Source organism: Cryptomeria japonica, chromosome 5, assembly GCF_030272615.1.
Source record: "Cryptomeria japonica chromosome 5, Sugi_1.0, whole genome shotgun sequence".
NCBI lineage: Eukaryota > Viridiplantae > Streptophyta > Pinopsida > Cupressales > Cupressaceae > Cryptomeria > Cryptomeria japonica.
The window spans coordinates 329,542,495-329,614,583 of NC_081409.1; the positions used below are offsets into that span (position 1 = coordinate 329,542,495).

General features: G+C 34.7%; 1 protein-coding gene, 1 long non-coding RNA gene and 1 other non-coding gene across 3 annotated transcripts; 1 reads left to right on the top strand and 2 right to left on the bottom strand.

Annotated features, from left to right (window-relative positions):
- The first annotated feature begins 4,425 nt into the window (after positions 1-4,425).
- Positions 4,426-35,649, top strand: LOC131062142 (histidine-containing phosphotransfer protein 1). Its single transcript, XM_057995882.2, has 7 exons — positions 4,426-4,574; positions 4,725-4,808; positions 7,344-7,474; positions 7,736-7,804; positions 12,061-12,132; positions 32,747-32,819; positions 35,186-35,649. Exons 1-7 carry the CDS (start codon positions 4,572-4,574, stop codon positions 35,231-35,233), a joined length of 480 nt encoding a protein of 159 aa, XP_057851865.1. The 5' UTR covers positions 4,426-4,571; the 3' UTR covers positions 35,234-35,649.
- LOC131062158 (uncharacterized) lies at positions 31,741-37,394 on the bottom strand. The gene is made up of 2 exons (XR_009110767.2): positions 36,988-37,394; positions 31,741-32,069 (listed from the first exon to the last, which is right to left on the bottom strand). It is a non-coding gene; the product is annotated as an uncharacterized LOC131062158 (long non-coding RNA).
- Positions 37,395-38,607: 1,213 nt separating this feature from the next.
- On the bottom strand, positions 38,608-38,717 carry LOC131063409 (small nucleolar RNA snoR97). Its single transcript, XR_009111059.1, has one exon. It is a non-coding gene; the product is annotated as a small nucleolar RNA snoR97 (small nucleolar RNA).
- Between the last annotated feature and the right edge of the window lie 33,372 nt (positions 38,718-72,089).

Consider the following 72,089-nt stretch of genomic DNA (forward strand, 5'->3'; position numbering starts at 1 on the left):
CATCAATCAAGTCTCTATTGGAGGGGCATAAACTCCCAATCTGTCTCTGAAGTACTCAAATGATTCCTTGGGCAAAGGTTTAGTGAAGATATCTGCAATCTGCTCTTTAGTGTTCACATAAACCAGTCTAACTTCATTTGCTTCCACCTTTTCCTTCAAAAACTTGTACTTGATAGATATGTGCTTTGTCTTAAACATAAAATACCGAATTCTTTGATTTATCAATAGTAGCAGAGTTATCACAGTGAATAACTACCAGTTCATTACAATCCACCTTTATATCCTTCAACATTTGCTTCATCCATAAAACCTGTGTACAATTAGTAGCAACAACAACATACTCAGCTTCAGCAGTAGATAAAGAAGTACATGACTGTTTCTTGTTGATCCATGAAACCAACTTCTTTCCAAGAAAGAAAGCTCCACCAGAATTACTTTTCTGGTCGTCAACATCTCCAGCCCAATCAACATCTGTATATACACATAAAGTAAAGTCATCATCCTTAAGGTACCACAAACCATATTCTGATCTACCTTGTAAGTATCTAAAAATCCTTTTCACCGCACTCTCATGATTTTAACTAGGATCACTGTGAAATATTGATACAATACAAATAACATTCATTATGTTAGGCCTAATCTGAGTCAAATAAAGCAGACCTCCAATCATAGATTTGTATCTTGTAGGATTTACTAGTGCAGAAACATATTTTCTTGTCAATTTCACACTTGTAACCATAGGAGTACTTACCGATTTAGAATCACCCATACCAAATTTCTTCAACAATTCCCTAGCATACATAGTTTGCCAGATGAAAATACCTTTATCATTTTGAGTAATATGCAAACCTAAGAAAAATTTCATTTCCCCAATCATAGACATTTCAAATTCTTTCTCCATATTCTTAGAAAATTCCATGCATAACTTATCTTCACCTCCAAAAATAATATCATCAACAAAGACCTCAATAATCAGTATATCATCATCAGTGATATTATAATATAAATTACTGTCAGCATTACCCTTGGTAAAACCAGGCTTCAAAAGATATTTATCCAACCTTGCATACCAAGCTCTAGGTGCTTGTTTCAATCCATATAAAGCTTTCCTTAACTTGTAAACCATGTTTGTATCATTTGATAGTGAAAAACCATCAGGTTGCTCAATATAAACTTCCTCATCAAGATCCCCATTGAAAAATTCACACTTAACATCCATCTGATAAACCTTGTAGTTTTTGTGGGCAGCATAGGCAAGAAATAATCTTATAGCTTCAATCATAGCTACAGGTGCAAAAGTCTCTCCATAATCAATTCCTTCCTTATGAGAATATCCTTTACAAACCAATCTAGCGTTATTTCTTACAACTTGACCATCCTCATTCAATTTATTCGTAGAAAACCATTTAGTTCCAATAGCATTCTTATTTTTAGGTCGAGGAACCAAAGTCCATGTGTTATTTTTCTCAATCTGATCTAATTCTTCTTCCATTGCTTTCAACCAATATCCATCTTTACATGCCTCAAATACTGATACCGATTCAACTTGAGAAATTAAACATACCTCATTAGTTGTCAGTCTTCTTCTTGTCATTACTCCGTTGTTCTTATCCCCAATGATCTGATCTTCTGAATGATTCAATCTCACATACCTAGGAGTCTTCTGATTCTCTGTTCCTCTTCCTTGTTCTTCAGTTACTATAGAATTTTCTGATACTATTGGAGTAATTGGTTCAACACTCTATTCCGATAAAGGTGCTACCGGTTCAAATATAATCATTTCCACCGCCGATTCCTTCTCATAAACTCTGATTTGACCTCTATTTAGCTCATCCACTTTGACATTAGCACTTTCCACAATTCTCTACAATCTCTTGTTATAACAGCTATATGCCTTGCTTTCATTAGAATAACCAATAAATATTCCTTCATCACATCTAGGATCAAATTTGCCAATGATATCATTTCTCCTGATATAGCATTTACTACCAAAATTTTTGAAATACTTAACTGTAGGTGTATTGCCAAACCATAATTCATAAGGTGTCTTACCGATTCTCCTTTGATATGTACTTTGTTGAATGTATAAACCGATGTGCTCACTGCTTCTCTCCAATCATTGTTCTAGCAGCATCCAAGATAGTTTTGTTTTTCCTTTCCACAACTCCATTTTGTTGAGGTGTTCGGGGAATAGAAAATTGTCTTCTTATACCATGCTTCTCACAAAAGTTATTAAACTCATCGGATGTAAATTCTCCACCATGATCTGACCTCAAACATTTAATCTTCAATCCCGTCTCAGTTTCCAATTTAGCCTTAAAGATTTTAATGCGATGGGTGAGTTCAAAATCCATGCATCCTTTGAAATCCCAAAGGACAAACCGCAACGATTGGGTAGGAATCCAAAATAGACAAGGATCTTAGGAGAAAGTCTTAAGATCCATGCGGGTTCTGGAGTTCCATAAGACAAAAACAAAAAAGAAAAGAAAAGAAAAGTAGAAAGTGGGAACTTTGGGGGAAAGATGGATCTAAGGATTAGATCCTCATATCCTCTTTGGACCCAAAAGCTTGATAATAAAAATAAAAAGGAAAGTGGGGAAATAGGAAAGCAAGGAATCTTGTAGGACTTGAAATCCCAAAGTGCAACTAAGAAATGAAGAACACCAAGAAAAATCCATTGCTATCACTTTTCACACACCATCAAACTCCAAGAACAGTGAGCCACTACTTGCCATTGGAGATCCCATGGAAGGCCTTTAATTTAATTTTTAATATTATTTAAATATAAAAAATATATTAATTTATAATAATTATTTTTTATTATATTGACAATTATATATGCTTAATTATATAAAACAATGAATGATTTATAATTTTATTACTACCACATAATTATAATTATAAATTAATATTTTAAATTTTATTATTTAATTTAATTTTTTAATTTTTATCTTCTTAAATATTATTATTTTTATTAGATTTATTTTTATTTTTAATTTAAATTTTAATATTATTTAAATATATAATATGTATTAATTTATAATTAAATTTTAAAATTTGATAATATTGAAAATTATATTTTTAATTGTAAAAACAACAAATATTCATAGTTTACTTAATCATAATATTGAATTAATATAATGCTCTAAATAATATATCAATTATTTATAATATCCATTAATCAAATAAAATTGATTGTTCTCAAATATGTTACAAAGTAATTATAACAATTAATATTTATTTATTTTTAACTAATTACTATTAATCATTATTTTTAATATCCACTTAGTCATCAATATTTAATAAAAATATTTGATTAAAAAAATGCTCCAACTATAAGAGTCCTAATAGTAAATTCCAAATAAATCAATTAATCTACTCATCAATATTTAACAGATAGATTTTCTAAAAACAACAACAACATGATTGCTATTCTCTTATACGCGTGATTTTAAGGCACATTTGATAATTGAGATGTAGTACTATGTTTTCTAGCAACTATTATTAGGGAATTTTAATTGACTTTACTTCGACATGTTTCTTAAAGTGGTTGTACTTTGATTATCTTTTTCCTTTGACTAACTTTGTTTATATTGATTCAATAAAAATAATTATACTAGGGGAAGAGCACTAGTAGTGAATCGTGTTCCAATAACCGATCACTCCTTATCCTCCCAACCCCACGCCCTGCTGCCCCCCATAATTTTAAAGGAGCCAAAAAAATGATAATGAAAAACCCATTATAAGTTTCACATGTACCAATAGCCGATCACTTTTTAGCTTTTTTGATCCAAATTTGACCCATTTATGCACCACTATTGGGACATTTGTGCACAACACCCGCAACATTTGTCCACAAGTACTAGCTATTTTGAGTGGACGGTTATTGGAACATCTTTAAGTAGGTATCGGATGACATTTTGAAATGTGTATTTTTTGTCCACCGTGTGCATAATTGATCCCACAACATGCGTCGTTACTACCCAAAAGCCAAAACCTTAGCTATAAATAGTTTAGTCGCAAATGAAGACAACAAAAAAAAGTATCGAAATCCAATATATCATTTAGAATATGTAGATGCACGAAATTAACTATAGCCACTACTTATACTTCCCAAATCATAATATTTTTAAAAATAATACATCAAATTTATAACAAAAACTTTCCACCACATTATAGTTGTAACATATCAATCAATCAATTAAAAAAAACTCTCTCCTCAATATGACATAGGTGTGCAAATTTTCGATTGCTATATATATACAAAGCAAGTTATTTCTTTTTAAGGAGAAGTAAAATCAAACATGTATTTTCAGTAAGGGGTGATACATAAAGCAAATTCCGGCTCATTAGAAGGGCCCCGCAACCCAAGTTGCAGTTTTATAATACGAGATATGTTTGAGGTCAAGAGGAATAAATCTTAAAAAGCATTAAAACAACGCAAAAAGTAACAGAGGGGTCCTCTAAATTCTAAATCAATGCCGCAATATCTAACAAACCATTCACTGAATTAAATTCATAATAATGGCGGAATAAATGAATGCGAGCATAAAGGAGTTGTGGGAGAGGAAATGGTATTCCTTCAGTATATTAAAATTCTCTGATAATAGAAATCTGACAGCTACATACAATTTATGGCTTTACAGTCGCGTTGAAAGGCTTTCCAGATTCGTCTTATATTTTCCTGTAGAATTTTTTTCTGCAACTAACAAGCTGAGGTTCAGGGTTCGAGTCTCGGCGACACTAGGATGGACGTTAATCTGTTGAACCAGCAGCTTGTTAACCTTGTCACTTCGATGTTTCAAGAGGTGCCTTAAATTGCCATCTTTTAAGCAGAGAATTGAAATAACCGCGCAAAAGATTTGTATATGTATTTATTTCGCTGTCTGTTGAAATATTTGTTTTTGTTTGGAATCTGTTTTGTTGCTTTGACGAGCTATAACATCCTTAGAAATGAATGAGCTGGAAAATCTTCTTGCAATGCTGGAGGTTCAGGTTCACATAAGAGTAAATGAATGGTGTATTTTAGCTTAGCTTAGCTCTATCATTTTTTGTTACATTAGCTTTTCAGTGTGTCGGATATCAGTTCTTTCTTTAGCTGACTGCTTAATCGTTATAAACTGAAGTTCTTTCAGCTTGGAAAATAATAGAATTGAACCATTCCGGTCTACTGATTGAACTCTTGCAGTGCCTTTGAGTTTTAAGGTCAAATAGATTTAAAAACTGCTAATATAACAATTTTCCTTAGCGAGTAACTTCTTACGACTTATTTTTGGGTTTCTCAAGTCAAGCAATAAATGTTTCCTAGAAATGAAAAAACACTGGAGGAAAATTTTCCTCTCCCCCTGGGTAATTTTGGTAGCAAGAACAACTTAAGCTAAAAGATTTTGGATTTAATCCGTATGAGCTAGTATAAATCCATATCATTTGGCTCCAGAAACCCTTTACTCTATGTATAATTGCATTGATGCCGATAAATATGTAAACTTCAGGAGCAAAATTGTGTGACAATCCAATTGTTGATATAATGTTGCTAGTAAATATATTATCACCCTAGGATAGTGGCTTTGATATCCAAATTTTGGTTAGCAGTGAAATTTTCGTACCGTTTGTCAGGTTTACAAACTGACAATGATTTACATAGGGAACTATAAAAAATGTTTGTAAAGGAACCAAGTCGCTAACTTCGTTTTACAAGACTAGGTAAAAAATGAAAGAGAAAGGAGCAAAATAGGACCATCTTTTTTTTACAACCTTTAAAAGAATTTTGCATCAAAACTCTTTACAATGAATGTTCTGGATATTTAACAAGTGAAATGCAAAAGAGAAATGGCTTATGAAAACAAAAATGACAACCAAAATATTTTGTAACTCTAAACAAACATATTTTACTTTAGAACTGGACAATTAGATGTTTTAGATTTTATTAATTGAAATCTAGAAGAGAGATGATTTCTTGTTTGCCTTAATAGCATATGCCTACCAACTACCATAGCTGGTGATACTTTTCTTGCTATACTTCTTGCAGCATTATACTTTTTTCTTGTTTTTGACAACTATCCCTTAGTTTAATTGCTGATTTTTAGAAAGAATAAATAAATTTTCACTGCAGCAAACTGCAAGTTTAATTATATTGAAGTCAAAAGAGAATTATGCCATGGAGAAATAGAACACTAATATGGAGAGAAGTGAATATTGAATACTTTACTCAGAAGCGAATAACTTTATTCAGAAGCTAATAACTTCACCTTGAGAAGTGCCTTAGTGAGGAAAGTGGAAAGGATCTTTCCCGAAGGAGGGTTTTCAATTTCATAAATCACTTAAGTCCCTTTCACTTTTAGTTTTTATCATTCATAGCAGAAGATTTCGCTATCAAGGTACATTGTATACCGATCATCAAGAAATTGCCAGATCATTATACAGGATCAATGTGCCTCGTTAGGGATTATAATTAGAAGAAAGTAAGGATACAGGATTGGCCAGATTGTTGAAGCATAACACAGAACTCGGAAATAGAATCAAATACTTGTGAATTTGAGTCCACAACAAAAAAACCAAAGTGAGGCTTTTGGCAAGGAACTGATTTTTTAAGGACGGTGTACTGTACCAATGGGGCCAAGGCATGCAAGGTGCAATTGAGGAAGCTATAATATCTCATTGGAGCTGTGCTAATTTATTCCTAGGTTTTCATACCTTGAACTTTATGTTTATGACATGTTTGCTTGCTTTTGGTACTTAAGAAAAAGAAGCGTTGATCAAGGCTATATTTGCTCAATAGATACAATGTTCTCATAGTAGGGCCTTATATGGTTTTTATGTACTCTTATCTTTATTTTCAATGATTTTAAAAAGTTACATTTCATGTTCACTTGTTCAAGTTTTAGAATAACACTTATTAGATGGGCAACATTTTTCACGTGTTATTCTGTTTTTTTGCTATATTTTTAGGAGGTATTAAGTGTAAAATCAGATAGATATATTCTCTTGACTTTGGAGATATAAATTTTTAATAGATATCACAGTGACAGCACCCATATAAAATTGACAAAACTTGCCTAGTTGACTTATTTATTATAAGGCCCAAGAAAATGAAGCTTGAGAATATGTGACAAATTTTGGTTTGACTCAGCGAAGGTTAGTGTATACAAGATTCAGAGGTTTTTTATAACATTGTAACACATTTTTGTTGACCAAGTTCCTGCCATGTCTGAACATCATATATTTGTTAAATATATCGAAGTTTGAATTCAAATTTCCTTTGTCTTTAATTTTTCAACTATTTTTGATAATGCTAGTTTGGTTGTAAGGATATGTTGTTTTACCTGATGTATTGGTGTTTGCAGGGTTTTCTTGATGAGCAGTTCACTCAGCTTCAAATGTTACAAGATGCAAGGAACCCTGGTTTTGTTGCTGATGTGATTTCTCTTTTCTCTGTGGACTCTGAAAGGCTTCTCGCAGAACTCACAAAAACACTGTATTTACCAACTTTGTTGTGTGGTTTCTGAATTATAAGTTTTATTAATTTAGATCTAGCACCACCAGCAAATGTATAACCATTTTTTTTTCAGTGCCCTGATAAACTTGCTTTTCCGTGACCAATTATATCTTAAATTTGATTGTTAGATTTTTGTATCGACTAAATATCAGTATTCTGTTTGAAGTTATAACAAAGATTTGTTTATGCTTTTTCTTTGGATAATTTTGATGTACACATATCTATTCTTTTTTTATGCAGTGAACAATATCCTGCTGATTTTAAGAAGGTTGATGCATATGTCCATCAATTCAAGGGGAGTAGCTCAAGGTAAGATGATTATGTTTTGTCAAGCTTTGTTTTTTTGTTGCATATTAAGAATGAGTTCTCACTTGATCTGTCATGTAAGTTCTAATAAATGAGGGAATGCTCATACGTGTTTGAGATTGAAGTGGAATGTATGTTCTAATAAATGAGGGAATGCTCATACACATTTGAGATTGCAAGTGGCATTCAGTGTCGCAGATAGCAGGACACATTGGAATTTCAGAAGTAAAAAGATTAGGGAATTTTGTTTGTTAATCTAGAATATTTTAACTCCCAAGAGTATCGCACTGGCAGGGTACAACATTTGGGAGGGAAAAATGTGTGTCTTGGATGAAAATTTCTACCATTGCCTAATGGTAATTTTAGAAAGTGTCCTGGAGAGCTGAGAATTCTATCCTCTCCATTATTGTGATCATTCAGGGATTTGTGTAGAACATGTTACTTGTACTGTTCTTTCCAAACACATCATAAGTATGCAGAATTGCTTCCAGTCCAATCTTATGTTTGTTAAAGTTTTGACAGATGGCTGCTTCTGAACATTTTTGTTTATCAAGTAAAGTCCATAAGTTGTGAGCAGTGCAAAATTAAATGTAATCGGACAAAAAAAATTAAACTCTTTAGCTTATCATGTTCTCTTGGTTAAGAATCAATACTGTAATGATTCTTTCAACTTTGTCATTCAACAAGTTATATTTTCTCCATATGTTCTGAGATATGACTAATCAGGGCTTTGGCACTACAACCAGGTCGTCTTAATGATTTTTAAGTTTCATTTGTCCCTAAATTATACCATGCTTTAGCTAAGCGTCCTATAGTATGGGTAAGAAAATAATTCTCACCCTCAAAACTCCCCCATATAGGTTTGAAACCAAGTAATCTATCTTTAGTGCCTAAAATAGCATCATGCCCTTTTGTAAAATTCTTAACAAACAACTTAGCATTCTAAAGAGAGCAGAAAACAAGAGAACCAAAGGGCTTAACCTTAAATTTGCCAAATAAAATATTCCACAAATATAACTTTTTCCAATCAGGACTGTTTTTCAGAACAAAATCAGTCCAATTAAGCCTGAACAACTGCTTCCAAGGCTCATTTGCATGAAAAATTTTAGCGGTCCATTTAATAGATAAATCGGAATTCTGTTTAAATTAAATTGTCAACCTCGGTCTTCCAATTTCTTTAGGTTTAATACACAAATCCCAAGAAAATGCATGGCTTTATTATTGCCTTTTCCATTGAACTAAAGTAAGTTTCTGATTAGCTTATTTAATTGACTCAATGAGAAGAGGAAACAAGCCAGCAAGAGGAAAACTAAAAAGTGCATGAAGGGAACACCTTTTGTCGCACCAGGAATCTCCTAGCAAGAGATAACAAATACCCTTGACATTTGGAAATCTTATTATTCACCTTGTCCATGAGCCATTCCCACATGTTTTTCAAGGAGGAAAAATAAAAAGTGTATGAAGGGAACACCTTTTGTCGCACCTGGAATCTCCTAGCAAGAGATAACAAATTCCCTTGACATTTGGAAATCTTATTATTCACCTTGTCCATGAGCCATTCCCACATGTTTTTCAAGGATGGATTCAGGGCAAAAGGAATGACAAGATATTTAATCACTTTATTACGCCCCATACACTCCCAACCTTTGCTCAACAAGCAATTAGGAGACATTATCTCTTGACAATGCATTGAATTTATGCACAACAACCTGGGAACTTGAAGCAATATAACATATATCCAACCTCTTGCTAATGTTATTACAATCGTCCTCTTCCATTTCAGCAAAAAGAGTGGTGTCATCAACATAGTGAAGCTCAACCAAAGAATCACTAGAGGGAAGGCATGACTTTTTAGTTTGAGGATCTCAAGAACAGTGTCTCGATTTATAAAGAATAGCCTCAGCAGCAATAACAAACAGAATGGAGTAAGAGGCAGCCTTGCCTTATTTATCTTTGCAAAGGGTAGTAAGTAGATAACTCACCATTTATACACACTTGTATAGAAGCATCCCTGAACAAAACACTCACCATTCTACAAAAACGTATCATTAAGCCTCAAAGCTTTCATAACCAAGGTAATAAAAGGCCATTCAATTTAGTCATGCTTTTTCAAATTCAAGAAGGGCCATATCCACATTTTAATCGGAAAACTTGGCCCAATTTATTCTTTTCCAGCTAGTTAAAAGATCATCCGAAATCTGTGTACCCACCACAACACTAATTTGAATGGAAGATACAATTTTGGGTAAAAAATTTTGAACCATCCTATTCAAGGCCTTGTAAAAAATCTTGTAGGAAACATTAAGCAAAGTAATAGTTCTCCAATCCCTCATATGAGTGGAATAACCTTGTTTTATACAACAACTTAACAATCCGTTCATTAATTTTACTACCAAGGATGCCATCAACAATAACCTCTTTATAGACTGCAAGCAGTATTTTACTAATCCAGTTAATTTTAGCCTGAGAAAAATCATTATGGAAGTCATCACATCTACGCTTTTTCATTTTTCATGTGACAATTGGCATCTTTAGTTTCGTCCAATGAGGATTCAGTATCCAAAACAGCAGCATCCTTTATTCCAATCCTACATGGAATAACTTTAGATACTAGCTTTCTTGCGTTAGAAACAACAATAACGTTATCCCTAGGGGTGAAAGATCACTGTAAAATTTTGAAAAGAATTTTTGGTTTCAATCTCATCCTCAATTAGCTCACCCCCACATCTATAGCATTGATTTTTTTCCTTTTTGCTTGAAATTTGAAATCCAAAAAAGAATTTACATCCTATATCCCCAAATTGAACCACGTTAATCTAGAAAATTTGAATGTTTGGTGCTTGTTTATTTGTCTAAAGACTCTAAACTAACTCACTGTGAGTAGTTATCATTTTGTTTGCTTACTCTTGTTTTTTATGTCTTGATGTTTTCTGACAGGAATAGCTTAAAATTATGGATACAAGATTATATGGGCAACCTTTCACTAAACTCATTGGCATCACATGTAATGGAGACTTAAGAAGTGCTTTTGAAATTGTAAACTATATAAAGGCATTTCAACTATGTTGTTTTAGTGATAGTGTGCTTCTGTTGATCTGATTAATCAAAGAAACTTAGATAACATATTTAAAATTCAAACAAAAGAGTAGTTTTGATGTTATTAACAATTGGAAATGTATATAAGAGTCTTTAAGTCTTTTTAAGCTGTATTCCATCAAGGTCATGATGCTGCCATGAATTGAGTTTACTTCTTAAAAACTGATTTTTTTGGTGCTTGGTATGTTTTTCTAAGCTGACTCTCGTTAATTTGTTGTCAATTTATTTGCTCACACTTGCTTTTGCTGTGTTTTGATGTTCTTTGATAGGAAAATTTTTAAATTTATGGATAGAAGAGAATTATGGACCACCTTTCACTAAATTCATTGGTGTTTTTTTAATATATTATTGGATATCTATTTGTGGGACCCTATCTAGACAACAAACAAATATTGGACTTACATTCACTACTGGTGTACTTTTGGCTTGAATGCTGCTACTTTTATCTTCTCTTGCAGGGCATTCTCCTCCTTGTCACTCCACTTGTGTTGCTTGCTATTCTTCAACACTCTTTATTGCTCCTTATCGCCTCACCTATAAGGCATCCTCCTTATTGCTTCATTGGTTTGCCCTTATCTTCTTTGCATTCCTCTGACTTGAACATTGCTCCTCCTATTTCCTCTTGTAGGGTATTCTCCTTATCCCTCCACTTGTGCTGCTCATCAATCTTGAGTACCCCTTCGGCTTGATTATTGTACTTCCTATCTCCTTCTAGAAGGCATCCTCCTTATCACTCCATGGGTTCATCCTTTTGCATTACTTGTGGGCCTGCTAGATACTCTACCAATTGAAGTGGGACTACCACTTTAGCACACTGTTCTAGTTCTAAGATGTCCTTGGGGAGATTTGACCCTTGGTCTCCAACAAGTGAACTAAGTAGTCCTACCACTTGACCACACCCCTGTTGATGCTAAATTGGTTGGTGTTACTTGTAATAGAGAGTTGAGATTTTCTTTCGAAATTTAAACTATATAAAGACATTTGGACCATCTTGATCTTTATAATAGTGTGCTTCTTGGATCACTTATGGATATTTTTACCTTAAATTTTGTTCTGTTAAGACTCTTTGCAAATGACATTTTATTCCCAAGTAGCTGGTAGAGTTTGATGATTTGGAGTATAAAAGTTTTGCTCACTTTTTGGAGTTTTATCATGTTGTGCAGCATAGGAGCTTATCGAGTCAAGATAGCTTGCATGGACTTCCATTCATTTTGTGAAGGTCATAATCGAGAAGGGTAAGCAATTCATGTTGTTAATGCAGGGATGTTTTTTTGATACCCTTGATATTTGTTCAAGGTTAAGGAATTATGTTACACAGAATCAGCGATCATTGAAAATTTAACTCATTTTCCCAAAAGTGTTGCATTATCGTAATATATTAATATTCTTAGTTTAGAGCTTTGTATTGTATCTGTTGAACACAATTTTTTAGTATAAATAGCATACAGTATTAGCTTTCAATATATTACTCAGTGTTTTGGAACATTATGATGTCCCAAATTCGAATCGTCTTTATTTTACCTTCACTCTTTTTCATTTTATTTGCTTAATGATTCAAGTATCTGTTCTTGTGTTCAATATCACTAAAAACCCAATTCTTTTCATGCTTACCCTTATTTGATTGAGGTTTTTATTGAAGACGTGGCACTGTCTTTTTAGACTTACTTGAAGAAAGGGATTTCTTTGGGGGAATTATGTTCTTGAAATTGGCTGATGCAACAGAAGGAAAAGAAGCTGTTGTCAAGGTAAGTTGTTTCAGATGTGGGAGTGGAAGATGTCAATGATTATCATAGTCAGGGAGACACGAGAGTACTGGTAGGGGATGCCGATCAAATTAAGGTATGTGAGTAAATGAATAAGAAACTGTATGACTAAATATGGGTGGCTAGAGTGACTTGAGCAGAGACTCAAATTGAGGCTTAGGAGACCCAAGAGAAAAGATCTGAATTTAGTTTTCTGGATGATACTCTGTGTTGGATAAGAGAGTTTGCTGGTCAGAAGGAGGTTGATTACAATGACTTAACAAGTTTGCAAAGGAATGCTGAAATGTTGACTTGTTTTCAATGTTTCAGTCATTGCAAGATTGCAAGGAAGTTTGGAATTGTGAGCAGTTTGCTGATTTGAATTGAATGTTCTTGACAGTTTGAATTGTCCTGCTTAGTTTGCATAAGTGAGGTTGATCTTGATTGTTTGCAAAGATTACCTTAATTATTGTAATCTTGTAACATATTACATGTTCACCAATGTGATTGCAAAGATTGATTGTTTTGCTTGCTTAGTGATTTGCTTGAACTTGCATCGATAGAGGAAAATGGCTAAAGAATCTCACTAATTAAGCACCAACACTAATTACTATGAACGATGAATTCAAAACTACTTACAACAATCTGAAACTAACAAACTAACTACTAATAACAAAAATTAAATTTTAACTATTCAGTTGAATACCTCAGGTTAAGAGCAGCTCTGAATAGATTAACTACCAATATGATAAAAGTGCAATAATGATGGCTAACACACTTCTAATGGAATTTGTCCTCAGAAGGACACCAATCTCCAGATCCTACTGCATGTGAACAAGCAAACTTGGCATCTAGGACACTATAAAATTTGTAATGGGGCATAACCTGCTAAGAGGTGTTTTGACATGGCTGTGAATTACAATTACTGAAACAGAGTGGCTGTTACTGAACCATAGTGACTGTAACAAATGACTGAGAGTGACTTGCAGAGAGTTGGCTGCAAGCTTGGATCAGGGAACCAGAAAAACTAAATCAGACAATTAACAAAGCTTAGAAGATTTGCAGTGTCAAAAAATTGAACGAGAGATGAGAACATAAGGGCAACAAACTGAGGTTGCAGGGGAAATGCAGAGAATAAGCTGCTTTCCTATGAAAAATTGTATGCATTGTGTGAAGACTTTCTCTAATAAAAAACCAACAGTCCATCTCTATAAGCCAGGAAGGGCACCCTGAAAGATTAAGATCACAAAGAAGATAAAAGGATCCTTCTTGAAAGAAAAAATAAAAGAGAAAATTTCACCTTGGCTCCTCAAATTATTTTACATCAGCACAGCTGAAATTTTCGCTTTGCACAACTGGTGATTGCAAAATTGTTGCAACACTTTTGAGACTGCCATGACAGTCTTGAAAAAGCTACAGCAATGTCAAAACTGCTTGGGCGGAATTAAAGTCAATGCAATGACTGTGGATGCCATAGGTGGTGAAATCCAAGAATTTGAAGGTTGAACCACAGGGGAAAAGGCAAGGCATTACAGGAGACTAGAAAGACGTGCAATGGATGCTAAGTGGACCTGCCTTGGATACAAAACTAACCATTGCATTTTATGCAATAATGGCATTTTATGCAATAATGGCATTTTCAGTGCCATTCATCATTGGACTTGAAATGTGGCCTGTGCAACTTACATATTGCCCCTTTGGAAGTAGATGTGTTGCTACTGATATGCAACTGTTGTATTCTGAAATCAAGCGGGATATGTGAGCTTTTGGTCTGCTTCTAACATCGTTGCTGTTTCCCCATCAAAAATATGCAAAAGCAACTAAACTGAAATCAATTGCAACATTATTTGTTAAGCAAAACCACCATAAAAGGAGGGATGAGAGAGTGTACCAGATTTGCAAGGTCTAGAAGTTTACCTCTCTTGTCTGTTGTTTGACGCTTTTCTAGCTCCATCTCCTGCAAAATGAAAAGAGGACAGGTCTAAATGTAGATCATGGCATCTATGGAAAATGTACTATTTGAGGTGAAGGACAAGAGAGCTTAGATTATAATGCTCATGTTTAATCAGCACTTGGGCCGTGCCAAGTCAAACTGACACATTGGGTTTATGCAAAATCATAGTCAAACTCAGTCAAATGAGAAAAAACTGGTTATAACCTGTGTTTAAAATGTGGGCTATTCCCCTTTTGTTTAAAAGAAACTCCCTGATTTTCTAATGAAATTCTGTTTTTTCTAAGTATTTTAGCATTTTTTAATTTGATGTCCTTGTAAAACCGACGAAATTGAATTAAATTTACACTTTCAGTTTGCCATATCAATGCCCTGAAATATAATGCTGCTAGATTTTAGATTACTACCTGTCCTACATGTTGACAGATACCTACAAAAAGATAAACATCATCAACAAAAAATGTTTCTAAGCAATTTTACAAATTCAACAAGAAAAATTTCAAATGACAAGAAAAGTAGTAATGTTCAAACAACTGAGAAGTTGTCAAGCAAGATTGAAATGCTATTAGATTGCAAAAGTTGTTGAACGATAAGAAGCAAAACTATGCTAAGAAAAGATGCTGAAATGTAAATGAGAAATGCTATGATGACAGTAAAGATGTTAATATAGGAAATTTAAAACAAGATTTTTTTTACACTGCTTTTGCAACAATCAAAATTACTGAATTGCAGTAAGTGGTTGAAAAGAATAGGATCAATGAACAACTGCCAGAAACAAGGAAAGCTACTGAAATATTGATAGGGAAAGGGTTGGGGTAAGACAAACTAAGCTAAAACACCCTATGCCCCAACCTTTGGACGAAATGAGCTAATATGATGCTTATTTTCTCTTTGTTGCACCCCTATGAAAATGTTTGTACTAGCTTCTCCTCATTTGTCTCATATTGATTGTCGTTTATGTGTCAATCCAACTCAATTCTGGTCTCTTCAGTCAATTTGCAAGATCATCTTGTAATGGTTAATATGTTTCAACAAATGGTTTTGCAGGGTAATGATGATAACCACAAGTCTGGTAAGAAGGAAATGATGATATTTGAGGTAGTGTCAAAGGCATCAGCAAAGTACAAAGCACATATAGATGGCTAAGTGATTCATTTTATCCTCCTTGGCTTATGTCATTAAAAGTTTGGCTTAAGTCATGGCAAACCAATAACATGTGGTGAAAACTCTGCTTGGAAAGTGGTTTATGTGACCAAAATCTCTGCCTAAAATTCATCTTAAGTCATCAAGAAAGTGGCAACAATGTTGTCAAGCTATGCTTGAATCTTTTCCAGCATAGAAATTGCAACATATAAGACATTTTTTGCTTCATGATCCCCTATGTTAGCAATTAAGATTGCTTGGCCGCTCTAAATCTCTGTGAAGGATCTTTAACATGGTTCAAGTGTAGACAAACTCCACCAAACTGCAAGGAAAAAGTGGTAGGTCCTTTGTAGGTGCACATTTGGACCAAGGTAAACAAGTTTTTGAAGACCTAGAATTGGCTCGAGTGCTTTAAATTTTTGTCCAGCAACGAAGGTGTTAGGAGAGGGTTCACTTTTGAGTGGCCAAACCCTAGGAATTATCTGCCAAGGTCTTTAAAGAGGGTTTAAGTGAGTCTAGTGCCCACCTAGAGTGGTTTAGCTGTCTACCTAACTCAAAAACTTGGCATCAGTCTTTCCAAACTCCACCAGAAGTTCCTTTTTGAAGGAAAACTGGCAACATTAAATGTTATGAACTCTTGGATTGTTTTCCTTGTGGCTAAGACATCAATTTCGTCCACCAAAATGCGTGACATATGGTTAAGTGGATGGTGGCATGTGCCCAACCTAGCCAAGCCATGAATTTCTTTGCCTCCCTGTGAAAACATGGCATTAGGAGAAGAAATCTTTGACAACAACCTAAAATGTAGCATAAGTAAACATGGGCACACGGCAATGATGGCTAAACCAATTCAAAATTAATATTTTAATGTTATATACTTGGGCAAGTCATCTAGTACTTGCCATTTTTCTTTTGTCTCTGCAAGTTTTGGTGAGGTTTACTTGCTGATTTTTTGGTGAGTATTCATTGAGACTCAACAAAAAATTGGCGAGCTTTTCCCTTTAACTCATAGTGCCAGCAACACGTAAAAATTAAGTAAAAAAATGTGGGTTAGACATTGCAAAAACTTTGTTCTTTTCAGCTTAAGCATTCTGTTTTTCCTTATAAAAAAGTTATGAAAATGGTGTGTGCCATGAAGGTTTGTGTAATTTTTAAGGTCTTCATTTGGGCTTGGTGGTGAGGGCTCCACCCCTCAACTTATCGCCCCCAGACCTCGTGAGTGGTGTTGCCTCTCGACACTATTGAGAGCATTGCCCCCAAACACTAACAAGGGGACCTTATTGTGGGTGTTGCCCCCAGAGCCCCACCAAACTCATTTGATACATTTTATAGCTATATTTTGCATAAATTTTTATTTTTTTTAAAAACTATGTATTTTTTTAAATTCAAGTGCTTGTTAAGGTGCTGAGTTTTTTTCCAAGTACTCTCTGAGTTGAATTTTTTTGGCCTGTTGAGTACTCTTTGAGTCTGAGTTTGCGAGCTATGCAAAATTCCACCTAGCAACAACCAAACATGGCAAAGTCAAGTTGAAACTCCACTTGGCAAAAAGGGGTATTAATTTCATCCAAATAAGTGACAAAAAATCTTAATTCAGGCACAGTGCATTGATGTTTGAACCAATCAATTTTTCCACCCAAGTCAAGTGAATGTGGTTGAAGTGTCATGGGTGTACGTTTGGACTGTAATGGCCATAATAACCATGGTTTAAGTAAGCATAAATTCTGCCAAGTTTATGTGGTAGTGGTAAAACTAATTGTGGTGCACTTTATGAATGGTTAAACCATTTGGAATCTCTGCTGAAGCAAGCTAAAGTGGCAGAGGTAAGGGTGGCACCTGCTAATGATGCTTCAACCATCTAAATATTCTGTCTAGGTTTGAAAGAGTTGGCTTGAGTCATCAGATTATAAGGGGAAACTCCCCAAGACCTAAATAAACCCTAATATTTTGTCTAGGTTTGAAAAAGTTGCATTAGTTCTTGTGCCACTCAAACACAAGGAGTGACTGGTATTAGCATGTCTTTAGGGTTTTTTATCACCTACAGTATAGCATGACATCATTGCAACAAGCTTTGACCACCTACAACAGGAAATATTCTGTCACAGTAGCAGAGCAGCAGGGGTCCATTTCAGAGAGTTTTCAGTTGCAGATAACAGATCTTCAGTTATAGGTGATTTCATTATTGAAAACCTTCCCAGCGTCCCAAATTTCAAGCAGATACAAGCAAGCTCAGGACACCGACATATACAGCGTTCATACATATGTTAGCAAATTATTAGACAAAGTGTCAGTTTTTTTCAGTCTCTCCATGTGCCTTGGATTTGGAGATCGTCATCATCAAGCATATATATCATTGTTTTTCTTTTTTCTGAGTTGCTTTTTTTTCAGAGTGTCCAGGTTCAATACTTCAGTTATGGCTTGATGTAAGATCAACAAAGGAGGGATTTCAGATTCATGCTGTAGATTGCCAAAGTTTCTGTGTCTAAAGGGGATTTCCATGTTTTGAGCAATAAAAACTTAATTAGAATCATGGAAGTCACTCATGTGAAGATCGTTATTTTATAGCAAAGGCTATTTCCATTATATTTTTGGGCTGTGGATGAGGGGCCCCTTTTTGGGCGTTTTTCAATAACTTTGGATGGAATTACTTTAAAGCATTTCCTATTGGGATAGTTAATTATTATTGTCAAATCCCTAAAAGCTATTCATTGTTACTTATAAATAAGTTCCTTGTGCACAAGGCATTTGTAATAAGAGTTGATGCTATGCCTATGCTGCAAAAATTGTTGTTCAACTAGATTACCTATGTTTGTAATTCCTTTTGATCAAATTGAAATTGAGTAAATCTGTCAAGCTTTGCATTGATTTTGTTTATTCATCAAGTGATAGCATTGTATGTGACTTAATAAATTATTTGCTGGAATCATGTGTCCTTCATCCAAGTTGTCATTCCTCCAAATCTTTTCTATTGTGGTTTATTGGTCTCTATCTTAGCCTGTAGGAAGCTGTGTTTGTTTGTGCTTATGTAGTTTGCTTCCATTCAATATCTAAAAATATCACTGCATAGTATGGTTTTTAATGGTCTTGAACCTATTTTCTAGGCAAAAACATAGGTAGATAGTTATTTGAAGAACCAGTAGAAGTATTATGTAGATCAGTGTTGTACCAAAAGAGTTTTTGAAGGTGGAGACATGGATTATCTGCAAGTGGTCTTCATTAAAGAAGAAAGGAGGAGAAAAGTTGAAACTCAAATTCTATGGTCTTTACAAGATTATAAGAAAGGTGGGGAAAGTAGCCTATGAACTAGAGCTGCTTGAGAATAGTAGAACCCACAACATCTTACATGCTTCTTGCCTTGAAAGGCATTGGGGTAGCACATCATAATGTGTATAGACGTGTTGGGGTTCATACAATTTAAAGAGTGCTCTATGGGGATGATTCGATCGTCTTTGGTAATTTGGTATTTCTTTGATACACAATCAAAAGGAATAGTTGGAAAAAGTCTTTTTTGAAGATAGGTTTGTGTTTGTTGCATAATAGTTTTGGTGATAATAGCTTTTGCATATAGATTATGGGATCTTTTTGTCATGGCTCAAGTGTACACTAGTTTGGCAAAATTTTTTGATGTGGAACAGTGCAAAGCATTATTGCCCTGTACTAGTTTCGAGTCAAGTTGATGATGCAACATGCCTTGCCAACACCTAATGGTACACTGTAGAAAACTTATTAGTTTTCTAAGCTTGACTTGTATTATATTGATTCTATTGTTTGCAAATTGAGTTGGTGTGCCAGTTTGTGGTACCCCTACTGAAATGAACTTGCTCACCCTCATCATTAACACTTTTTCCCCAATTCATCCACTTTTAGTGTCATTTGTGTGGTTTTTATGCCCTGGTTGCATTTAGAACCATTGTAAGTACTATTGAATCTTGCTGTTGTCATTAAAATTTAAGTGCAGATTGAAAATGAAAGGGATAAGTTTGACTTAAGAAAAATGATAGTGTACAAATTGCCATGGAGACATACTAGGGCAAAAGAAACTCTATTGCTGCAGTAGAAGCCAAAAACACTTCTTTCTATGATGAAATGAAAATTTGCAGGCAATGAGTTTTTCAATTTGAGTGCATTGGCATAAAATTTTTTTTGAAGAAGCAATCAGAATTTGAATGAATACCAAAGATCTTACCAACTCCCCAAGTAAAGAGGAAAATGTGAAATGAAAGGAAGAAAAAGTTCCATTTTGTCATTAAAGTGCAATTATTGTACATGTTGACAAACATTGCCAACATTAAGTCACAAGACATGAGAAATAAAAAAAGAGCAACTACAACATGTCAGTGTCACTTTAACTCACAAAACATGGGAAATAAAAAGAGAGCAAATACAAGAGAATGGGATGCATTGGTGCCACTTTACATGACAAATAAAAAATGTAATAACCCACCATAATTGATTCAACAAAATTGAGTATTCTTTTTTTTTTGTGTGTTTAATTTAATCATTATGTTTTATTCAATTGCATACTCTGGGCATCCATCCATTAGGATTAGGCATTCATCCATTCGGGATGAGCATCTAACCATACGGGTTAGGCAATTGTCCATACGGGACATAAGATTCCATCTATCCAATACGGGATAGGCATCTACCCATACAGGGTAGGCATCTATCCAAACGGGATAGGCATCTACCCATACGGGGTAGGCATCTATCCAAACGGGATAGGCATCTACCCATACAGGGTAGGCATCTATCCAAACGGGATAGGAGATGCTCTGGCCAGAGACTTAGACTCATCGGGACCATTCGGGTCCTGAGCCACTCACTAAGTACTACACTCTTCTAACAGAAGTGCATCGAGGTCGCCGTCCTTAGGAGTAATTAAATAATACAAACTTGAATTCCGCCTCGGAATTTGGCTTAAAGCCTCGGGAAGTCAAGCGAATCCATATGGGATTCCTTCCGAGTATGCATTGAATTTCTTTTTCCAATTTAATTATCTTATCTTTCAAATAGGATTCTTACTCAACCAAGCCTAGACCCCACCCACGAACGCCTGAGTACGAGGGACAACTCCGTCCCAAGACTGCCTACATACCCGCTTCGGCACGGGATCAAGGCATAAAGTATGTAGTTCTATTTTCTATTTTATGGTTTGATGTAAACTGATTTGTGGGTACGCAACCCTTTCTAGGGTCAATGTCCCAGACAGTTTCTCTGCGGTTGCTACCCACGATAGTAGCGCTTAAGCAAGGCTCAAGATGGCCTATTGCTTGTGGCCTAAAATAACTAGATCCTAATTCTTATCATGAGCGTCACCCTTGACCAAATTGCAAATCACCAATATCTCTTCAAGATAAAAAAAAGAAATCAATTTCATAAAAGCATTTAACTTAACCATCCCTAAAAGGGGTTTACTATGGTTTATCTCAACGGATGTGAAATCATTTAAAAGTTATCTTATTAGATTATCGATCCAAGGGGGATTACCCGCCCCTTGGATTTTAACTTCCAAGTGTCCCTTATTACTCCCCGACGATTTATAGGGACGATGCCATAGACGTTGTTGATGCAGCTTTATTAGGCGTTAAGTGCAGTAGTTCAACATGACGGCATTACCCGTAAGTGTGACCCAGAGGCACCGTATATACCGAACGCTGCTAGTTTTGGTTTTCCAACTTCCTTTGTTTAGTTTCTAAACTAAGAGCTTATGAAAACATCATGCTTGAAATATAATTATGAAATGAATGTACATAATTAGACCTTTCGAAGTTAATTAATTGAATAACTACTTGATGGCAACCAAGTACCATTTGACAAAAGAAATGCCATTCTTCTACAACTCAACTAATTTATATATAATGATATGATAAAGACAATTATGAACTCATATATTAAAACATGTAACTTGTATGAAGAAAATGGGAAAGTAGCTTGCTCATCAATAAATGCAATTGAACATATAAGTAATGCACATGATGTAAAAATAGTGACATTTACATACGAGATTAAGTAATGTTTACTTCGATCGTGAAAATAGAGTTACTAGTTCCACATGAGTGATTAGCTTATACCTTTTGGAAATTTTGGATCAAATTGTAATAATTAGACTTATTTGTTTTTAAGTGAGTCAAAATCACTGATCAAATAATCCAATAAATCCCTAAAGGAATTGAGACAAAAAAATTTATTTCAATCTTTTGCTAATTTATTAACTTAAAATTTAACTAAACAAAAAAAATTAACTTGAATTTAATTAAAACGATTATTAACTTAAATTATAATTAAAACAATTATATAAAAAAATTACTTAAATTTAATTAAAACAATATAAAAAAATTAGCCTAAATTTTAATTAAAACAATTATTAAAAATTCCATTGAAATTTTCAAAGTGTAATAATTAAACAACGAATATGTTTTATTAATAGTAACTAGGGGGTGGGGACCACGGGTCCCATCACCCCCTACGGTCCTGCATGTGCAGGCCCGTAGGGGTTGAGGGGGCCACGTGGTCCCCTCCACTGCCCTGCGGCCACTTACAGTGACTGCAGGGTAGTGGGGGGTACTGCTATCCCCAGCGGTTTCAATACCGCCGCCTTGCATGCCTCCAGACGCTTCGAAGATCCTGCCGAACATTGACATTTAACGCAGTATTTATAATGATAATGCGACATTAATATTTATATGATAACATTCGAAATAACACTATATATATATGGTTTTATATTTCCTTACAAAAGAGATTTATTTATGAAAGTAAGAACAAAATAGATGATCAAATAATTGTGTTTTTTTTTCTTTTTCTTTTGATTGATTTCCACAGTAAACAGGAGTTTATCATTTACAGAGAGAGAGGGAGAGAGCTTTATCCAGCCATCACAGGGAGGGAGTTTATTTCCAGACTTCTCGGAGAAATTGTTTATTTCCAGGATTCATTTCTAGTGTTCACAGGAGGATTTGTTCATCTGATATTCACAGTGAGGTCTTTGTTCAACTCACAGGGAGATTCAAAAATAATCACAGGGAGGGAGTTTAGAATAACCATAGAGGAAATATTCACAGAGATTAAAAATAATTATAGAGATTGAAATAATTACAGAGAGAAATTTAGAATAATCGCAGTGAAATCTATCCTTATTTTCAACTAATTTTCACAGAGAATTTATATAACCAGATAATGAAATCGAATGAGCACATCACAGAGGGAATAATCACAGCGAAATCTCTTTAAAGGATGAGATTCAGATTTCTATTCGAAAACCAGAGAGGTGAATTTAGAGAAAGGAGATAAGATGGATCTAATCTAGTTCTTCAGCAAGAATCGATCTAATTCTTATCAAGAAATTTAAACAAATTGATCTAATTCCTATCAAGAATTTGAAACATATTGATCTAATTTCTTAAACAAATTGATCTAATTCCTATCAAGAATTTGAAACAAATTGATCTAATTTCTTAAACAAATTGATCTAATTCCTATCAAGAATTTGAAACAAATTGATCTAATTTCTAATTTGCAGCAAGAACAAGATGCATGATTCAAAATAAAATAAACTAAATAAGAAGAACCTGGATACTTGCAATTGATGTAGAATCCCCTACGAATCCTTCAATTAGCCTCCCTTGATCTTCAAATTTGAAAGAAATCCTCCAAAACAATCTTAGCTTTTTTTTTCAAAAGAATGAAATATGACTACAAAAAAAATTTACTTGAGAGAAGAATTTCTTTATGGAATATCCAACTCCCATTTTTGAAAACTTGCATATCATTTATAAGAAAAATCCCCTTATTCCACTACCTAAATTTTTAATTAAAAAAAAGAGATTCTTTCCCAATTTTGGACTTCATGCAAAATTGATTAGACTTAGTGGGAGGAGTTACATGCAAGGTGGTGGAGAATCCTCTAGAAGCTTCTTATTCTTCCTACAACATGTGCCATAATTGGGTGAGGAAAATTAAATAAATAATTAAGAAAAAAGTATATTTTTATTTTCCATGTGTGTGTGTGAGTTTTATTATTTTATCCTTTTATGATATTCATTCAATCATTCAAATAGTTTATCCAAAAATATAATAGAGTTTGTATTTTAAATCCAAAAGTGATAAAGGAGGGTTGTGACAAAAAAAGATCAAATACAAGAGAATGTTGTGTTGCCATATGTGCAAACATTTTGTACAAAGTGCATAGAGGGATAGGTGTGTGCCTTGGCTCCTTTTTAACCCTTTCAAAAATGCAAAAACAAAAACAAAAAACAAGTGTAAAAGAGTTGGACAATGCGCTAGGGATATAGGAAGAGTTTTGAATGATTTTCATTCACCATTTTCATTGTCACAAGCAAGAAATTTCTCAATTCTTGTGAGAAAAAACATTTTTATTATTTGATAGCAAAGGATCTCATTGATTCGTGATAGAGTAGATTTTTGTGTAAGTTTCAAGTGTGGTACATGGACAATGGTATTCTCACCATGGAGAGAATACCAAGGAGTGTACTAGTAGACTAAATTTTCTTTTTTTGGCACATTTCTTTCTAGATTTGTCAGTGTCATGGTTTTGCTAAGTGATCCTTTTGGGACTTTCATTATATTTTTCTGGCTATTTGAATCTGAAAACCCTAGCATGTGAAAAGGGAGGTTCACTCATTACTTTGCTAGGGAAACATGGGTAGTGATTGCAATATAAATGACCAACAAAACAACACCCCCTAAGGCTACCAAAATGAAACACCAAAAATGATACCTCCTTTTTTCCTTTGTAATGACAACAAATATGAAATAATGAGATAGGGCATTTTGACTTGCAAGGAATGACCTAGTCACACGAGCCCATAAAGGAGTTAAATTGGCTAAATTTGTTTTGGTCATCTAGTATTTCGGAAGCTATTGCATTTCTCAATACTTTTCAATACTTTGAACTTGTCCTCATCACTACAAAATTCTATAACCTTGACATGAGAAATAAGGGATTGATTACTTAGGATGAGCTAGGTTATCTCCAGAAGTTTTTATGATATTTGGGCATTCCTATTATCAATGTTAGGGTCACTGTGGTAGAATGTCAGGTATAATGGGATTCATAAAAAGAAGTATGTTTGAGATAGGTTTACAACCTTTAGCTTGTAGATGAGAAAAGGTTTTGAAGATCAATGCTCATGCCTATCAAAAGGAATGAATTCTATGATGTTCTTAGAGACATGATTACTCTACTATAGAGGAGAACAAGAAGGCTAGAAGAACATTCCACCCATGGGTGTTTACAGTTTTACATAATGAACATGGTTAGCTCCACCACTTGTAAGATTGTGAATGGGCTCATCAACAATTGTGTACTATCACTCAAACACATGTATTCTATATGTAGTACTTGGTATACAACTTGGCATGTGTGAGAACATTCTTGGGTATAAACAAGGCAGGGGAATATGGAATCACTAATGTTATTTACAATTTCCTAGCCAAGATGTGGTATGCACTCACAGGAAGCACAGAGGAATTTAGCAGCATATGCAAACTTGGATTCTGCTGGAGAAATGGATCAGAGGCAGTCCACTTTAGACTGCATGCTGCATCTTCTCTTCAAGCATTTGAGAAGTGGAAGGGAACTGCCATATCCACTACTGAGGTAGAATATAGAGTAGTGAATTAGCTCAAAAGATTGAATGTTGTAGGCAATTACTGATGGAGCTTAGTTCAATGCAAGATTGGCTAATCATTATGTATGGTGAAAGTCAAGGTGCCATTACAGTTGCTCACAAAATCTAGTGGAGAGGCAACATACCAAGCACATTAAGGTTCACATGTATTTTATTCAGTATTATATTCATTATGGTGTGATGGCTTTAAGATTTGTGTTGACTAAACCATAAGGCAGGCATCTACATGATGCCATTAGTTGAGGTGAAATTCATTAGTTGTAGAATGTGCTTGGGTGTTTTGAAGCTGTCATTTAGGGAGATGGTAAGTCATTTTATCTTTTAGAGAGAGTACCAGCTAATGTGAATATATCTCCTCCGAATTCTCCAAGCAGCGATTTGGAGGGGATGTTTATTGAGGCCATTACAGATCCTTAATTTCTAGAGTACATTGGTACATTAGCGTGTAGGCTGTTTAGTGGACAGCATAACCCACATGTTATTGTATATCTATTATGTGTTCAAACCTGCCCATTATTCATATGTAATTGTAAATCACTAATTATCAAGTCTATTGATATCTTAGAATCCTTAAGTGATTCTTCCCATTATCTTTTATTGATGTTCTTTGCTGGCATCTATGTAAATTTCATTTTTGTTAATCATGAAATATAAATCTTAAATATTGAAAAACCATAGTTAAAATGCATATTTATGACAGCAAACTTCAACAGAAATAGTTCAGTGATGGAGAGGTTGAGAAGATGATTTGACTGTAGAACTCCCCACATTGATGTTACTTTATGATTTGAAAATGAGGTAAGATGTGATAACGATCAAGTAAAGAGGCATTTATTGATTGGTTGTGTAAGTTGATTTTAGGAAAAAGGGAACAGTGGAAAAATTTGCTTTGCATAAAAGGTTGTGTAAGTAAATTTTCTGCTATTGGCAGAAATTTTACAGCAGCCATTGGCAGCTTGATGAGGAATTTATTGTTTATATTTTTGTGGGGCAGAAACCAATTAGGTAGAATTGGTAATAATCAGATACACACATGTAACTTTAATCAATTTGAATGAAAAGGACAATGTGAATGATGGGGTGAAATGCAAGGGCCAAAAAGGGATTTTGAATTATGTGAGGATGGGACCTTGTGTGAAGGATGGGCCCCAATATTTTTTATCAACCTAGGGTTAACTAGAAAATATAGGTAGGATGTAGATCTAGAGTTTTGATAGGTGTAGGTTACAACTAAGTAAAATATACACATCCAGTGCCTAGTACCATTTGCAAGATAGCATTGTTGCCCTAATCTAACAACTAATCTATATTTTTTACAATTTTGAAATAAGCAAGTAGAATCAGCAAATTCATTTTTCACTTTTTTGATTCGTGCATTAACACTCAATTATGTGCACAGTGCAATACAAAAATAGATACCATAATGCCTTCTGACTGCAATACAATACAAAAATAGATACGAATAGAAATAAGAGCCTCTCAAAAACAATCCCAATGGGATGGTGCTACCAATCAACTGTTATCTTGGAATCTGAAGGATGGGTGATGGTACAAGGCTGGGAGATGCAAGTGATCTCTTAGAAAGATGATTGGCAACTCCTAAACTGAACACAATTGCTGTTCTGAGCAAATAGGACTAGGGCATAGAGAGGTAGCAGTTAAAAGGCAAGTGCAAAAGTAATTTACAGTTCCAAAATGACTAAACTAGTAGCTCTGATGTGTTGTTGTAAGATAGCTGAGGTGTGTACTGATAGGTGATGGAATGAGTGATAGAATGGGAGTGAGAGTGATAGATCATGTTATGGTATCAAAAGTAGTTTCCCAAGGCTCCTTATGTATGTCCCTTCAACATAAAATGAGGGTCCATGATCCAAAACAATGCAAAGAAATTAAGAATAGCTGGAAGACCTGCCACAGGACACAAAGTAAGAATTTGTAGTCACACAACTTCTTAGGGAAATCATTGTGTGTGATAAGCCATGATGCACATTCTTGTGAAAGGCATAATGACACTGTAGAAGCTCTCTTTTGGCTCCACATTGAGTTAACGGAGGATGGAAATGCAGATTATGGATCAGATATTCCATAGTATGACATGTCTCAGTGGCATATGTACCTTGTGTCAACACATCAAGCACTAGCCACAATCTACATCAGTTCTGTGTGAAAATGGATGTAAAGGAAAGGAAGGATTCTTCAATTCGTTAGTTGTCCTAAAAGCTGTAGGTCTATGTTTCAAAGATGCAAAGAAATAGTTGCTACTTGCTAGACCCGTGATAGGATTTGAGAAAAAAGATTCATAGTGATGTAATGACTATTGTAAGCTAGTCACAATGTGTAGTAAGACATGGCTATTTATGAAGGGCACACTGACATTGGAGATGCTCTTTATGGGCTGTACAAGGAGTTAACAAAGGAAGGGGGGAGGGAGCAGAATACAATACGGATGAGACAATCTCTAGTGAGACATATATCGATGGCATGCCTCGTGTCAATACATAAATACTCATAAAAAACCACATTGAGTGTATTTAGCAATAGTGCCAAAAGGGAATTGCAAATACCATGCATGTGTGGATGCCATCATAGGTTTAACAAATATCCAAATCATCTTCTTAGATATCTAGCAACAATCACAATTGGTTAAGGATTTTGGCAAATGGCATGGCCTACCGACATGTGCTTTTTATAACATCCACATTTTTTGAATTTGATTTTTTTCTTTAATTATTAATAGAAATATGACATTGAAATAAATAGATATCACTATTTATATATAACATGTTACCAAGATAACATTGAATATTGTGGTAGTGTTTAAATTACCAGTCATAAATGTTGTGACATCAGTATATTTTGTGAGTGAGCATGGTGTTATGGCGGCACGCCTTGTAAAATAAGCAAGTGTATTATGCATGAACACCTACCTGCCTCTAGGGAAATGTTGTTGCTTTAATACATCATCCTACAAGTTCACAATTTCTAGGGTTAGGATAGGATTTTTGGTTGTTTTGCAGCATGGCTTTATGGAAAGCAATTATTAACAACCAGCCAACAATCCTGGCATGTAAAACAACGCTTGTAATCGTGTTGTAATCCCAACACTCGTAAACATCACAATAAACATAGGTGGCATTTGTAATCTTTACTTCAACATTTGATACATTCTATATTTTTAATTTTTAGGGTTAGGATGGTATTTTCAATTGATAATGCAGCATGGCTGGATGGCACCTGATTATCAAGTTCAAATTAACTAATGTGTCATACATAACATAGAGTGCTTCTGACTTCATAGTTCACACAAATAGTAAGTAATATTGATGTCTATTGTATATAATTTAGCTTGTGCAATCAAACTTGTAGGCAAAACATAGTGTTGAGACTCATTGAGTCCTCCCCCAGACTTGAGAGTCCAACTTTGAGTCCAAGGTAACCTCAACGATTCCACAAGCTAGACTTGTAGACCCATGGAGTCCACAGTTGAGACTGCACAAACTCTCAAGTTTGCATATACTTTCATGAGTCCTAATTGTGGACTTGGCAAGTTTGAAGGGTTGACACTTAGTTTAAAAAACCTTTTCTTTCAACTTATAGAGTCCATAAACTAAACTCATAGACCCATCAAATCTATTATCAAGACTCATTAGTCTTCATAGACTTGCAAGTATGCATAGAATTGTGAGTATTTTTTTCCAAAAAGAGAACACATCATTCTCAGCCCTTAAAAGGATTGACAATTTAAATTTTAGAACACTCATCAATTTTAAGCTTATTTTCACTTGCACATCTGCCTTAAAATTATTTATACAAGAGTTGCATAGTAAAGGATATGGTATCAAATATGGACACAACAAAATTTCAAGAAACCTGAAAGCAATCAACTATATTCCACAAATATAAAAATACTATTGTGATAAGGAATGTCCCAGGGGTACTCTCCTTACATCCCATCTGGGGCTGTTGCCTCCGAACCCTCTCTCAACTAAAAAAAAGCAAATATGTTTTTGTCCAGTCCCCATTTTGAGATAAGGAAATAATTAATAACATAACTTTAGTTGTCCAAATAACTTTATGTTAGAACTTTGCAAAAAAGGTGATTTATGTTTTATTATTAAAATAAAGAACGAAGAAGTGATATTATAAAGAGTTTTAAAAGAGGGCCTAATGTAATGATAAAAAAATGTTGCTAGGGCAAGGGGGGCAATTAAAATATTAAATTAAAGAGAAATGGAAAATTCTAGACACTTATAAAAGAGGGCTGATATTAGCAAAAAAATGACTGTAAAAGAGGAGCTGGGTTGGGGGGAAGAAGTATTTTGAATATTTTATCTGTTTGATTTCTCCAATAGCTTGGACCTTGAGTTCATCTATTTGCTTCTGAGGACAAAAACCTTTGGTGTGCAAGTGATTGGAGGACGAAAACCCGTTGTTTGTAAAGGTGATTTCTTTTAGGGATCACTTCAGTGCTGATTGAGGAGGTTGCCAAAGTTTCAGAGTTTGAGGTTTGTAAGATTTCTAGTGTGTTTCAATTTGGTGTGGATTTTAGTGAGTTGTCAGTGGTTTGTGAATAAATTCCAAGTTTGTTTATTCTTAAGGTTTCAAATTTTCTATAGTATATTCATATTGTGAGCCCATTGCCCCATTTATAGGCATTAGCAGCAGATATTTAATTTATTTTTAAATAAAAGCATATCTATTCTATTTTACTGCCCCTTTCCTACCTTACAAGTAAAGGAGTTAATGGCCTATATTCTTGAGGCTGCTATATTATTTATTTCCCATTGGAACATGCTTAATAATATGTAAGACTTTCATAGCTTTTGGGAATAGCTGTGATTCATATTTGGAAATTATTGTACATCTTCAAGTTGCTAAAATGCTATAATCAATGCCCAAATGGGGAGTTGGCTTGGGCAGTGGGTTTGCTCCCCATTGGTCTCGGTTTCAACTCCCTTCCCGGGTTTAAGAGGGGGGACTGCTTGCGGGCTGTGGATTCACCCCCCAGGGACTAGCCTTGCCCCTTGGCTTGCCCTTAAGTGGAAACGCTGGGCTGGGGCCGCGGGGATTGAGGATACCCTGGGTAACAAAAAAAAATAAAAAAAGCTATAATCAATTTCTTTCCCTGCAGTAAACCTTCCTTTTTGTATGTTGTACAGATGTTTGGGTCTCTTGTTCCATATTATTTCTACACTATTCCAGCCACAATTTTCCTTAAGTTCACAATTGCTATCATCTGAAGTACCCTACTCTTGTTTAGAGGTGGTGATTCAAATATAAAGGAAAATGTTAACAGAGGCTGCGGTACTTTTGAAATTCATAACTTTTGGTTTGAAGCGCCTTCTATTTATGAGGAGTGGTGGGACTTTAGTGTGATGAAATGTTAAATATTAATATGTTGCTTTATCTTGGATATTAGTTGCAGCATTTATGATCTTTCTTTGGTGTGTCATATAGTCTAACTTCGGCTGTATAGTTAGTTTATAGGATATTTGCTATGATTCTGGTGGTCTGTACCAGCAATGAGGTTTGGTATTTGGTTTCTTCATATTTTTGGTTAGTGCTCTAACATATTTAACCGATAGAAATAATTTGAGAAAGATTGCTGCTGTAAAATCCTTAATTATTTGTAAAATCTCAGTTCTATGCTTAAATGCTTATTTGTATAAATTTGGAAGATTTACTGCCAGTTTAGAATTGTTTACATCTAGAAGGCTTGGTGCCAGAATAAGTATCTCATTATTTCTAGATTTTAATATTGAGTTGTGCAGCTTGCCAGCAACAAGCATTTTATTGTAATATCATTTTAACCCTTTCACTGTATGCTGTCAACTTGCTTACATTGGGATCTTGGTGTTCAGAAGATGCTAAAAGTTTCATGCTTGTTAATTGTGAAAATGAAAAATCAGAAAAAAATTAGTTTGAGATATTATAGTTTTTTCACTTTTGCTACATCAAATGGAAAAGAAACAATTTTTTTCCGAATAATTGAATTCCTTTTATACTTTTGCTTTGCCTAGTCAAATCTTGCTTCCGAGTAATGCTACTATGATATTCAAATTTATTTTCATTTTGATGAGATGCAATAGGGTAATCTTTTATCTTAAAATTTGCTATTTTTCAATGCTATCTGTGCACACTAGTATGGCTTACAAATGAGGCACAAGTCGGTTTATGGTAGTTACCTTTATTTCACTAGTTGAAAATTGGTTTTGAACATATTGGAGTAAGTTTACGTCTACAACAAATCATTAAATGTTTTGGTTGAATAATATCCACCAGATTGAGGTGCATATAGTAGTTTTTTCTTTCAACTTCTAAAACATTATAGTGTATATACTATATATAAACTTTGAATTCTGTTCTTGAACTTAAAGTTTCATTTATAAGGATCAAAACTTATGCCGCTTCCATAATCTGTAATTGTTCTTCCTTTTTTCCTATAACAAACAAATAGACCAATCCTTCCAAAATGCTAGAAGAGAACCATATTTTCCTCTCAAGAAGAAAGGAGAATTAATTCTTTTCTCCCTTCTGTCATGAGTAGACCTAACAAAATTTCCAAGATTCCTGAAAATGGAATGCATTGAGACCTCTTTGTTATCCATCATTGTGATGAAAAACAAATTGAGATAAACAAAAAACACTTTGGATCCAAATTTGAACGGTAGCATGTGTCACATTCCCTGTTCACATCAGAAACCATTTGTGGTAGAGTCAGCTAGATCCATCAAATGTATTAACATACTTAATGCTTTCCAAAAACTTACAAGAAACAAAACTTAACATATTCGTAGAAAACAAAGCATCATCTGAGAGAGCTACCAGAAGTTTGAACAACATGGAAATAACATCAGTAGGATTGGTAAATTGAATTGGAACCACACCTAGATACTTCTCATTTAAAACCTCAGTAATAAGTTTGTTCAAACCAATGAATAAAAAAAGAGTATCAGTGTGTGGCAGATGTTGTAATTTAAGGTTAATGAATGATCTTGGAATTAGATATATATTGAGCTTAATGCAAACAGCAAGCAATACAAGGGGGTAAAAATTAAATCTAGGTGAAAAAAATAATAGAGAAAGGGAGAGCACATTTACATGTGCAATGCCAATGATTATATTTCTTCTAAGAACTATGGTAATCAAGCTTTTTGAAATAGGTTGGTCAAAAAGGTGCTTGCTGGATTCACTCTTGTAACTGTTTCTACGGTTTAATTAAATCTATATTGAATTTTTTTCTTACAGTGTTTTGAATTTGACCATAGATTTTAAATGTGCGGGCTTAACATTTAATGTCACACTCTTTAGCTATATACTTTAACATGATCTTGTCTGACGTAACTGCTTTTTATACTTTCAGATGCCTACTAGCTTTGCAACAACTAAAGCAAGAGTTCTATCTTGTTAAAACCAAACTGGATGTCATGTTGCAGGTATAATGAGTTACAAATTAATACCCTTTGGCAGTTATATTTTGTAAGTGTACATAGATTTTAGAATCATCTCCACCTTTATAATAGTCTAATAATATAAATAAAATTTAAGTTATGCCATTGAAGTTTACTCAGGGATGTCTTATAATTTTGCGAAGTCAGAACAAGTTCCTCTTCTTTATCTATTTATGGACAAGATCTCTTTTGTTGAATGCACATCCTTCATCTTTCTTTTATAAAGCATCCCATTAAAATAGAATGGCTATTGAATCTGTGGGCATCTAAAGTATTTATAGATTATTATGTAACCCATTTGTTGCATTTGTTTGACTTAAGAATAGCAGCTCATTGATTTTTGGATGGTATGAAAAAATGAATCGAAATCTCTTTTGGTCTTATGTTTGTTCATTTTATTGAGATCTTGTCAAAACATCACATTGACTCATGAACATTTTATGCCAAAGTAGTTGGATGTTTAAGTGTGATTTCCATTTTTTGTCACGACAGAACATCAGACTTGGACTTGGTGCCCAAACTTGGCAAATTGAAAAAACCATGAAACATAGATATTTTTTAAGGTTTTAATACTTGTTTCATGCACCCTTCAATAAATAACCTTTAAAGACATAATAAACTAATCAAATAGAAGTAACATGAGCATAAATCCCTGCCAGGATTAAGTTAGTGAAACATTCCGCCTCATAACAGAAAAGGCATGCATTTAAGTTGATTGTACCACTTGAAAATTCCACCTTCTCCGTCCTATTTTTAATCTTGTTTAAGTGGCAATAATTTTTTAAAAGTTCTGCCTAGCCTGTCCCAATCAATTGCAGAGTTAGGGTTTGCCATCATATGTTTGTTGCTGCCTAGGGTTTCTCATTAATTTTCAATGACAGTTTTCAGCTGTTTGAAGGGGCATTGACCAACAGATTTTTCAACCTTCTAGAGCCTCTATTGGATGTGTTGGGAAGCTTTTGGCAATGGCTGATCACAGTATATAAACCGTAGGGTTTTGAGAATTATTTAATAGACTTTGTGAAGGGTTTTATCACTGACTAGGGTTTTATTGATATAAAGAAATCACATTCAAGCGCTAGGGCTTGGAATTATTTGATGATAAGGGTAAAATTTAAGGAGAGAAAATCAGTAATTTTCCAAAGCAATTCTTCAGGCCTTGTTCATCACATCCTTTTATGACAGTTTCCATGTCTTTGTTGCTATTTAGACTCCACTAGTTTGCTGATCTGAACAAGCAATCAAGCTTTTAGTGCCTGATTATTCTGAAGTTCCAAAGACTAGCCTTTATAACCTAATAAGTGCTTTTTGCACATAGACTCTAGAGGATGATGGTGGAGGCTATACTTATGCTGCAAAATCTGTTGTTTATCTAGTTTAACTATATTTGTAATTCCTTAGATTAAATTAAAAATGAGTAATTCTATCAAACTTTGTATCTAACTTAACAATTTATCTCTTTGATTTGTATGTGCAAGTCAGTCCTTTGAATATTGTTTGCAGAAAATAGCTTTTTTAATTTTTCTGTTTTAGCCTGCCTGAATGTGTTGTTTGTGCATTTGGATTAGTAGTTTCTTTATTTCAATATCTGAAAATCTAGTTTGCCAGACATGTTAACAGATTGGCGATTGACTCCGAGGCAAAAACATGGATAGGTAGTCATTTCCTCTAAGCAAAACCTCTTCAGTCAATCTTGTATAGCGTGCATATTTGTGTATCTTGTCTGTAGTTTTTAACTTTTTAGTGTAGGGTCAGTTTTGCCTAGGCTTAGCTTAGTTTAGATCTCAAGGAACTTTCCCTTGTAATTTGAAGAAAAGTTTATCTTCGCACACTGTTTGGTTTTGTGCTGTCTTACAAAAGGCTTTAAAGCCTAGACCATTAAAGTTCCTTGTTTCACTCTTTGTGCTGCAAGCAAAGCATTGACTACTTTCAAGTAGCCTCAGGGCTACGCGTCCCCATGTAATCACATTTCTCTATTACATTCCACTATATTACCTGGTCCATTGGTAGCGCATATCTAGGATACTTGTTTTGCTTGTCTTATAAGTGAAAAGACTTGCAGGTAAAGAAAATATAAATTGTTTACTATTCTTTTGTGTATTTATTCTCAATTATGTTATGTTTTTGAGGCATAATGAATCTCTAGACTCGTTAGTTTTCCTTCAAGGTCTTGAAGTTTCTTCATGCTTTGATGCATCTTGAAATCTGAAAACTCCTAGTAGGTACTGTACATTATTTGGTTTATTTGCACTACCTTTCTGATTTCCTAGGATTCGATGATTGATATAAAAAGGCATTTTTCCTTGGCAGTGACATTTGTAATGCTCACTTAACATATCTTTGTCTTGCAGATGGAGCAAAAACTACTGGCCGCAGGTGGTGTTATACCAATGGAGTAAGCTTTAAAACTAACACTCTTAACTAACCTTATAAGCGCACAATGAGTTTTTTTGGTATTGGTCTATGATATGTCAAGCAGAGACCAAACACCTGTACTTAACATTCAGGAAGAGTTTTGAGTAAGAATTGATATGTTATATGATACCTGAGTAGCTGCATTTCAGATACAATTTTTGAAAGTAATATTTAGTTTTAGATACTGTATTATCTGCGCTACTAGCTTGAATACTATAACTGGATTGCACCAGTGGTCATTCTTACAATATTTAATGACTGCTTTTGTTGTGTAACTAAAGTGGGTCGCACCAGTGCTTTTGCATTATGTATTAAATCTTTTTGTATTACACATTTTGAATCTGTGGTCTAAAGTTTCATTGAATTCATTGGAGTGGAACAGCTTTCAACACTTTTGGAAGGACTTTGTATTGAAGTAATTGCTTGGTTTTAGGCTTCTTAAGGTTGCATTGGCAAGGAACACTGTTGTGTTGTTCCATTTTATGGTATAATTTCTAAGGCAAGTAATATTTTATGGTTACAACTGTTCATATCAACCATTTTCCCAAACATATCTATTATTTTCCACTTCCAATTATTTTTTTATTACTCTGGAGTGGCATTAATATTATTTATATTCGTTTCTAATTCTCCCCCATCCATTTTGAATCTGAAGTTTTATGTAACATATGGAAGAGTCCTCTATTAACCAAGAAACCATTTTATGATAGATGTTGATACTTCAAATAACTATCTTAATCTAGCAATTTCTTATAATAGTTTAGATAAAATTATTATTATCTTTTTGAAGGTTAATCTAACCTTCTTTAAATGTGTTGAAAGGAGTTGAATCTGAAGTTTTATGCTCTATCAACCAAACCAATTTTAAAGTCAAAAATAATAAAATTATAATTACTAAATCCAAATATCTTTATATTTTATTGATACTTTAAATAACTAGCTTAATCTAACAATTTTTTATATTAATTTGGATACAATTACTATTACCTTTTTATAGTTATCTTGTTTATAAAAATATTGTGGAATAAATATTGTAATATACAAAAGGATGGCTTATGAGTTGATTCTTATAAGACTCCAAATGGTTTTAATGATATCTTGAAAGCTCCCAATTAATTCCCCAAACCATTATTTTATATCCCTCGACTCTTATGATGATTGTTTAAGAGACTAACAAAAAGTAGAATATATTGAATAATTTTATTTCTTATTAAATATATTATAGGAGAGCATTGTTGTTACTAAATGAGTATAGGTAAACTATTATTGCAAAATAGAGCATTAAAGATTGATGTTGTCAATTATAAACCCATTGAATCTAACTACATAACATATTAGGGCAACTATAGAATTTGCTACAAGCTTGTTCATTTAAATCCAATTTAAAAATCACAATGATATCATGTTTGCTACAATCCATATATATATATATGAGTATAAAAAAATATTAATTTCAAATGTTTGAAATCAACATTATAACCAATAATTTGTTAACAAAATTTATTTCTTTTAAATTTAAATATTATTAAAATCTATTTATAATTCTATTTTTTTATAATAACTTTATCATAACAATTTCTCAAATTTATATTATTTTGCCAACTATCAAATTTGACATCATTATATTATGCTGCCAACTACAAATTTGACATTCAAATCAATATTCACTAAAAGAACTCAAACTCCCAAATGCATAAAGCTACATAGAATCCAATATCACAACATCGAAAAGCATTACCTTGCACTAAAACTTCAAGTATCTTCCATGTCGGTTGCACAGGCCAATCAGAATGCAACATATTGCAGTATGTTGACACTTGAACATTATATGAAGTTAAAGGCAAGTGTACTTTTGTTATCATCATGTAATTGCTGGCAGAAAAAATGAGATTTCTGAAACAATTTGTTAGATGGATTGATAAGAAAACCAAGTTACTGAACTACAACCACACAAAAAAAACTTCCATAGTGAGATCTACAAATTCTGTTAAAATAGATTAGCATAAAATTTGATTTAACTTAATTTTTAAGATTTTCAAGAGACATTAATAATTGTAAATTATTGGTTGTCAATCTCTCATTATTTTTTTTCAAGTCATCAATATTTTTTATTTTGGTTTCTTTTCACAAAATTATTGTTTTTAGTAAAACTTTTAAGATAATTATGAAATTATCATTTTAAAATTTTTTATTCAAAAATTAAGATATTTCATTTTATGATTTTTTTATATCAAAATTTAATCTAAAATATGATTTATATTATTTAAAATTTTATTTGGCTTTAAAATATCTATATTTGATTGAGTTCTTAAATATAAAAATAAAAAACATCTAGAATAATGAAAAATAAAAACAATAAAAATACATCTAAATGTTAAATATTATTTAGATAATATATCATTTCATTTACATTACAAATTATTTTGCTTAAAAAATCTGTTTAATCAAATTTAATATACAAATATATTTTATATTTTCTTATTTCTTAATTCTTTAAATATTTCAATTCAATCTTTTAACAAGTCCATATCCATAGCATATAACCTTGAACTATCTTAATTCTACAAATGATTCTATTATTTTTTAAGATTACCAAGTCAAAAATATTAAAAAATATTTTCATGGCTTGCTTTTCCTTTAACGTCTTTAAATAATTGAATAATTGGTATAAATTTGAAGGGGTTATAAGCACAAGCTCAAGGTTTTGAGGGAAAATTATGTGATTAAAAACACTTGATTTCAAATAATACTGGATGAATGACGGAAAAATCTAATGCACGACCCCATGATGAAACTTACCATGAAAGTCAGTAACAGGTTCTTGTGAACCACTTTCAATTGTTTTGACTGGACAACCATGAAACTAGTGGTTTAACCACTTTCAATTGTTTGACTCAAAAACCAGGCAGTAAATTCTAAAGGTAATATCATAATACTAATATCATAATTTAAGTTCTTGTAATTAATATAAATTATATAATTTTTTTCAATATAATTTTTTTAAAATTTAAAATATAAACCTTTTCAAAAAAAAAAATTAAAAAACCAAATACAAAATGAACCTGCGTTGCACTCTAACGAGATAATTTTTTTTAGATTTAAAATATAAACCTTTTAAAAAAAAATAATTAAAAACCTAAATACAAAATGAACCTGCGTTGCACTCTAACGAGATCCTGCTAACCATTCACACAAACAATCGATCGCCTCTGCATAAAACCCTAGTTTTGAAAATAAGCTCTTAAAGAACAAAGAATGTAATGATCTAGCTCTTTACCAGACAGAATGAAGCAGATCCTCACCTCTGAACTGTAACTTCCAAGAACAGAACCAAAAGAAAACAAACATTAAGCGAGACAAATGTTGTGACAGCATTTAACTCCTGTCCCGTAGAAAAACGAAAGACGAAGCTGATGAATGTCACATTTAATTTTCGAGTTATTCAGCCACATTTTCTCATCAAGCAGAGACTGTGGATAGTTAAACTCAGTGACGAAACAACACCGACAGAGAAAGCGACGATTGATGAACAAAAGTTTTGCAGACAAATATTGCAGAAACTACCGCTCTTACGGTTTTTATCAAACATTCAGCTATTTATACAGAATTATCTAGTTAGGTCTTGAAGCATGGAATTAGGGTTGTGTGATATAAATTTAATAGCTTTAGGGTTTATAATTGCAGTTTGCTAGGTATAGTCTGTATTAACGTTTTTTTGGGAGGGTGCCAACGGACCGTACCGGCTCATCCTGTTAAATATACAGTTTAGAGTTATTTATATATTTTTTAAGTATTTATAATGTTTTAGTATTATTTAAAATTAGGGGAAATGATCTACTAGTTGAGCATTCTAAGGTAGGGGTCTCATGGGAGGGGCTTAAGTTCTATTTTTAAGGAAGAGGCGGTCCCATGGAGATTTTTTGGGGGGCTACAGGATGATTTGGAATCTGCTCCTAAAATATAGAAGCTCCTACTTTTTAGGCTTCCATTTTTAAGTGGGTGAAAATGGGGTGGGGCTAGAAATTGCCCCACCAGCTAAGAATTGCATTTACCACTTGGCAATCAAAAAAGAGTTGAGATGAGTTTCACCAAACATTTTAGAGGGAAAATACTTGGCAATCAAAAAAGATTTGAGATGAGTTTCACCAAACAAATTATTTCATTTTTCACTCTTGCTCATGAGAGCACTAGCTTCCTTCAATTTAGGGGCTTACATTTTTAATAGAAGTGTGCTACACATTTCATGGGACCACCCGCTTTAAAAAAATTCCTAAAAAATCTCTGTAGCACCCGCTCTATTTTTTAGGAAGCCCCCCTCCATGGGACCCAGTGCAATTTTGGACTTTTCAAAATCTTACTTACTAGCATATTTATATTTTAAAAAATCTATGTAAAATACATAGAGAGAAAATTTAGTAATAAAAATGAGATAATATCTTAATCTAAGAATATAGACATTTCATTTGTCAAACAATATATACATAATAATCAAATTTGAAAACCATTCTTCTCAAAGAGACATTGCACAACATTAAAGGCATCATCTTATAACTATGTCATTTGAATTTTCTATGGCCCCAAAATTTGATGAAGAATTTCACCATTAGAGTTCAAAGAATTTCACCATTAGAGTTCTATTTTGGAAAAAGCAAAGCTAGTAATGGGCTTTTGAATTGTTCACCAGACAAAATCCTACAAGGCTCTTATGCCTCCGCTTGAGTGTTACTATTGATATTTTTTACCATTCCCATAAATTTATTTATGTGGTCTTACAACATTAATTGAACTTTAATTCAAGGATAAGCACACACAAACATAAAGAAATTGTGCCTTGAAAAAAAAATCAAAATCACTCTAAGAATTAAGATCAAATCAAATGTTCCATCAAGCTCGTTTATCAATTCACAATCACCCAAATGAAGATCACAATAATAGAACTTTCTTAAACCACCTAAATTACATGTTGAACCCATATAAAACATAGATTAAACAAGCATTGCAGTTGAATTATCACTGAGGAAATAGAACTATAATATAAGGGAAAAAAAACACACAACTTTCCAACCACCATAAGTGCATAGAAGACAACCCATTGTGGCTAGAAGAAGATGAATAACAAACAAATTCATAGTATTCAATTTTCTAAGATTCTATTCATAACACACTTGATGAATTTCTTCAAATTCCTAACAACTCCTACTTCCACTGGTCAAACTCTTCTAGATCAAGAATAGATGATATTGTCATGGTTACTTTCCTTGCTCGGTTTAATAGAATTTTACATGTTGCGTCTTTGATAGTATTTCTATTCTTTAAAAAAAAAACATAGCATTTGTACAAATATTTGTTTTTAAAACAAAAAACAACAATTGGTTTACAATGAGTTTTTGCTACACAATTGATAGATTTTCTCTTTTTGTTTTTAAAATAAAAAACATTGTCTTCATAAAATATAATAGAATTTCTATTTTTTTGTTTTTAAAATAAAAAACCATTGCTTTTATCAAATTTGTAACAAAAATAACATCTATTTTGTTTTAGATTTGCTTTTTTGTTATTTAAAAACATTGTCTTCATAAAATGTAATATAAATTTTATTTTCTTGTTTTTAAATTAAAAAACATTGCTTTTATAAATTGAACAAAAAAATATAGAATTTGTTTTGTTTTAGTTTTACTTTTTGTTTTTATCGACGGAGGTTTTTTTCATCCATCTGTGACTATAATACACCTCTCGTTGTAATTAAAAGTCTCAATTTTTTACAACAACATACTTATAAACTGTCCCCTACTTATAACTAAAGTTTTAGGACCACATCATCAAATATGATGCCACATTAGCATGTTTTTGACCAAGGTGTCCAAAAAGGCCCAAAAAAAGTGAGATCAATACTTTTGCACTGAGTAATTTTTATTGGTGCGCTAATGCAACATCACATGATTTGTTACTTTTTAGATCTAAGGAATACATTTCATTCAATTATGGATAGTCATCGTCAACATTAACAACTTTAAAGTCACAATTATTGGTGCAATAGGGGTTCTTCCCATAGTGTGTTGGTTAAGTGGTGTTGGTATTGTTGTAACCACCAAGATTCAAACCCCTACTGGGTCATTGTGATTGCAACCTTCGTTGATCTAATGTGTTCATGGGATATATGGATGAGGTCCATTTGTGACCTCATTGGTTCATAGATTCGAGTCAAAAGTGTTTCAAGTTGAGTCGAAGGGCCTATCGTGCCAACGTACGATCATGTTAAAAAGTTTACTCAGCATTAAAAAAAAAAACTATCGGTGCAATATTGTCAAAAATATTGGGCATTAAATCAACAAATGCTATAAGAACTATTGGAGCACACTCAATTACTATATCTGCTCCCCTAGTAATGTTTTATAAAATTTAATTTTCTAGTTATTAAGTTAATATTTATCAATTTATATTTTATAAGAAGTGATTTATAATCAATCTTCTTTTTTTATGATTAAGAATGGTTTATTTTGCATTCATTGTATACATGTGATGTTCATAGAGGTGAATTATAGCTTTTTAAAAGTTCTTGATCTTTAAGAAACTTCATAGTTAAGTACGCATAAACTAGAGAGATATTAAGATGGGTGATCTCCTTGGAGTCTCGATGGTCATTGGGGTGAAGCATTAACGTTTTTTTAAACTTTATTGATTTTGTGCCAAATTTCATGGTTAAGTACATTTGAGTCAAAGTGGTACTAAGATGGGTGACTTTTTGGAAAGTCTTGAGTGCTCATAAAGGTGGAGCATTAAGAGTTTCTCTAGAAGTTCTTAGTCTTGGAGGAAATGTTATGGCTAAGCACACTTGAATTAGAGTGGTACTGAGATGGATTACTTTCTAGCAAGTCTTGATAGAAGTCTCAATCATTCACACCTTTGAATATCTACTAGAGATAATGAGTTATAAGTGAACCATTTATGCTCATGAGACATAGGCTCTTCAAAGCATTGCTCGCCAAATATTAATGAAGATTGACTCAAAAAATGCATAATTGAATTTTGGAAAAAGAAAAAAACATCACATAAGTTTATTAATGTAGTTTTTTTAAAAAATAATTAATATTTTAATTATTTTATATGATATCATTAGAGTATATTACCAAATTAAAGTGATTCTAACTTTATCATTCATTTGTATCAATGAGTTGAAAGTAAATAGTAGTAACAACAAAAACATCTAAACAAGAACACCAGATTATTACGTGGAAAACCCAAATTGGGAAAAACCACGATGAGGATTAAACTCACAATATATGGTAATAGTTTTACAATAAACAAGGCTTCTTGCCAAAAGAGCACACTGCTCCAAACTTGCAAACTGAGGCGCACAACCTTAGGCAAGATGCAAAAAAGACTCGCTCAGCTGAAGATCACTTCTTCAGGGACAAATACAAGCTCACTTATACAATGTAAGAGTGGCCCAAGTTAGCACATAGCTCCAAAATTTATAAGGCGGATCCATCTAATCCTATACACCTCAAATTTAGTTTTAAAAAATAGATATTAGTCTTCTATCTCATTCAAATTCATTTCATCTCCAACCTCAAGACACACATTTACTACTTCTTTTTATTGCACTTTCACATGTGATTTATGTATGTGTTTATGACTGAACACTTTATCTAGATGAATTTATTTATTATTTCTTTATTGTATTTATTTACTCAACATAATTTTATGAGGATAGTTTATTTCTCTACATTTTCAAGTTGAACATAAAATTTAAATTCCTCTAGGATTGCTTCATCGTAGGATATGTCATTATGGATCATATTCAACCCCTATCTTTGGCCTATGATTATCCATACATCAAGTATCTTGATGTGTTTTCATTATTTTATCTTCCTCATGTATCCTTGATGATGTTATCTTTTTTCACCACATGGAGGTTGGCCCATACTCTAGATGCATGCATTGGTTCATAGTAAATCTCATTTGATTTGCAAAACCATCAAGGGTGTACCTCAAATTAGTCACCAACTTCCATAATGCCAATAGAATAAATTTGTGAAGGTAATTAAATTGACTAAACTAATTGCATATAGTATTTTTTTGAACAAGAACAAAAATTAAAGAGCTATAAAACACCATGAAAATGGATACACGAAGGAATCAATGTGAGAAACTATTGTGTATAAAAAAATCCACCAAAATATGAGTCTCTCTCACTTAAGTACTCGAAAATGGCTTTAATACAATGGTCTCAACCCATAGGTTGTGTAATGTCTTGATCAAAATACTTAAGAAAAATAAATTTACCCTCTAAAATTACTTATTGTTTGGGAGAATAATATCGCATCCTAATATTAAAATGAAATCTTAAATAACTTAGATTTAATTCATTATTTACAGATTATTATTATTGTCATGTTCTAACTAGCAAACAACAACTGATAAATATTGAAGCAAGGGAAAACCAATGCAAGGTTAGATGGTTAGTTTAAACTCAAATAAACACAAAAAACCAAACAAAGTATAAACCAAGCTTCTTATACCTTGTAAGAGAGAGTTCTCTCTTGTTCCTCCGATTGAGCTATAGGTGAAGCCAAGGATGCGCCCCTCCTTAACTTGTTTGGATTAGCTCCTTGATTGGGATGTGGATTGCTCTCCACACACAACAAGATTGGTTGGATTTGGAGTGAATTTGAATGATGATGGATATGGATTAGATGAGAGAAGATTTGGGCATTATGATGACATGATGAAGGATTTTGATTCTCAAATGGACAACATAAGATTGGATGAAAAGTGGATCAAGGGATGAAATGGACAACATAAGAATGTATGAAAAGTGGATGATTTGTGAGGAGAGGAGACTCCAATTTATAGATTGGAGGAGGCCAAAACGGAGAGCCAAGATTGATTTTGGGATGAAGGGTTGAGATCGATTTGAAATGGAGGAGAGGGTTGAGAGGACAAGGTGCAGGATTCAAGAGATATGCCATAAAGGTATTTCTTGTCTCCACACCTCTCAAGGTTCATGGGGAAGAGCTCCCAAGTACATTGGGAAGAGAAAAAGGAATATAAAATTCCTTGGGGGGAGGGAGGAGGAATTAAAAATTCCTTGGGAAGAGGATGCATGGGGAGATTCAAAGAATTTGAATTTCTTTGAAAGGATCAAGGTGATTAGGGATGTGCAAATTATTAAGGGAGTTGATTAGGTGGGTTAATGAGGGATTAGAGTGCAAGTGGGAAAGTTAGGAGGATGTGACATGAGGAGAGATAATGAGTGGAGGAATATGAAATTGGAGAATAATGATAAGCTTGCTTCTAGAAGAATTAATTAGACTAAGTGATGATTAGAAGAAGTGATTTGTAGGAATCACATGACTTAAGTTAATTAATTGTCATTAATTAACTAGGAGGGGGTTTAGAAGGATTAATGCTTGAGATGACTTTAGAAGAATGGGGGATAATTAATTTTGATAAATTAATTATGAGACTACAGTGATAAAATTAATTAAATTTGATTTAATTAATTTTAAGAAGAAATAATGATAAACATAATTAAACAAATTAATCATGTAGAAGAGATTAAATTAATTAAATATTTAATTTAATTAATCTTAGATGTATACAAATATAATTCTCAATCTTTATCTCATTACAAATAATGACTAAAAACATTAAAATAGTTTGCATCATAAGCAACTATAACATCATTATTCTTTCATGCTCATACTCATGATGACAACAAATCAAACTAATACTATTCGACAAAAAATCACAATCAATGAAGCTCCAATACAACCTTTAAATGATACCACTCTCCAACCAAATGGATTTCATCCTTTGAGTATTGAAATTAAAGGGTTTTCATCCTCTAATCTCCCACTCAAACACAAATTCTCAATTATTTTTTGGATAGGGATTTGTGTAAAGTAATAGGGGATAGTTCTTGAATGGATGTGTTCACCCTTTTATATCTATCTCAACAATAATAGGTTGGCCACAATGTGAATCAACATCTTCCAATTTGAACAATGATTAAGGGTGGAAATATCCCACCTTTGAAATGTATGGCACCAAAACACACCATTAAATCATATTATAAAACATGTTGGGGAGTTGGAAAGAGAACATAATCAAAGGTAATATTAGGGTTTAGGGATTGGAAATACCACAAGACACATAGCACAATTCAAGGCATCAAAAATCAAGCAATAAGCATGCTAGTAAAGACAAGTTTGTAAGTCCGACAAATACAAAGAAAGAGTAGGAGGAGAATGGAAGACATGATAGGATGAAGAGGTTTGAAACTTTGATAGGAAGAAAGGAGAAAATGTAGTTGGGAAAAACAACATACTTACAAGAGGAAAACACACATAGCAACATAGGACCAAAGGAGACATGAGATAAAGAACAAACCTAATTTCTACAAATTTAAATTAAATGAAAACAAGACATTATAAATCTACCCCATTGAAGATTGTCTTTTCTCAAGATTACATATTTAAATGCTCCAATATTTGAGGATAAGTACAATAATAGAATGGGAAGGACAAAGTGATGGAAAATAGAATATTAATGTTCTCAAATTATAAAAATTACATCTCCTTTGGGATCACGATATTATAAGTGTTTGAAAGATTGATTGTTTTGTTACTAAAGCATACCTATGGGATTATTATGGCATGTGATAATTTGGTGATTTGGTTGCAAGGTCATTTGGGTGATTTTTACATATGTTTAGATTCATGCAACATTATACATGGTGACCATGAATGTTTGTGTGGTTACATTACCATTATGTAGTGCTTTTGTACTCAAAAAGTGTTAGTTGCAACATTTTTGTATGTTCTACCCAACTTACATTTTAGGCATTAAATTATTTATATTACTTATACTTATACATGCTTGGTCATTTAGATTTGCATGCACACCAAAATTAGAAAAAATATAGAAAAAATAATGCTAAATTTTTTAAAGTCATTTTACAATGTATTTTGTTGATGCATAGTCTTAGTACTAATTTATCTCTTTCAGTACATTCATTGATTCTAAACATGAACCTCCCATTTTCTCATGTCATATCTTTTGGTTTAGAATATTACTAGCCCATTTTCAAGACTTCTACCTTCCTCGATTAGACCGCATGTATAGTACTATCCCCTACATGAAATAATGAGTGTGATCTTATACTTCACCTTAAAAATTGATAATTTTCACTTTAAAGGTCAATGATCCCTGTATATAGCCATTAATTTTTGTCATGTGTGTCGAAAGCTCAAGTTTTGTGCCTAGTTTTGCATATTTAAAGACATCGTACTAGGTCACTTTAATACAGAAGGGATTGATAACATTTATATTCACAAAGTCAATCACACATATCACAAAATAAACTGCATTGATCTTAATTTGCACCAAAAAAATTGTACATAAATTTGAACACGCTTTTGTTTGTATATAATACATCCCCAAAAATTCTCATTTGTTGAGAAAGTGTGCCTCAATCTTACTGGTTGAAACCTCTCATAAAGAATAAGTTTCAAAAAGTTTGGTGTGACCTGTTCAATGTCTTGGCGAAGTCTAGCAGAGTTGTGTTTTTGGTGTAACCTTGGAGCTCGACAAGACCCTCCAAGCAGCTAGGTATAGTTACTTATTTCTCCAGTGAGCTTCTATTTTGGTGTGATGGTGGAATGGTCTTGACAATGAGTTGTGGATATCGGCGTAACACCCAAGTTCGGTAAGACCCTACAACCAGTTTGTAGAAGCCTTGTTTCTTACCAATGAAAGTCATATTGGTGAGACGTTGTTGACGTCTTGGCGACATGAAGGAAGTTTGAGGTAACATCGGTGTTCGTTGAGACTTGTCAAGCTCATAGTTGAAGTGCTTTGTTTGGGGGATATGTTGGTTTTAGTGAGATGTTACTGAGTCTTGGTGAAGTCAGGAGTTCAATATGACATTAAGAGGTTGGTAAGAATTGTCTGACTGGAAGCCGAAGTCACACCTCGTGTTAATAAGACCATGTTGTTGAGATGTTATCGAGTCTTGGCGATGAGTGGTTGTTTTCGGTGAGGCTTCGATGTTCGATAAGACATTTTGAGGAAGAAGCCAAAGCCATAGTCCATGCCGAAAAGCCAATATCCAATATTGATAAGATAGGAGGGTTGTCTGGATGACATAGTTGATTTCGATGAGACAATGTAGATCGATAATAGATTTTTAAGACATTGTCGAAGCAACAACTCTTGCCAATATCTCATGAGACTTAGTGGGGACCACGATGGACTATTTTGACTCATTAAGTTGTTTGTTGGTGATTTGTCCAAGCTGGAGGATTGGGAATTCGTTGTGAGCTATCTGTGTCTCTTTGTCATCGGTTGGAATCCATGGAAACTGAAACAAATTGTTTAATGCATAGATATAAACTTCTAGAAAAATAGTTGCAAGAGGATTGATGATCGATTGGTGATTTTTTTAGATGTTGAATGTAATCAGTTGCAAAACAATTTTGAGACTATTATTTGTTGTTTGAATACAATCTGTTGTTTGTATTATTTTATGAATAGAGACTAGATCAGAGCATGAAATTTGTATCTTATATGTAATTTGAAACTACGATAATAAAAGTGATTTGCTTTGGTGTGTGGGTTTTTCACCCGTAAGGGTTTTCCCACTTGAAATCTGGTGTATTCTTTATGATTGTGAATTTTTCATGTTGCTCTATTTTCTTGCACTATGTATCTTCATGATTGTAGTTTGAAATTGAAATACATCCTTGCTTATCTCCTCTAAGAAATTGACATTCTAGAAAGTGTTTCTGCACTCTAATTTCCTTACAAGTGGTATCAGAGCCTGGTCAATTGTGTTATCCTTGTCAGTTGGATGGGTTTTTTGTGTTAATTGTGTAGTAGGAGTTTTGTAGAGGATTAGTGTGTGAAATTGCAGATTGAAGATGGCGAGCACATCAGGGAGAGTAGACATTGATAAGTTCAATGGTGGCGACTATGACTTATGGAAACTCAAAATAGAATACCTATTGGTAGATAGGGATCTCTAGGTTGTAGTGTCTAGAACTAAACGATCAAGCATGAAATAAGAAGATTGGGACTCCACAGATAGGAAAGCAAAAGGGCTGACAAGGTTATGTCTTGCAGATTTTGTTCTCTTGAATGTTCACGAGGAGAAGACGATAGATTCTTTGTGGAAGAAACTTGGTGATATTTATCAAGGAAAGTCTCTGGTAAATAAGTTGTTCCTGAGGAAGTTGTACTCATTGAAGATGAGCGAAGGGACATTTGTTGCAAACCATCTAAATGCGTTCAACATGATTGTTGCACAACTAAATTTTATGGGAGTGAAGATTGAGGATGAGGATCATTGTATGCTTTTGTTGTGTTCCTTGCCTAACACTTGGGATCCTCTGGTGATGGCTATTGGAAGTACAACAACCACCTTCAAAATGGAAGATGTGGTTGCTTAGTTGATTTTAGAAGAGCCACAAAGAAAGCCTTCTAAATGACCAAGGAGACTCTTGTTGTTCGAGGCAGATCAAAGGAAAAGGGAAAGTAGAAGGACAAGAAATCCAAATCCAAATTGAAGGAGAGATCAAAGTCTCCTGGGAAGAAGTCCAAGGTGAAGTATTGGAATTTTGGGCAGTCTGGTCATATCCAAAAGGATTGCAAGGAGGAGAAAAAGAAGAAGAAGAAGAATATATTTTCTGATACTGAATCTTCTTAGAGTGATTTAGATGCCTTCATTGTTGCCTTGGCGACTCAGACAACTGATAATATCTTGTTAATCGATTCATGTTCATCATTCCACATGACATCTCATAGAGAATGGTTCTCAAAGTATGAGGAATATGATGGTGGGAAGGTCTACTTGGCTAGTTATTCATCTCTTGAGATTGTTGGTCGAGGAAGAGTCAAAATTCAATTTCATGATGGAAGCGTTAAGGGAATTGATGGAGTAATGCACACGCCAGGTCTGGCTCAAAATTTTCTTTTTGTCAGTTAGTTGAACGATGTTGGTGTACAAGTTACATTCTCTGGTGGTGGTTGTAAGATGACTAGAGGCTCCATAGTGTTGGCTAAGGGTGCACATGTTGGTACTCTATTCAAGTTGGATGCACAGTCTGTTCAATGCAATAGTGCCTTTGAAAAATTAGAAAAAAGCTACCTGGAAGGAGAATGTTGCAATCTCAATGGAGGTTAAACTTCCTACTAAGAAAACATTGCTATGGCATCATAGACTCGATCACGTAGGAGAGAAGGGCTTAAAATCTCTAGAAAAAAAATTTGTTGAGGGGCTTGTTGATTGTAACTTTGAATTCGAATTTTGTGAACATTACATATATGGAAAGCAACATCGTGTTTCATTTTACTCTAGTCCTCATAAATCTTCTGGTTTGCTTGATTATATTCACTCTGATGTATTTGGTCCAGTTAATGTTCCTTCGTTATCAAAATTTAGATATTATGTTTCTTTCATAGATGATTATTTGAGAAGGGCATTTGTGTATTTTTTTAAAAGTAAATCAGAAATATTCAATTGGTTTAAAGAATTTAAAAACCTGGTTGAAAATCAGAGTGGTAGGAAAAAAAAATTCTTAAGGATTGATAATGGCGATGAGTTTTGTTCTACAAAATTTGATCAATATTGCAAAGACATAAGACCACACCTTACACTCCACAACAAAATAGAGTTGTTGAAAGGTTGAATTGAACTCTGATGGAAAAGGCAAGAAGCATGTTGAGTGTTGTTGGCTTGGAGCAGAAGTTATGGGCTGAGGTTGTGTCCATAACATGTTATCTACAGAATAGATCTCCCTCTTCAGTGTTGGTAGACAAGACACCTATGGAAGCATGGTTTAGTAAGGAGCCCTCTCTAAGACATATTTGTGTCTTTGGTTATGAGGCATATGCTTATGTGCCTAATGTTAATAGATCTAAATTGGAAAACAAAGTTGTTAAGTGTGTCTTCATTGGCTATGGCCTAGGTGTGAAGAGATACAAACTTTGGAATCATGTGACTGAGAAGGTATTGTAAAACAAAAGTGTGATCTTTTGTAAGCTGAAACCTACCTCAATTGATTTGTATCCTGAAAAGATGGAGAAAGTTGAAGTTGAAGTTGAAATTCCTCTAACTCTAGAAAAGGAGGAACTTTGAACTCCATGTGTACTTGAAAGAGAGGAGAGCTCGAGTAGCTCTCAGAGTTCAGATCAAGAAAAAGAATAAGAACCTCCACCTCAGCCATTGAGGAGGTCTACACGGGAGAGGAGACAACCTGATAGGTATGGTTTTTCAATGTTGGATTCAAATTGTGCCTATGCTTTGATTATTAATGTTGATGAGCCTAGGACTGTGAAGGAGGCGATCAAAATGTTTGATTCAGATTCGTGGTTGGAGGTTATGAATGAAGAAATGGCTTCACTAAAGAAGAATGAAACATGGGATCTAGTGCCCCTGCCTGAAGGTAGAAAATCAATTGCCTGTAAATGGGTACTTAAGAAGAAAGTTGGTCTGGATGGTAGTGTTGAAAAGTACAAAGCTAGGTTGGTCATGAAAGGTTATTCCCAAGTAGAGGGAATTGATTATGGAGAATTTTTTTCTCCTGTAGAAAAGCTTGTTGAATTATTGAGGAGATTGTTGGATTTGGTTGTTCATTGCTCCTGCTAGGATATGTTGTTGTCATTGATGTCAACATATTCCTATGATCTATTTTGGTGAGTTTGGGAAGAGTTTTTGATCCGGTTTTGTAGTTTGGTTTGTTGATAACTATTTTGCGGAATTTGGTAATTCCTTCGGTATATTCTGGTGTGATCATATTTTGTGCTGAGAATTTGAATTATTGTTTGGGATGATCTTGTGTATCTTCAGTTTAGATGGTTCATGATTTGGTGCTCTACAAGTTGTCTTTCCTCGTGACGGTTGTTGATTGGTTGTGTTCTTGAGCTTTGAGACGTTGACCGATGAAGATTTGAAAAGAGGTGTTGGTGCAATTATTTCAGATGATTCTAACATGCTTGTTGGTGTTTCCTAGTCGTGTCCTATTTGTTTTGGCAATCCGCATTGATTGTTGTGCGATTTTTTGGTGATTTCTATGAACCGATGATGATTTTCATGTTATGCAATATTTCTGGTGGTGTAGCATGTTGCGATTGATCTTGGCAGGATTTCTAGTGGATGTAATCATTTGGAAATTTGAATTAGGTCCATGTTATGTAATGTAAATCATAATATTGGTCCGGTGATTGATCTTTGTATCGTGCAATGTAATTTTTGTAATTATGAGTTGAGGGTTGAGGGTTTAGCCAACCTTGTTATCAAGGTTGATGATTTGTATATATAGGTGAGACTCTTATGTAATTTAGGTGTGGGTATTGTGTCTACATTATCAAAGAGAGGTGATTGTGCGAAAAATGGATTTATCATTTAGTGAAGTGTTGTGGTGAGATTGGTGTTGCAGAGAAGACAATTATACTTAATCAGAACTATCATCAAGCATTTGTAGATGCTATCATTGCAGTTCATTCCTTCCATTTTGTAGTCTGAATGATATTGTAAGTCAGTGAGACTTCCCTAAGGGTTGTAGCCTTCTAGACATATATCTTTTGAGTAGTGAGCTCTAGGCAGTCTTCCCTAACGCATGTGCATTCCCCACTGTAATATTTTCACATACTACTGCAGAGTATCATCTTACTATAAGTAGGTTCCCATCGTGGTTTTTGTTAGAGTAATCTTTTATTAGCTAATAATTATTTATTTAATTATTAGTTTATTATACTCTATGCTTAAGCTAAACTTAGGAATCTTATAATTCTTTAGGGTTTTCACCTTTAGGGTTTCGAGTGTCCTCTTATAAGGATTCTCTCTTTGTATTTTTCATTAACAACAGTAATTATTGAATTACATTCTTGTTTCACAATCAATATGACTCCTCTTTTCTGGATCTCTGAATTCTAACCTCCATAGCTTTTTTGATTCTCTCCTTCTGTGACATGTTTGCATGTAGGTGATCTTTGGGAGCTGTAGAGTTGATTTTTCCTCAACTCCAATATGGTATCAGAGCTCCATATATGCATGCCCATTTTCTCTTCATGAGAGATTTTGGGCCTTGTTCTTCAGATATGAGTATTCGAGGGTTTGTGCAGTTTTTTTTTTTTTTTCATTTATGGGGATAGCTGATTTTTTTTGTATATATTGGTGCCAAAAGGACCTCACGGATGGATTCGAGAGGCTGATTCCATGAATATAATTTGCCTATTTTTGGTGACAAAGGCATCTATGGCATGATTTTTTATTGGCACATTTTTTGAGGCACGAAAATCCGTACGGTTGTACCTGCAAATGCGTCAAAAAAATTTCGTCTTATTTTTTATTTTTTACCCTCTTTATATCCTACAAGAGGGGTTTTTTCATTTTGGTCATACGGAGGCGCTTTTTCAAAAACCTTATATCGTCGGAAAGCTCTTTTCGAGCTCTATCCATATCTGGAGGTTTGAATTTTTTATTTTGCATTTTTTATAGTGTTTTTTGCTGTCAAAGTCATAGGTTCTTTTTTGCACTCCGGGAGACATAACTTGAGCATCCAAACTCCATTTTTTGAAAACTTTATATTGTTGGAAAGCGTGTTTTGTTTTATTTCCATTCATATGAGTTTTCTTTCCATATTTTGCTCCAGGTATATTTTATTTTGTTTTTTTGCTTTTCAACACTCTGGTGAATATCTTGGATGTTTCAGGTCCTGGGATCTCTTTCTTTGAGTAGGATGTATCGTCTTTGGTTGTTCTTTATGTTTCCAGCCTTCTGTCTCTTCTAATCATTGTAACATTCTATTTATGCAAACACACTGAGATAAAGTGCCATCATGCATTGTATACTTGGGATCTTGCACATCTTGTGTCTTACTGTACATGCACTACTTATAAAGTGCCATGGGGGGGTTGATGTTTGCCTTTGTTTTCCATCTACCTTTGTTAAGTGAGTATTCCTTCCATGATATTAGCCTCATGATGTGTGTCAAGTGAGTGTTCCTTCCATGACACTATGTAGTTTATCTACACCTTCGTTGTTCCTGGTTCTTCGTCATGCAATTCTTGTTGGTCGTTCTTTTCAGTGTTCTTGTCTCTCTCACTTTTCAGCATTATGGGGAGGTTTGTCCTATTTTTCTAATGCTTCCTTGGTTCGATTGATCATCTCTTCGGGCTTGGTGTTTTATGCCATTTGTATCTTTGAGTTCAATTGTTTTCCTTTGTTTGCCATCTGATTCGAGTAGTGTCATTTGAGGGCACTCCTGCAGATTAGAGTCTTCTCTACCTGGTCATGTTCTATTTCAGAGGAGGTTCTTCAGATCAGTAGTTACTCTTCAACGGTGTTTGTAGTTACTCTTGTTTGGAGGCTTCTTAGTCCTTCACTTGAGATTTCATCTCTTCTTGGAGAGGAGTTTTGTTCCCACAAGGTTTTCTCCCTTTTCTCCACTTTATAGAGATTTTAATTGTACTTGGATACCTCATCAGGCCTAGTTGTCGGGACCCATTGTTGCTTTCCTGCATTTTTTATATGTTTTTTTAGTCCTTAGTTGTTTTTTAGCTACTCCCTAAGTTCATCTTAAGGGGGGTGTTAGAGTAATATTTTATTAGCTAATAATTATTTATTTAATTATTAGTCTATTATACTCTATACTTAAGCTAAACTTAGGAATCTTATAATTCTTTAGGGTTTTCACCTTTAGGGTTTTGAGTATCCTCTTATAAGGATTTTCTCTTTGTATTTTTCATTAACAACTGTAATTATTGAATTGCATTCTTGTTGCACAATCAATATGAATCCTCTTTTCTGGATTGCTGAATTCTGGCCTCCATAGCTTTTTTGCTTCTCTCCTTCTGTGAAATGTTTGCATGCAGGTGATCTTTGGGAGCTATAGAGTTGATTTTTCCTCAACTCCAATAGTTTTTCTCTTAACTGGGTTTTCCACGTCAAAAGTCTTGGTGTTGTGTGTTGTGCTATTAATTTGCTTATCTATATGTTGTTGCAGTTTATCAGTTTATGTTTTGGAGTTTAATTTGTTGTGATCCGGTGAAGACTAATTTACCCCCCACCCCCCCTCTTAGTCTTCCTTATTGATTGCTGCTAACAATTGGCATTAGAGTTAGCTCCTCTGGTAGAAGCTTAATCGCTTGAGGTGATCTGGGATGGCAGCTCAAGGTATTCTTTTCAAAGACAGTCTAAGGTTTGATGGAAGCAACTATACTATGTGGAAGAGATAGATGGAGGTGAATTTGAAATGTATTGGAGAAGATTATTAGAAGATTACTAAGAATACCTATGTTGTTCCTCATAATGGACCATCCACTCCTGATGAGGTTAAGGAAGTTGAATATAATATCAGAGCAAAGGAAGCATTTCTTAGTGCCCTGACTGATTCTAAAATGACAAATGTTATGGAACTTCAGACCGCACATGAGATCTGGGTGAAGCTTGAAATCCTATATGAAGGTGACAATCAAGTGAAAGTTGCTAAGTTGTAGAGTTTAAATGGAAAGTATGAGACATTGAAGATGGGAGATGATGAGAACATACATTCATACATGGCTAAGGTGAATGAGCTTATTCTTGGTATCATATTTTTCGGTGGAAAGATTGAAGGAGATGAAATTGTTGCTAAGGTGTTGAGATCTTTGCCTCCTACTTATAAACATAAGGTTTCCGCTATTGATGAGATCCAGAGTGTAACTACAGTGACAAGAGATGTGTTGGTTGGAAAACTTGTTGCATTTGAGCTGAGCAAATTTAGAAAATCACATGGAAAGTCTGAGACAAAATTAAAAGCATCAACATTGGTATCTGATAAGCAAAAATATGATCATGATGAGTCTAGGATATCTAGATATGAAAGAGAAAGAAGGGAGATAGCAGAGCAAGAAAGAGAGATTGATGAGCTTGAAGCATTGATTGCTCGCAAATTGCCTAAAGGTGAAGGTAAGTATGATGGAAAGTCAAATGTTTTTATTGTAATAAGATAGGACATTTTGCTTCTAGATGATCGGAGAGAATGGCTAAGTATGACATACATGATAAGTTTGATAAGCATGATAGGAATGATAGATATGAGAAGCATGAAAAGTATGATAAGCCTTATAAGTTTAACCAGAAGTTTAGGAGCCAGAAGAACTATTATTATGCTACAAATGAAGGTGTTACAGATGATGAATTGGAAGGAGATGAAGTTGTGTTTATTGCCCTTAAAGAGGATAGACCCGTGCCTATTGATTTTATTAGTTGTTTTTGTTGAGGAGAAAGTTTTGGCTACAAAGGTAGAAGAAAAGGGTGTATGGGTGATTGACAGTGGTTGTTCACATCATATGACTGGTGACAAAAACAAATTTGTAAGCATGGAAAGGTATGATGGTGGAATAGTTAGATTTGGAGATGACAAAGCCTGTGTAATCCATGGGAGAGGTTTTATTTCTTTTGATGGTAAGCATAACATTGATGATGTTTTGTATGTTGAAGGTTTGAAGCATAATCTATTGAGTGTTGGACGGATGTTTGATAAGGGTTATGATCTACAATTCAAAGATGGTAAATGCAAGATCCTGAACACCTTTGGTATAGAGATTTCATCTGGAACTAAGACTAAAGGTAACATTTTTCATTTGAATGTTGGTGAGAAAAGTTGTTTGATTGATAAGATAGATGAGAGTTGGTTGTGGCATAGAAGAATGTGTCATGTAAACTTTGATTCATTGATCAAGATCAGTTCTACACAACCAGTTAGGGATCTGCCTAAGATTGTTAAACCTGTTAATTTGGTATGTAAAGAATGTCAGTTGTGTAAGAAAACAAGGATTTCTTTCAAAAGAAAACAATATACATCTAATGGATTGTTAGATATTGTGCATGTTGACTTGTGTGGACCTAAAAATGTTAGAAGTGTGTAGGATGATAGATGCTTTATGCTGATAATTGATGATTATTCCATAATGATGTGGGTTGTCTTTTTGAAGCAAAAGTCAAAAGCATTTGAGAAAATTCAAGATATTCAAAGCTAAAGTTGAAATTGAGTCTGGATGAAGCTGAAGTGTCTGAGATTTGATAGAGGTGGAGAATTTTATTCTGGTAAGTTCAATTATTTCTGTGAGATGCATGGAATCAGAAGATAGCTATTTGCTCCTAGGACCCCATAGGAGAATGGGATTGTTGAAAGGAAGAACCGTACTGTTTTGGATGTTGTAAGAACTATGTTGATTGAAGGAAATGTTCCGAAGGTCTACTAGAGAGAAGCTATTAGCACTACAATCTATACATTCAATAGAGTTCATATCAAAGGTGATACCTGTAATGCCCCACCAGGAACCCCAAAGGAAAACCCACAACAAGGGTGAAACAATTTTTTTTTTTAAGTAAAACATAATAAGTACATTAAACACAACATGCACGATAACACAAGCAGAAGACTTACACCAGAATTCCTTAAGGGTTACCAATGAAGAATTAAAACCAAAAGATAAGTTCCACAATTAAGGTTAACCCAATAATCCATCATTAACTCAATGATCACAAGAAACCATATGCAATAACAAATTACACCATTGCAAGATTGAAAGGATACAATATAATTTCTCTTCAATAAGCATGTATACATAACATAAAGGAAACTGATAAATAACATCCCAATCTTAGGATTGCATTGCTCTTCCAATACATGGCTCTCAATATACATATAAAGATACAACTTAACCAATTACAAGGTTACAAAAGATAATGATACAATGACCACATAGGTCTCCAAATAACAATAATCTCCAAACATGAGATAGAGCATGAGCCACAAACCACAGATACACCTGCGAAGACAATCCTCGCATGAAGGTATGATCAAGAACATCCGATGGGAAGTGGCACTACCACCCGACCATGTAATTCTCAAAATAGAATCACCCCACCGTGCTAGGAGATAGCTAAGGACCCTCAAGCAAGCAAAAGCATGACATGGTCTACAAAACAATACGACTCCATGATAGCACAATACGACTCCATGATAATCCAGGTGACTCAACATCACAAATACACAAGTGAACTAACATCACAAACCACAAGTGAACCTAAAGAGAGAGTGTCATCGCATAGCTTGTGATGGTTACCATAGTCGGTCTCCATAGGTCCCGACCCCCATCCTGGGTTACCCTGGTAACCTTTCCCGAACCTCTGGCTCCAACTAAGTCTCACGTGGACCCTACCAGCCTTTCGTGAAGACAAGGTGGTCGGTTTGTCATTCCAGGCCTTCTCACTACATTATGAGCCCTGTACAAGCACTCACCTATGAATGAGGTACACTATCTTATTTAATGTTATGAACTACCCACCTAATCAATTAATTAGATTATCACTTTATTATCTCACTTTTGATGGGTTATCATGCCAACCACTTTGGGCATAACCCCCACTCAAAAGCCACTCTCTCAAAGGACACTTAAACAAACATGGTCACTCCACAAGGACCCTATGGCGAAGCAGACAACCATAACACCGCTATCCAAAAACAAGTGGTCAAAACAAGGACATGTTGACTCTTGGTTAACCATAAGGCAAGACACTACGTGGTTAAGACAAGGAAGCTATCATATATCACTTGGTCTAAGGTACCAAATACGCAACCATGGGATGAGTGAACCACATACCACAAATAACACAATATAACTCTTGCAAGGAAAGCTAATTTCACTAAGTCCGCACTCAGACAATCTTTGAGAAAATCAGCATCATAAGCACTTGCAACATCATTAATTAAAAATTAAATAAAACACTCTTTTAAGATATTCACATCTATTCAGTTTCCAAATCAATATTCCATCAAGAATGAAATTCACATAAAATATTCAATCGAATAAAACATGAAATCCTAACAGGCATTTAATTCATTTCCATAATATATCCAAATTGACCAATTTGAATTACTAATTCATGCCTTGATTTCCATAGATAAATTTATTAAACCACATAATAAAAATCATTAGGAAATTACCATTTATATTTAACATTAAAAATCACTATAAAAATATTCCATTTTATACAAATTAAATTCATAGCACAAAAATGGATGTACCGTGAAGGGTACAAGGTCATGCGGGGGCCAAGGCCAACCGGCAGTAGTGCTGCTGTCGACTGGTAGTGCTGCTATCGACTGGCAGCAGCTACTACCAACCGGTAGCACTGCTACCAACCAGTAGCAGTCCTATCGACCGATAGTACTGCTACCGATCGGTAGCAGACACTACCGACCCGCATGGTGGGACTAGCCCGCCACGGGTAAGGTAAAGTCCACATACAAAATAATTACATGCTTCAAAATCATTTAAAATCAACATGCCACAAAACTGTTTAAACATGAAAATGATTCATTCCCTGGTCTTTTCGTGGGCACACACACACAGTGCCAAGATCCATATTTTAAAGGGATATTTACCAATAAGGTAAATGGTGAAATAAAATCACACAAGAACCCAATAGATAACGATTAGGCAACCATAGAAGAGGTAATTCCAGAAGTTGATTTTCAAGAACAAAAACATATAGCAAATAGAGAAATGAACCATTTCTTTCCTATAAGCAATCATATGAAATAAGCTTCACAAAATCAACAATAACAAGCATTTCTTCTTCCATTTCAATCATTCCACAAGAATTTACAAGGAGATTTGCATCTTTTCAACACATAAGAAGCAACTAAAAATTTCAAAATTAAATTTAAAACAAGAAGAGATCATCCAACCTTGAAGCAAACTAGCAAGCAAAATGGTGGAGAATCCCAATCATTGCAAGCCAAATCGAATTCCAGCTCCTCCTTCAGAATGGTTTTCTAAATTTCTCTCCAAAAATTTTGCCTGCCTCTTCTCGAGAATTTTCAAGAATATATGGGGAAATAATTTCAACCTAAACTTTCTAGGTTGAAAGTTTTCTCCACCAACAGATTAATTTATTTAAAAAGTGAACAGCAATCAGATTTTCTCTTTTTCAAAAACAATTCTTTTCCAACAATTAAAATGCAAAAAAATCAAATGGAAAGGTAAAAAGAAAAGCTTTTTATTTTATTTTCTATTTTCCATAATACTTCCCTTCAACATAATCATTCAACATTTAAATGGCTAGGCAATTATTTACTTCCTTCCACAAAAAATATTAATGCAACGTATGCAATGAAATAAGCCATTTAACCATTTAATCTAGCAAATCATTATTTAATTAAATCAATAATCTCATATCACAATAATTAACTAATTACGCCGACATAATATAACATCCTCCATTCAATTAAATAACCATTAAGATGAACGAAAGTACGCAAAATGAAGAATGATCAAATGATGACTCACAAATGACCAAACCAAAACACTATGACTCGCATACTGGCCAGATGGGAAAGACAACCGACTGACAACACTCACATGAGTGTAACTGCAGTCAAGTTAGGGTCCAACAACTATCTCCTCCACTCCCATCGGACATATAAGGCACGCTTAGACCTTTGAAACCAGGTGGAGTCGATATCCCGTACCTACCCGGTACTTGTACCTACAATGTCCTGCACCAAAGAAACACACGTGCATATATATATATATATATATATATATATATATATATATATATATATATATATATATATATATATATATATATATATATATACAGACACGACACACACACCGATGAAGGAGAATCATGACGTTCCTTGTCTCACCAGAGTGAGTGAAGGGAAATCATCTCCTCGCATCCCATACACATGCAAACACGCAACACATAAATAATGCATCACACATATAAGGTAAGAGTGTCAGTCGATGATAATGATCCATAAAATAACATTAATCATAAGCACTAAGATACTGCATAAAATCATACACCACAAATCCAGATAAAGCATGACATAACATTGCATAAAATCTAAATCAATATACCATTTTGTTCCACTAAAGTCAATCAAAAACATGCAAAAAGTGTCTGATCAAGGAGGGGTACTACAATATCGGTAAGACCCCTTATGAGCTTTGATTTGGTCATGTTCCTACTGTGAAATATTTCAAAGTTTTTGGTAGCAAATTCTATATCAAGAGAGACGAGGATATTGGAAATTTTGATGCTAGAAGTGATGAAGATATCTTTTTGGGATATTCTACAAATAGTGAAGCCTACCTATGCTATAACAAGAGACTGAGGAAGATAGTTGAGAGTACAAATGTGAAGGTGGATGAAAACCTTGGGAAGGAGATCAGATCTTATGATGAAGGTCAACATGTTATTTTATCTCCTATTCAACCTGAAGAGCCTAAGCAGAATGATCTAGTAGAGACTGTAAATCTGGATGTTGTTATTGTTGGTGATGATGTGTAGGAACCCGAGGATCAGAACAATCAGAAGACGTAGAGGCATGTCAGACTAAATCATTCTGAGAAACAAATTATTGGTGATAAGAATAAAGGTGTGATGAAGAAGAAGGTTAGTTGTAGAAGAAGTATGTTTCATTTCTAAACTTGAACCTAAAGATGTTGTTGAAGCCTATAAAGATGAAAGCTGGATAAGAGCCATGGAAGAAGAGTTTGATCAGATTGAAAAGAACAACACTTTGGACCTTATGCCTAGACCTAAGGATAAAAATGTTATTGGTACTAAATGGGTTTTTAGATACAAATTGAATGAAGTCGGACTAGTTTGCAAAGGATATTCACAACAAGAAGGGATTGATTATGAAGAAAGTTTTGCTCTGGTTGCCAAAATTGAAGCTGTTAGATTGTTGCTTGCTTATGCCGCTTATAAAGATTTCAAGGTCTATCAGATGGATGTCAAATCTTCTTTTTTGAATGGTGATCTAGAAGAAGAAGTTTACATTGAACAACCTGATGGATTTTCATTATCAGATGATGGAGACATGGTATGTAAGTTGAAGAAAGCACTTTATGGATTGAAACAAGCTCCTAGAGCCTAGTATGCTGGGTTAGACAAATACTTGCTAAAATTGGGATTTATCAAAGGTGTTGTTGATAGTAATCTGTACTTTAAGATTGAAAATGATAACATTTTGATTGTTGAAGTCTTTGTTGATGACATTATCTTTGGTGGTGATGATGATATGAGTATGAAGTTTGTTGGTGATATACAAAAAGAATTTGAGACGTCTATGATTGGTGAGATGAAATTTTTCTTAGGTTTGCAGATTGCACAAATAGGAAAAGTATTTTTATATCTCAAACTAAGTATATGAAGGAATTGTTGAAGAAGTTTGGATTAGATGATTCCAAACCGGTTGGAACTCCTATGGTGTCTAGTTGTAAATTGTCTAAAAATGATGAATCTCCTAAAGCTAATCAGAGTTTGTAAAGATCTATAGTTGGTGGACTGCTATATCTTACTCAAACTAGACCTGACATTGTGCATGTTGTGTGTATGGCTGCAAGATATCAAGTTGATCCGAAGGAGTCATGTCATTTCTTGTTAAAAGAATATTTAGATATCTAAAGGGAACCGAGGATTATGGTTTATGGTATCCAAAGAATGATGATTTCATGTTGTGTGCTTATACTGATGCAAATTGAGTTGGTGATGTTGATGATCGGAAGAGTACTACCGATGGAGCATTCTTTTTAGGTAAGAAGTTGGTTTCATGGGCTAGCAAGAAACAAGATTCAATATCTTTATCTACTGCTAAAGTTGAGTACATTGTTGCTGCTACTAATCGCATTCAGATAGTTTGGATGAAGCAAATGTTGAAAGATATCAGAGTTATTTATGATGAGCCTAATGTTATATACTGTGATAATTCCAGTGCTATAAACATGTCTAAGAATCTGGTGCAACATTCAAAGACTAAGCATATATCAATTAAATATAATTACTTGAGAGGGCAATTCAATGAATAGAAGGTGAAGCTGGAATATGTATCTACTAAGGAACAAATTATTGATATTTTCACTAAGCCTTTGCCTGCAGATACATTTGTCTATTTGAGAGACAAGTTAGGGGTATCCACCCCTCTTGATGAGAATTAGATGCATTGAGTTGTATCGATCTGGTGGAATTCAAACCCTTATTATTCTATCTGGATTGATGAGTTGGTGTTGCTCCTCTGCTGGAGTAGTCTGGTGATTTGGTTATGTATCCTAGGGAGAGAGATTCATGTTTCTATATTGAGAGTTTGGTTTTTTGTTTTGGAGATCTTTGGCATTGTTGTCAAAGGGGGAGTGAGATCATGTGAAAAAATGCTTTATCTATCTTGATCTTAGGGGGAGTTTGCTGGATTTGGTTGTTCATTGTTGCTGCTAGGATACATTGTTGTCATTAATGTCAATATATTCCTATGATCTATTCTGGTGAGTTTGGGAAGAGTTTTTTATCCAATTTTGTAGTTTGATTTTGTTGATCACTATTTTGCAGAATCCGGTATTTCCTCCGGTATATTCCAATGTGATCAGATCTTGTGTTGAGACTTTGGATTATTGTTTGGGATGATCTTGTGTATCTTCATTTCAGATGGCTCATGATTTGGTGCTCTGCAAGTTATCTTTCCTCGTGACAGTTGTTGATTGGTTGTGTTCTTGAGCTTTGAGATGTTGATCGATGAAGATTTGAAAAGGGGTGTTAGTGCAACTGTTTGAGATGATCCTAACGTGCTTCCTGGTGTTTCCTAGTTGTGTCCTATTTGTTTTAGCAATCTGCATTGATCGTTATGTGAGTTTTTGGTGATTTCTATGAACAGGTGATGATTTTCGTGTTAGGCGGTATTTCTGGTGGTGTAGCGTGTTGCAGTTGATCTTGGCAGGATTTCCGGTGGATGTAATATTTTGGGAATTTGAATCAGGTCCATGCTATGTAACGTAAATCATAATATTGGTCTGGTGGTTGATCTTTGTATCGTGTAATGTAATTTTTGTAATTATGAGTTGAGGGTTGAGGATTTAGCCGACCTTGTTATCAAGGTTGATGATTTGTATATATAGGTGAGATACTTATGTAATTTAGGTGTCGGTATTGTGTCTGCATTAACAGAGAGAGGTGATTGTGCGAAAAAGAGATTTGCCATTCATTGAAGTGTTGTGGTGAGATTGGTGTTGCAAAGCAGACAATTGTGTTTAATCAGAATTGTCATCAAGCATTTGTAGATGTTATCATTGCAATTTATTCCTTCTAGATTGTAGGCTGAATCATATTGTAAGTCAGTGAGACTTCCTTGAGGGTTGTAGCCTTTTGGGCATATATCTTTTGAGAAGTGAGCTCTAGGCAGTGTGCCTGAATGCATGTGCATTCCCCATTGTAATATTTTCACATACTACTGTAGAGTATCATCTTACTGTGGGTAGGTTCCCACTGTGGTTTTTCCCTTAATCGGGTTTTCCACGTCAAAAGTCTTGGTGTTGTGTGTTGTGATGTTAATTTGCTTATCTATATGTTGCTACAATTTATCAGTTATGTTTTAGAGTTTAATTTGTTGTGATCCGGTGAAGACTAATTCATGGGTGTATATTTTTTTTCAACTTTGAGATTGCAATATTCATTTTTAGAAAAAACTTCAGATTCAGACACCTATTACGTCTAAACCATAAGGAATTTGTAGATGATGTGAACTAGTGATTTGTGTCATTTTGTATGTAGATTCTAAAAATATTTTTTTCATAATTTTTGGAATCAATTTGCTTCCATTTTTCTATTTCCCTCAAAAACTAGTTTTTTTCAAAAAATAACATTTTTAAAGAGTGATACTCACTCTGTATAGCATAACTTTTTTTCTATAATAGATATGAATGTGATTCTTTCTAATTTAGTTTCATAGCATCCATATCTAGTGTTTGCAATTAGTTTTGTAACATTATCTTCAATATTTCATATTTTATTAAGATTTGAAGTCGAGTTAACTGTAATTTTAACATATGTCCATTTGATATTACATAACTTGTTCTGATTGAATGAAAAATAGGTTTTACGGACCCAAAACCATTACAACATAGATAAAATAAAAAGTTGAGACAACAAAGTCCTCATACAAAGCGACTGGTCCAAAAAAAACAAACGAACAAAAAAAACAGCTAAACAACAAAAAACAGCAAAGAACCCAAGGAGACACTACATAGTAATTTTCTTTAGCAGATCCTCTGCCTTAGTCACCAGCTCATCATAGGTCACTCCAATTTCTTTTAGCTCCTTCAGGTCCTTATTCACTTTCTTTTCCTTCCTCTTTCCACGGGTGCGAGTTTTGGGACCTTGGGCTTCCCCGGTTCCTTCTGCATCCAGGTCAATTTCCTGGGTTTCCTTTTCATCATCGAGCTTGCTAATGAGGGTATGGGTGTTGTTGGCTGAGATTTTCAGAATGCTGAGACTCTACTCCACAATGTTCTTGAGGCACTCCTCTATCTTGTCCACTTTGGCAACTTTATCCAAGAGCGTTTTTTCGTTAGTTTCCTCCAGGTTTTTCTATCCTGTATCTCCTTTTCAATTTTCTCAAACTGGGGATTAAAGGCATCTCTGATGTCTTTCGCTTTGGCAATTGTGTTCTTCAAATATTCAATATAATTGGCCATAGTGTTCCCCTCTCCAATGTTAATGGTCTCCAGGATCATGACTCTGTTGCAGAGTTTTTTGTAATCATCCACAGAATTCTTATTCCCGTCAATAAGCCATTCAATGGTTTTCATAAAACCCTTCAAGGCCTCGGGGTGAGGACCAGGAGAAGGAGTAACTTTACCAGGGGTTATCTATTCATCTTTAGCAATATGGAGGGCAGAAATAGTGTCAGCGGCCCTGAGGGTCTCCTCCATAGTCTCCATCTCCAGACTTTGTTCAGCTTCCAGGGTTCTTGTTTGCTTGTCCTCTTCTGGTTCCTTGCCTATGTCCTCCGAATCTTTGCCTGTCTTTTCTATTTTCTTTTGCTTCTTCTTGGGTTGGGCTTGGATTTTACTTTTTTCCTTCAGCACTCCCTTAGGGTTCTTCTTCTCCTCAGGGAAATCAGAGTCCTCTTCTTCCGAAGAAATACTAATCAAGGGTTTTTTACTCTTAGAAGAAGAGGGTCTTGATTTCCTCTTCTTGCTCCTCTCATACTCTGAGTCGTCAGAGATTTCCTCATTTTCAGTCGAGGAATCATTATCTGAATCCTCCTCCTCTGAGAAATCAAAATCAGACATTTCTTCATCTGAATCCACAGAGAGCTGCATTCGATTGATTTTACTGGCCTTTAGATGATCATAAATGAGGACCATAGGTCCCTGGTGCATTGCAATGTCACCCCGAGGATTTTCTTTATATGCTTTTAGGGATGCATTCATAGAACAGAGAAAGAAATAAGGGAAATTCACCTTATCGTTATGCCTATAATGATTTAAGAGGACAAAGTGATATCCATATACTTTTGTAAACCTGCCATCTAGAGTTATATACCTCATTAAAACAAAGAGAATTTCCCGCCAGGGCTTTGCAAAAGCCCTAGGCGGGTAATAGGTTTTGCTCAACTTTACCAGTCTTTTCTTCTCTTTCTCTGTGACCAGGTACCTTTCAATGGCTTCCCTGCCGACCTTCCTATCTCTATAGAAATTGCAGCCCTCCCTTTTGAGTCTCGTAGCTTTAGCTATTAACTCTTCATCAATTTCCACCAGTTGGTCACCCATTTTAAGCTTGCCCTTCTTCCAATTTTTGCAGAAGAAGCTGGTTATCTTTCCATCATGGCCATGGAGTCTCTCAAGGAAGCTCGAAAGACCACCCTTCTGCAAAATTTCCCACACCTCTTCTTTCTGTTTCCACTCCTTGCAACTTCCTGGCTAATATCTTCTCCTATTTCTGCTCATGGTGTCGTTTCTCATAGTCAAGTTCAGGTTACAGAGCTGGTGAAACAGAAAGCTTTTCGAAGCTAAAACAAAAGCCCAGAAAGCGTGCGTAGCATTATTGATTTGACAAGTTATAATGCACGTTCTGCTAATTTTGATGTTATAATGAGTAATTCCCTCATTATTGAAGTAACTCGAAGTGCTTACTTCAGTACATGCCATAATTGCCTTGTCATTCAAGATTCTTTGGGGTACTTCGATATCTTTCATTTATTATGATTTGTCTTACATCTCTGGGAAGACCACTCTCACCTGTCCACGTGGTTATTGTATCATTCTTCACTGCCATGTTAGTAGCCCAATCAGCAAAATACTTGGCCTCCCGATATACATGGGATATGTGGCATTTTTTGAAGGTTCTGATGATGTCAATGGTAGAAAAAATTATATTGTGGATCGACCAAGAGGGCTGAGAGGTCCCATTGAGACACTTAATTATATTGTTGGAATCCCCTTCGATCCAGAGATGGGTACAGTTCCATTTTTTGGCTAGAATAATGCCTTGAAGGGCTGCCATAGCTTCCACCTTATGATTAGTTTGAATGCCAATAGGGACATCAACCATACCTTTGCAAATGCCTCTGTCATCTCTGAGAATAGCTCCACAGCCTGAAGGACCTGGATTTCCTTTGGCTGCTCCATCAAAATTGATTTTAAGCTAGCCATGGGGAGGGGTTTGCCATTTAACTTCAAGCCTTTTATTGTGGCTGATATTATGACCATCAGTGATCTTCATATTCCAGGCTCTTAAGATATTTGACTCCAAAGAGTTGTTTGAGTAACAAGAGACCTCCATAGTTCCCATATTTTCCTGAATAGCCCTTTGAATTTACTGAAAAACAATGTCTTGATTTAAGGACACATCCCTGAAAATTCGGTTGTTTCTTTCCTTCCAAAGACCCCACAGAATGTGAGGCAGAGAGAGCTGCCACATACACCTTAGAAAGGAGTTGGTCCAATGAATTTGTCAGGAAGAGAACAAATCTCTAATTTTACTAGGAAACACCCAAGCAAGACTAAAGCTTTTGAGGAAGCTTTCCCAAATAGAGGTTGAGAAAGAACAGTGGAGGGCAAGATGGTCCACTGACTCTTCCTCTTGAAAGCACAACACACACCTATTTGGAAGGGCAAAACCTCTGCATTTAAGGTTGTCAACAGTAAGGATCTTATTCTGGAGAATAGTCCAGAAGAACATATTGATTTTAGGAGTTAGCCCTTTTATCCAAGCTTTAGACCAGAAAGGATTCATAGGAGGGGAGGGGGAGAGGATACAATACATCGAAGATATAGTAAAGGTACCTTTGGGGTTATATCTCCAGATCAAGGAATCCTCTTCCTTATTCAGCCAGATAGCAGACAGTTGGGTTTTGAGCTTGGAGAGACTGGGATGAATACTATCAATGTTTTGCTAGTTGTTCCCATCCCAGTAATCTACCACTGAGGTACCAAAAGAGCCAATACAAGAGGGGGCATGGGAAGCCCACTCATAGAAATCCATTAGGGGTTTGTCAAAAAGCCAAGGATCCTCCCAGAATCTCACTTTTCTACCATTTCCAAGTTTCCATGTCACACCTTTAGCAAACACCTCTTTACATTTAGAAACATGGTTCCAGATATGAGATCCATTTATACTAAGATCCGAATTAAGAAAAGACGATAGAGAAGAGGACATAAGAGAATACTTACTTCTCCAAATTTTGCACCATTCAGAATCAAAGTTAAACCATCTCCAAACTTGTTTTGACAAGAGAGCTTCATTTAAAGTGTGAATCCTCCTAAGCCCCAGACCACCTTTGCTTTTTGGCTTGCAGACCTGATCCCATGCCACCAAGGACATTCTTTTCTTTTCCTCCACCCTAGACCATAGGAATCTTCTTTGAATTTTCTCAATAGCTTCAGCATACTTGACTGGAATTCTAAATAAGCTAAGAGCATAAATGGAGATACTTTGAAGAGTAGCCTTAAGAAGAAGGAGCTTACCAGCTTGACTTAAGAGAGCCCCTTTCCAACCTGCAAGTTTTTTGTGAAATTTATCAACCAGCAAACTCCAATAGGAGTCAGGAGGGGCAATCCCCATGGGGAGACCAAAGTAGGTAGTAGGAAGGTCAGCAATCTTACACTCTAGAATTCTGTTGATCCTTTGTTGTCTTCTCTCCGGAGTGTTAATGAAAAAGACATCACTTTTGGCCCAGTTAATAAGTTGCCCCATTGTAGAAGCATATTTACACAAGGTATTCTTCAGAACTTTAGCTTTTGAGATGCTTGAATCCCCCATAATTATTGTATCATCAACAAACTGCTGGTGTGAACAAATAAGGTCAGCAGAAGAAGGTTGGAGACCCTTAAAGGATCCTATCTGCACCAAATTTTCCATGGTCCATCCAAAGCATTCTGCCATAATAATGAATAGGATGGGGGAGATAGGATCTCCTTGCCTAAGACCTCTCGAAGCTTGGAAAAGGTTGAAGGAGAACCATTGACAAGAACAACAAAGGATGCAATAGTGGTAAGTTGGGATAAAAGATCCACAATTCTTGGGGCAAACCCAAAAGCAGTAAGGACTCTCTGTAGAAGAGACCAGTCCACCCTATCATAGGCTTTGGAGAGATCTAGCTTAAGGATGAGACCTTGCTTCTTCACTTTAACAAGAGAGTGAATATTCTCATGAACAGTAATAATGGAATCGAGAATTTGTCTTCCAGGAACAAACCCATTCTACTGGTGTTTAATAAAAGTTGGGAGAATAGACAAGAGTCTAGAGGTCAGGACCTTAGATATGATCTTGTAAAAGGAATTGCAGAGGCTAATAGGTCTGAACTTGTCCAGAGAATCAGCACCTTGAATCTTGGGGATAAGAGCAATAAAAGTACCATTTATTTCCTTCAAGAGTTTTCTAGCCCCAAAGAATTCCTTAACCCCATTAGCAACATCAGTCCCGATAATGTCCCAGAATTCTTGAAAAAAGAGCATTGGGAAGCCGTCAGGACCAGGAGCTTTGTTTCCATCAAAGGAGAAGACAACATTTATAATTTCTAAGGTGGAAGGAATGGAAGCGAGAAAAACATTATTTTGGGCATCAATGAGACGAGGAATGTTTTGAAGAAAAGAGGACTGAGCTTCAGCATCCAAACTTTGATCCCTCGAAAGGAGGTTCGAGAAATACCTCTTAGCTTCATTCCTTATTTCATCTTCCTTGACCAACTCCCCACTGTCCACAACTAATTTGTTCATCCTGTTGGCAGCTTTATGTTTGATAGTTGACATATGGAAGAATCTTGTATTCCTGTCTCCTTCCTTGAGCCATTTGCATCTCGATCTCTACTTCTAGAACATTTCCTCTTTAGTTATAATATCATGGTATTTCTTAAGAATCTCATTCTCAGCAATAGAAACAGTACTAAAACCATCCTTCTGGATCTGATCCTGTATCTCTTTTAGATTTTCCTGAATTTTACTCTTAGCCTCAAATATATTCCCAAAGTTGTTCTTATTCCAGATTCGGATGTTGTCCTTCACACTTTTGAGCTTCTTAACCACTTTGAACATTGTCGTTCCCTCAACTTGGATACTCCACCATTTTTTAATATACTTTTTAATATCAAGGTGAAGAGTCCACATTTTTTCAAATCTAAAGGGATAGTTTTTTCTTCTGTTGATCAAATCAGCATTAATAGTAATTGGAAAGTGATCAGAACCAACCCGAATATGTGCAGATAAAGAACAGAAATACTGACTGCACCAATCATCAGAAATAAGAGTTCGGTCAAGGCGCACTTGAATAAGGTCATTACCATTTCTTCTATTTGTCCATGTGAAATTACAACCCTGTATCTCCAAATCATTAAGAGCTAGAGAATTAATGAAAACCATGAGAGCCATTCTACTTTCCAACTGAGGTGGGCTGCCCAAATTTTTCCTCCTCTTTTAAAGGCGTATTGAAATCCTCCATAACCATCCAACTTAGATTTTTGAAACTTTCCCTAGCCTATTTTAACCTTTTCCAAAAAGAGTTTCTAGCCTTTAAGGTATTAGGAGCATAAATGTTTGTGAGAACCCATGAAAAACCATCTTTAAGATGCTCAAATTTGATACAAGAAAAATTACCTTCTTGAATAATGACCTGGCCTTTAACAGTGTTAAGATTCCAGATGGTAGCAATGCCTCCAAAAGCACCCTCAGAACTTCCCCCACTAATTTTACCATTTTTGAAAAACTTCAAAGATTCAACTTTTTCTCTACTCATTTTGGTTTCTTGAAAGAGAAAAATGTCAGGATTGTTGTCTCTTATCATATTCCTAATATTATCATGTTTATGGGGATTGTTTAGACCCCTTAAATTCCAAGAGATTATCTTCATAGTTACTTACCAATTCCTAGCTCCTTGAGAGTTTTCTGAGTTCCATCTGCTATGTTCTTGCTGGCCTCCATGTCTCTAACTTTGTGATTAGATGGTCGCCCTGGGGAAGAGGAGACGTATCCCACATCAACTTGAGCAATTATGCTGGATTTCCTAATCAAGGATATCGAGGGTGTTGTTTCTTTCTTACTCCTATGTTTAGGCTGCTTCCATTCCGTTTTTGACACAAGAGCCACTTCCGGATTGGTTAGGATTTTGGAAATTTCATCTTCATTACCCCATTTAGGAGTTCTGGACTCAGTTGAAATAATGTTTGTTGTTCTTGAATGTTGATCCGAATCTGAAAGACTCAATCCCAAAATTGCACACTTTTGGGCTTCTTGTATTTCAAAACTAGGTATGGCTACAAAAGAGTCTGTCCTTTCAACTTGTGGATCTGGGATCTCACCTTCCTCCGGTTGATAGTCTCTAGCTTCTACTGCCTAATTTTCATATGTGTCATCCACCACTTCATCTTTTGCTTTTGGAGGATCATTCTGATCGTTCAAATCCATTTTCTGCATAATTTTTATGGGACTTGCTTTGGTTGTTTCATTCCTATCTGCCTCCTGAACAGTGGGGCTGAGGATAGAGTTTGAGGCTTCCTTTTGTTCCCCCAAAGGAGAAAAGCGATTTGGATTTTTTTCCTTATTTTTTGTGTTTTTAACTTGCCACACTCTTTTCTCTGGCATATTTTGGCTTTCAATATGAGGTTTTAACTGATTAGGCTCCGCCTTTTGCTTTTTCGGACAAGATTTTGCCCAATGACCTACCTTCTTACAATGGAAACAAGCAAAAGGAATAGTTTCATATTCTATATGTTGCTTCTAGGTTCCCAATTTTGAAACTAGATCAATTTGTTCTGGCATATCTACCTCAGGGGCTACTCCAACATAGAACCTTGCATGGGTTAATCTTCTTTTGAAGCAGTGACTGGGTCAATAGAAAGCAGCTCACCAAAAGAACTTGCTATTCCAGAGAAGATGCTTTCTGCCCAATACTCGAGAGGCAATCCTGGGAGTTTTATCCATACTGGAACCTGCGCCAGAATAGAATCATTCATATTTAATTTTGAATGCCATTTTCTTAGAACTAGGGCTACCTTTCCCAGCATCCAAGGACTTCCGCACAAGATTTTAACCTTATCTTCTTCACATGAAAAAGAGAAAGACAAAAGACCTTTGGGAAGAGCTGAGACCTCTACATTTCCTTTTAGTGCCCATTTTCGATTAACAAAGGCCCTAACAACTTCAATATTTGGGTGCGGACCCATAAACTTCCCTACCAAGGAGTTTGACATACTGTTAATATTATGGTCCAGAACCTGGTCAGGGATGGAGATAGCAAACTTACCACCAGAAGGGTCAGAAATGTTCTTAACAGGAGGAAGGGAGGATTTACCAGTTGGTCTACATCCAAAAAGGGAAGACCAGTTTTTTCCCTCCCTCCCATTATCAACAAGTGGCATAGGCCCCCCATTGGACCCTACCCCTAGATGACCTGAGGAATCCGCTGTCACAGCAAACAGAGTACCACCGGACTGTGAGTTAGCAACCAGAACTAGGAGGTCCGGGGGCTTGTCCTTATCTTCCTTAGGACTAGCACCATTG

Coding starts and splice junctions, on each gene's coding strand:
- LOC131062142 (XM_057995882.2), top strand. Junction 7,805..12,060: donor TTCAAGGGGAGTAGCTCAAG/GTAAGATGATTA, acceptor CATGTTGTGCAG/CATAGGAGCTTATCGAGTCA. Junction 12,133..32,746: donor GAAGGTCATAATCGAGAAGG/GTAAGCAATTCA, acceptor TTATACTTTCAG/ATGCCTACTAGCTTTGCAAC.